Raw genomic sequence first — 52117 nt, forward strand, 5'->3', positions numbered from 1 at the left:
TGCGCTGCATGACTTTCCATCAGCCTAAACAGTGGTCCAACTGGTTGTCATTGGCTGAGTGGTGGTATAATACCACTTATCATACTGCCATCAAGATGTGCCCTTTTGAAGCCTTGTACGGGATCAAGCCACCACGGTTGGCGTTGGGCCCTTACCAACAGACCAACATTGCGGCAGTAGACGAATTGGTACAAGAGAGGCACCATATGGATCAGTTACTTAAAGAACATTTAGCAGAAGCCAGGGCAAGGATGAAGTTCTATGCTGACCAGCACAGGGTTGACAGAGAGTTTCAAGTAGGCGAATGGGTATATTTGAAGCTCCAACGGTATAAGCAGCAATCCATAGCCACACGAGTCAACTCCAAATTATCTGCAAGATACTACGGGCCTTATCAGATTATCAGAAGGATAGGACAGGTAGCTTATGAATTGGAACTTCCCCAAGGGTCTAAGATTCATCCTATTTTCCATGTCTCACTGTTGAAGAGGAAGATAGGCAACAAAAAAGTACCTATTGTGCTAATCCCAGAGATTGATGAATCGGGGCAACAGCGCGGCACACCACTAGCAGTCTTACAAACCCGCATCATTAAGCGAAATAATCAGGCTGTTACTCAATGGTTAGTGCAATGGACGAATGCTGTCAGGGAAGATGCAACTTGGGAAGATGCTGCAACTATCCAGAAGCAATTTCCCTACTTCCAGCCTTGGGGACAAGGTCGATTTGAGGGGGAGGAATGTCATAAGCAGCTAGTGGAAGGAAGCTCCTGGAGAAAGAAGAAGAAGAGGTAATCTTTGTATAATCCACTAAAATTAAACAAAAGAATTTATCCAATTCGTCTATAAACAAAGAAAATCAGCAAGTGAATCACATAAATTCTCAATCAAATAAATATAAGCCAAATAGTTATCAAAACAGGGAACTCTCCTGACAACAGATTATATGCAGGACCAAAACAAAAGATTCAGGAGGAAGCAAGCAGATCGCAAGGAGACTTGAGCATAGAATTCTGGAATCTAACAAAATACTTCTTGAGAGAATTGATACATAATTAAACAGATCCAATATCAATGAAAGATTATCAACACTCCCCTAGAACTTTCTTTCAATAACTGAAATAAATTATAAAATCGATCAACACATCAGGTCACAAAACTATGCTGCAAGAACGGATAGATCTACTGTAAAATTTAAAACAGAAAAACTCGAAATGTATTACTTTTCAAACAGCCAATTTGAAAGGAAAAATTATTACGAATTCGGAACGAAATTCAAAAGAAGACAAGAGAAGGCTGCAATACCTTGAAAGGAAAATTTGAGAACGCTTTACAGAATTGATTAGAAGAGAAATCTGTATTTGATGATCTATCTGCATAAACGAGGGCATATAGCCATTAGACATATGACCGTCTTAATGTGTAAACAACCCTTTTATTGGATTCCAAGTTTTGAAGGTTTGTGACCTAACCCGTAATAATTTTAAAGTTAGGTAACTCAATCGTAATTTTTGCAATCTTAGAAATGTTTTAAAGCTCTCTTTAAAATGATATGTATGCTTATATTAATGCTTGAATTCTTAATTGTTCTCATGCGAGAACCGTAGACGATATTAATGAGAGATTTTGTTTAATATCATTATTAAATAGAGATTTGACGTCATTTCAATTACGCATTTTTTAATAAAATAATATTACACGAAAATTTAAAATTTTTTCTTATTTTTTAATGCATTTTTCCAAAATTCATTTTAAACTACGCATTCTCCAATAATATTGTTACAGTAAACTCAATACTTTTTCTCATTTTTTAACCAAATATTTTCCAAACAATTACTAATCCGAAATACATTTCCCTCGAAGATCTCATTTTAATGGAGCCCAAATATCGACGTTGTATACTGTGGGCATGTTTCGAATAAAAATATAAATTCTTAATAATTTAAAATAAAAATCAAGTATTATACATTTAATATTATTACCCATTTATTATGCAGGTCCATTATTATAATGAATTATTTTACTTGTACACTTTTGGTGTACACATGGGGTTATATTCCCCCTTGTGTAAAGGATATTATGGTCAACTTTAAAATACTCCCTTGTTCTCCCACAATTTTCGTACTCGGTAACAATTTGTTTACCTTTGTTTTTCTTGGGGTAAAATCTTTTTTTTGTTAGCCTATCCATAATTCCTAATAGAAATATATAAACGAAACTTCAATTAGAATTATTCCAGTTAATTCGGAGTAATTATTTTCGATTTTATTCCGAGATAATTGCACTTTAATTTGATTTTATCGAGTAACTTTGTTCAATTTCGTCATTTGGGCTAATGGAAAAATTGATAATGTGGCAATCAATAATGATAGTCATCATTTTTTAACCGAAGTTGTACTTCTTTAACGTCGCAACTAACATACATGTGTGGTGGCCTTCGTATATTGATTACGTTATCAATTTCCTTTATTGGAATTGTAACGAGTTGTCAAAATTGAAATTAAGTCCATGTTTGAAAGTGATTATTTGAAAATATCTTCTCTTCCACACTAATTTTCGATCACGCATTTTTGAAAAAACATGAATTATTCTACTTTACCAAAGAATTTTTGACATTGTCCTTGATAGATATGTAGGTGGAAGGAAATGATAATTGTGTTTAAAACAATATAATGATGAAATGTCATGTGACGTTATGTAAACCTACGGGTTAAGGAGGTGAACAATGTAGCATGATTGAAAAAATATTTTAAAATTTTACTCTTTTTTCTTGGAAGGTAAATTAATTAAGATTAAAACATTTACTAAAGCCACTCATCCAAAAATTTCCTAAAACAATATTCTCTATATGTGTGATAGAGAATGTGGGGTTAACACACAATATTAATTCCCAGTTAAACACAGATTATTTATTGATTTTGTTAATACTCTTGAAAGAAATATTAAGAATACAGGGCAAAGGCAATTTGTCCTTTTCTTTTAATGGTGGAGATCCGAAGTTCACGTGCTCACAGTAAGCAGTGTGCCGTGGAGACTAAGACACCATATTAATTTGTTTTTGTTAATGTTTATGAAAGAAATATTATGGTCGAGCTCCCCAAGTTTTTTAGATAATATAGTTTTGAGTTCTGAACTTTAGAATTTGATATTATAGTTTCTTTAGTCTATTTAAATTTATAAACTATCGATGTGGACGGTAAATTTGTACGTAATTTATGTGACTTAATTTTGGATATTAGGTTATTTTTAACGATTTTCATCTCTTAAGTGACGTGAAGGTTGTTTGTGTTGGGGAATATACCGATTCAAATATGCATATTATATTCATAAAACGTAACTTACACGTTCATGAAATCGAAACAAAGTTTCGACTTACTGAAATATAGTTTGAGTAACTAACCAATGATTATTGAATCTGACTATTCACATTCTTGAATTAAAACATGTTATTCTTCTTATCGAATCTTGCATAAACCATATAAATAAAATTAATCATTTTCTGAAATCAAGTATGAAGAAATGAAATAAAAAATTAGATCCAAGTGATGCGATTGGTCGAGGCGAGTATAACTCTTTCCTTAAGATGAATTTGCTCCGCATCGGTGCTAACGGTTTTTTGACAATCATCTCCCAAGATACAACGATCACGTCAAGCTATAGAAGCACTTCAAATGGCTTCGAGCAACGAATTCGAACGAAATCCCCTTTCTACCATAATAATAATTTTGATGCACAAGATAATCACTTCTATAAAGTGTTTTATGTGACTTAACATGAAATGAATAATATGGAATTATGGAATGAATTGAAATGACAAATACACATCCAAGGGGTCCTATATATAGAAGATGAAGGGTTGTGGGTGAAGGGACACACCCAAATCCAATATTTTTCATGAAAAGTTGCAACACTTCATTTCAAACCTGCATCCTTTCGAAAAGTTGCAACACTTTATTTTTCCAACTTTGGACCGCAATTTCTCATTCATCTGGAATTGATTTCGAGATTCCAAATATACCACAACAATCTACTCGACAAGTAGAATAAGTTGGTCTATTTACTTTTGTAATTTGACCATCGGATCAAGTCCGAACATTTGATCAAAGTTGACATGAAGTCACACCTTTTCATTTTCTCAGTTTCACACTTAACCAATTTTCGGTTAATTTTTGAACCAATCCCAACAATCCCCTCATGAATGGGAATTCGAGTATGCAAATGTAATGCTATGATGTGATGCAAGTAGAGAGAGAGAGAGCGGAAAGCCACTGCATCGAGGATAGTAGCTTCTGGCCTTCAACCTCCCGTAGTGAAATACCATTGGACTTACTCAACTAATTGGTGAACGTGATGTCTTGAACCATTCAGCCTTTAGTGTAATCCAAGAGAATGATACTCACACAGATGTCTTTGCTAAACCGTTCATGGTTCTCATGACTTGGTTCATTTTGGCCATGAACCTATTAAAAGTATTCTGTCATACTCCACTTGATTTAATCAAGATATAGGAATCATTAAAAATTATCTTAACCTCTTGCAACTCTGCAGAAAGCACTTTTATATCATAGGAATGAGTTAGGGAATTATTTTTCTTAGTGCTTCGTGGAATCCTCATAATTTAGTTGTCCCTTTGAACCAAGATCTTGGGATCTCCAATCAACAAGGTAGGGTTACCATTAGAAGAACTCTAACGCAATAGGCTACAATCTTATTCCTTTCAATATGCAGTATACTTAATTTCTCGGTAAATCTCTTAAAGGTACCACGAGTTTACACCATTGAGATCAGCTGTTTAATGGTATTATGTCTATGTCTTATATATCTAGACCTACCATTACATGTGACTTAGTATCTTATCAATTATTGCTAGCAAACGATCGATTTCATTTAATAAATACAAATTGTCACCACCAAGAAATCATTTCATGAAGCTACATGCTTCTTATTAGCTTTATCTAAAACTTTATCAATTTTCAAACAACACTGTTAGAGGATTTCTATCTAATTATTACACTAGTCAACCATGTTTACTAGTGGATTTCAGAGTCATGGGTATTCAATATCATCATTGAAACATTACGTGCATTCAAACTTTATGAATATTTTTCATATATTCCAATTGTTCTTGCATGTCCAAACAATCGCCACAATTGGCTTCTACCCATTTAATCCACTTTTAACTTAGTGTATATCATCCTTATAATTAGTATAAGGGTTTTCTATCTTTTCACATTCATAGATATCTTTCTATGTTTATAAGATAGAAGTAAACATAACTGTTAAACTGAGTTACCCCCACAATTCCTCAATTAGGAATACATATGCAATCTAGAAACGTTGCATCCATAAGTTTTAGACTTTTCATTCAAGTTCATGAGCATTTAGGATAATCCCCCACATCTTTGGTTACAATTGAACTTAGGGTTTAGCAACTCTTTTATAGTTCAATTTATTTATCTTTTAAATAATATCCATATCGAGTGCTTCGTGAAAATCTAAATAGTTTCAAAGTAGTGGTCGTTGACTCACAATTTATTTCAATTAAAGTTGCATATAACGTACTTCGATCCAATAGTTTAATTTGATCATTCAAATTAAATCAAGGTCATCATATAGACTTGCAATGCTTTCAAAACATATACCAACTTATTTGGTTTTATGATTGAAGTCAAATTCAACAATAAAGAGGGCTAAGCATTGCAACTTCTTCAAACATATGCAACTTATCACATTTGTGACATTTCACATGATATTTTCATTTCATGTCATATAATAAGGTACATATTCACCTTATTCACCATATTCAAATTTGAAAGAACGAATCAACCATAGGTTGAAAATTTGTGTTCTCAAAAGGCACAATCCTATAAAAGGACACACCTCTTGAATTAATCTCTATGAAGAGATACACCCATTGAAAAATAATTATATATAAAGTTATTATTTTTCATATGAAAGGACGCACATTTTCATCTAAATTGATCTTAGAATATTTCATAATATTCTACATAATTTTCCACCAATTCCAAGTAATCAAATTAGGACAAATTACATTTTGTCATATTCTTATGCAAATATAATTTTGCACAAATCATCCCATTTAATTTTATTAAAGTCAGAAGTTTAACTAAATCATCGCATTAAAACTTTTCCAGATTTAAAGGAAGTCCAGCACCATTGCCAACTTTAGGCACAGTTTGTGCTCTACAAAGTATTTTCATGTCTTAATATTTTCGCAACAATTTTCATTAGAATAAATCACAATTTGTCATACTTTATGCAAATATAACTGGCATAAAAGTCATCTCACTTAATCCCATAGGATTAAATGAGGTTATCAACATTAATCAAAGTTAGTATAATTTCAACAAGATATGAAAATTTAACCAACTAATTTATCATGTCATTATCATAATCCAATCAAAGAAATCGTCATGAAAGTTCATAAACTTCATCAAATAATTGGCATCCTTGTATGTCCAATGGTTAGGAATAATTTCCTTATTTCCATCAATTCATTATTGGATTCGAGTTGGTTTTAACAATATCCAATTCATCATAAACAAAGTATAGAAATAGCAACATATATTTCAAATATTTATACATTCATTTGTATAAGTTTATTTTATAAAATATTTCATGGAGGAGGTCCACGCATTTCCATATTTTGTTGTCATCTAGTAAACTGCTTTTAGAACCCTCATTCACTTGTTCAAAAATAAACCATCTTTGAAAGAAACGTACTGATTCAGCAGCCATGCATTAACAATTGCAATCCTATATCATATTCTAAATGAATGGATGACATATAATAGTTGGCTACTTTTAATTGAGGCAGTTACAACATGATTAAATTCACAATTGCAAACTGGCTTTACAAATTAGTTTACAAATATTTATTAACAGACACTTGCAAAGAGTCAGTAATTAATTACTAATTAAATTGAAGTAATAGGTTGTATTAGAAGATGGGCTTCAACAAAAGCCAAACTGAGAGTTCAAAGAAAACAACTTATAGTATGAAATGGTGATAAACATTACAATCAGACATTTTTTAATAAAATGATCTTTTCAGAATTCAAAAGACACGTTCACAATAATGAATCCATCGTTTCATGTTTGAAACGTTCACGTTAATAAATATATCTCAAACATATATTCAATCTCATGGAATATTGTACTCCAAAATTGAGCCACGTGAAAATATATAACTTACTGTAAAATTGTATTACATAATATAGAGCTTCAAATTCTAAAAGAATTAGAATATAAAACGCACCAAAAAGTTCATCTTAAGATTGTTGGGGAATACACCGATTTGCATATTATATTCACAAAACGTAACTTACACGTTCATGAAATCGAAACAAGGTTTCGACTTACCGAAATGTAGTTTGAAAAACTAACCAATGATTATTGAATCTGACTATTTCCATTTTTGAATTAAAACATGTTATTCTTCTTATCGAACCTTGCATAAATCATATAAATAAAATTAATCATTTTCTGAAATCAAGTATGAAGAAATGAAATCAGAAATAAGAAAAAATTAGATGCAAGTGATGCGATTGGTCGATGAGAGTATAACTCTTTTCTTAAGATGAATTTGCCTCGCATCGGTGCTAACGGTTTTTCAACAATCATCTCCCAAAATACAACGACCACGTCAAGCCATAGGAGCACTCCAAATGGTTTCGACCAACGAACTCGAACGAAATTCCCTCTCTACCATAACAATGATTTTGATGCAAAAGATAATCACTTCTACAAAGTGTTTTATGTAACTTAACATGAAATGAATAATATGGAATTATAGAATGAATTGGAATGACAAATACACATCCAAGGGGTCCTATGTATAGAAGATGAAGGGTTGTGGGTGAAGGGATACACCCCAAATCCAGCATTTTTCATGGAAAGTTGCAACACTTCATTTCGAAATGTTGCAACACTTCATTTCAAATCTGCATCCTTTCGAAAAGTTGCAACACTTCATTCTTCCAACTTTGGATTGCAATTTCTCATTCATACAGAATTGATTTCGAGATTCCAAATATACTACGACGATCTACTTGACAAGTAGAATAAGTTGGTCTATTTACTTTTGTAATTTGACCATCAGATAAAGTCCGAACATTCGATCGAAATTGACACGAAGTCACACCTTCTCATTTTCCTAGTTTTAAACTAACCAATTTTCAGTTAATTTTTGAACCAATTCCAACAGTTTGCATCTTCGACCTCTGTTTGATTTGGTTAAAAAAAATTGATAACAATTTAATTTACAATTAATCATTAATTGTAATCACGTATTTCATCAATTGCTATTCAAGACTTAAAATCTCACTTTTCAAAGTTGGGGACAATGAAATAAGTTAATCAAAAGGTTAGGGGACTAAATCATAAATTTTTTGACATGAAAGTTGATTTAATGCTACCTGTCTTGTGAACTCACGTGTTTAATACTCTTGATTTGAATTTTAAATGTCATTAATCTTAAAATATTTGTCGCTAGAATGATCGTGAGAATGGCATTGATTTTAATAATCAAAGCATAAATAATTGACCGTAAAAATAACTTTTTATGAGAAATAGACGGCAAATTTATAGTTTAGCAAACACAAAATTTTAGTTGTTTAATGTATTCTCAATGAGAAATAATTGAGAGAGCAGTAGGTAAACTTTTGAATGTCTATTTGGCATTTACTTCCTAAAAGTATCTTCGCACATATTAGTTTACATGTAAAAAAAATACAATCGTCAACAGAGACATGATTGTTCGAAACATTTGAACGGTTGTCACAATTGAACGGTTGTCATTGAAGCAGATCACGTGATCGTCAAACAAATAAATGATCAGTTTCAATTTGGGACTCCAATCACAAGTCTTTCAAGCTATTAGGAATTCGCTCTACTATAGTTTGCAAGCATTTAGCCTTTGTTTGATCTTTGTTTCTTAAATTTTTTTTTTCTAAATTGATTTTTAACTACATATTTCATAGACTCGCAACTTTTGTTAACTCTTTAATAAATCGTTCACCAATTTTTATCAAAATTTACTAAAAAACAATTTTTTATTCCAACCAAATAAGATCTTAGCGTAAGTGCACCAATGTGATGCAATAACAATTCTATTGTTTGGTATGATTTGATAATTTAGACTTGATAGTTGTAATGTATCCATATCAAAATAAGTAAGGGAATTTTCAGAAGTAGCCAAAAACGATGGGTAGATTTTAAATATGGCAACTTCTGCAAATTTTTAAAGGATTGTCATTTGTGGATACAAAATATCATTTATACCATTTTCTTAATTAAAAAAAGCTTCATTTTCTTCCCATCGGCATCACCCACACCCCAATTTGGCGTATTATTCCTACTTCTTCTACATTCCTATCCTTTTGTGGGATTTTCTCTAATCTATTCATCAAAAAGAAGAAAGGGTTTCAACGACATGCATATATTTACATCCTCACTCGAGGCGCATATAATCTTTTCAGTACTATGTATTGAACAATCTATCGTCATTCAATTATGCAATACAAAAGAAAAAGCTTCAAGGACAAGCATCCCCCTACATAATAATAATAATAATATCAAGAGATATGGTCCACGGTGTATATTCCTTATGGCCCCCCGTTAACATCAAATTGGACCTTATCCTACAAGATTGAAAAATAAATAAATTAATTAATTAAATTGAATAGGACAGAGTCCTATAAGATTATGACAATTCCTACTCATATGGCCTCCAATTAGATATGAGCCAATGCTTTTTACAAAGTGCGCACCCACGAAAACACACAGCGCTCTAAATTTCATTACCATGACTAGACATGCTACGTATTCTAGCTTTGTTTGAGCCCTATTTTTTCAAGAATGTATTTTTTCAAAACTCATTTTCAACCACACATTCTTTTACAAAATAAATATACACGTATTTTAAAAAATTTACTTACTTTTTAACCATGCATTTTATCCCAAAAATAGGAATCAAACCGGGGTCTAAAAAGTTGAGGGCCAACATCCCCCCCACCCCCAATCTTGGTTTAGTCATAAATGGGATTAAAATACTACATGATAATATAGTAACTCACTCTAACCATAGCCTCAAGTATTAGCATACAAGTTTTGGAGATTCTCATATCTAACCATGAGGTAACGCAATCAACATTATTTTTCAAGGATATATATTTTTCTCGTGAGGGACGAGTCGAGCTCACATTTGAAGCGAATTAGTTTGTGCTTGTCCCACTTCACACGCGAGTGTGAATTGGCTCGATTTTTAAATTATTTATTTTTGTAGGTACATTGGCTATGTTCGATTATAAAAAAAATTAAGTACAAATTGGAGCAAGCAAACTGTAGATCTACCAAGATTTTGCTTTCTTTAAAAGAAAAAAAAGTTGTTTTTACTTTTAGATATTCATTTAAATTACGATTATACTACATGTACATAATCGTTTATATAATGATTTACATACACGTGATATGATGAGATATAATTGAGCCAGAATTCATTTAACAAAAAAGAAAAAAAATTCTTCACTCTCTTTTTGGCACCTTATCTATATGTAAAAAATTATCTAATTCCATTAAGTACAAGTAATATTATTCTTTAAACTAACTAAATCTTGGAGAAACGTGTTTCCATATCAAGTAAAAAAATTTGCCAACTTTGATTAAATTGTTTGAATTAAGTAATAGTCCAGGTAAAACAAAAATGTTCCACTCCGAAAATTTTTATAGCTTGCATACACGTCTTAGTTGTTTTAAGCCCATATATTATTATATACGTCAATTAAATAGTAATTTTCTAGGAAAATGAGAGGAAAAATTAGTTATATTATCATGTTTGATATAATTGATAGAGAGGATAGACTGACAAAGAGGAAAATAACTTCAAATCATTTTCATTTTGCTATGTGGTTGAATATTATCTTTAATACTCGACAAAGGAAATAACATTTACTTTTTAACCCATTTTCATTCTCTAGTTTTCATTTGAAGTTTTTATGGAACGCTAGAAAAAGTTTCATCATGAAGAGAAAATCACTAACATATTCACATGTTATTGTATGGAGATGGAGGCTAAAGTCACATGGAAATTCATCAAAAGCGTAATCAAAGTTTACCATAAAAAAAGAGTAAGTCCATGCCTCTCATAAAAAGATCGTGTCTTGTGAAATTTGAGCTTTTAGGCTATCCTTTAAAGATCTAATCCATCAAGAATAGTGAGAGGTTGGCCAAGGAAGAGTCGGGAAAAGTACGATTTTACGTTCAAAAATAATCACAAGCATGGATGATTTAAATAACGAAAGAAAAAAATATTAGTTTCATGTTTCTTTGTCAAGTTTTGTGAAAGATCATTCATGCTAATGTTAGGTCAAGAACATGAAATGTTAAGCTCACTTGCATATAATCATATGATTGAGATTTGGACATTTAGGTCCTCATTTCATGATCTCCTTTCACAATCTATTATATGGACGAAAATTTAGCTTCGACTCTCATCCCATTTCATTACGGCTTTCTTTTTCCCATTAGATATATATCAACACCATATACTATCTTCCTCTTATACTCCACATAATTTTGTGACTCGAATTCTTTAATAATTAAATCTACATATCCCCACTAATCAAAAGGAAAATAATTAAAAAACGCCCCCACCCCCTACTCCTCGGGTATGTGGTAAAATGTATAGCATAAATTCAATAGTCTTAGGGGTCTTTTTTGTGGAAATTGTTTTCTTTTTTATCGTTCCATGCCATCCATCCATTTTGTTTCCCTTTCCAAGAAGATAACTTACAAGTACACCTTTTTGTGTGACAAAGTGTTCATTTAGAAGCTCTTCCAATTTTTTTGGTCCATCTTTCAAGAAATTATTGACTATTGGAATTGCAATAATAAATTGCATTATTTTTGTAGTAATATCACCAATAATATTAGACTATTTGTGTTCATAAGCCACTAGTATCCGTGTATAATTCTTGCGTATAGTTAGTATTTTTGTATTTTTGTTACCTTTGCACAAAATACATATTGGGGGAAATTCATGTGACCTTTTTGATGCCCAATTTAGTTAAGGAAACTCAAAAGATGAAGAAGTTCAATTGGATATTGAAAAGAATAAATAATAGAGTTCTGCATCAAGTAAATATCAGATTAAAACTTTCAAATTTAATTAAATTTTCAAAAATTTATGTTTTAGAGCAATTCAACTTCTATAAGAGGTGCATTCAATTGAGACTTGTATAGACTTTTTTAAAGTGTTGACTTTTATAGATTTCATGGAATTATTATTATTATTAATTTTTATTAATGAATTCATGTGAGTCTAGAATAATAGTGTGAAATTCTCATATACGAGGAGGTGATTCCACAATTCCCTTTCACCTCTTTATGTAATAAAAAATATTTTTAAAAGAATAAAAATTTAAGTCAGATTATTAAATAAATAATAATCAAATAATATCATTATAACGTAGCTTTAAAGAGTAAACAACAAATCAATATATTTAAAATTTTATAAATTAATTTTTTACATAAAATCTTGTAATTTTAATTGAATATGTCGTGACTTTTAGAAAGTTTATAAAAATTTCGATTGAATGCACAAATACTTTTAGAGGGTCTGTGAAAATATACATTGAATATCACTAAAGTTTTAAAATTGCAAAAGGTCATTAGACATTCTAATTGTATACACACAGTGATAAAGTTTTCATGGTAAATATAATTTAAGATTTATCAATTACAATGGAAAGTTGAAACTAAACAATTTTACAGAATTTCTAATTTGAAAACTAAATTTCATATTTATTAATTTATTTATATCTTCATTTATTAAAATTTTGTTTTACATGATCTACCTCTATTCCTAAGTTCTTTGAGATGTAATAAATTAACAAAAATAAAAAATATATAAATTATTAACGAGAAGATAATATACTATATTTATTATTAACTTAATATAATTACAACTCCAAAATTGTTAATATAAGAAACTTTAGTTTAATCTCAACTCCCAAAGTTCAAAAGATTAGAGGGGGAAAAATTGATTTAAAAGAGAAATTTTTTTTTTGAAAATAGTAAAAGGGCAATATATTACTCAAAAATTATTCCTCAACAGTAGGATACACGGTTCAATTTGAATGATTTGATAAATCTTCAAACTAAACCACTTAAAGGAAACTTTTTTTTTTCCCCTTCAAATCACTTCACTTTCTAAGCACAAAGCAAACCAAACTACTTTTTTTTTAACAGTTTCCTTTGACTTAAAATCAAGATTTAGCAAATAAAAGAATACATATCGAATAAGTTAAATCATAAATATTAATCTAAAATTTCATTTTAAACCATAAATGATATTACAAATTAAAGTTTTACACTCATTATTACAATGCAACAATACGATAGAAATAGTTTAGTTCTAACCTCTTACTAATAGCGCAATATTTTCAGGTGTAACACATGATTCAATCATTATATAAAGACAAGAATATACCAAATGTATTCATTAGTTATAATCAAATGATATAAAATGATTCATAAAATAAAATGAATAAAAGGATCAAATTCGATAATATTTTTTATAATTTTCTTTGAATCATCAAATGTTTCTACCTCGTCTAAATATTAATGAATAGTTATATGTTCTTTGTTACTGTGCCAGCCAATTCTTAGTGCAAATCACCACATCAACCATACGAGATTTACTAAACTTGCTTATATGACAATAGTATAGATTTACTAAATAATCTACCATACGAGAAAGTTATAAGGTGAATACTTTCAAATTAGCAAATTAAAAAACATAACAAATAAATATGCTATTATAATTGTTGTAAACACAGTTCAACTAAAGATTTAAAAGAGCCAAACAAAAATCAGAGTGAAACAATGAAAATTGAAAAACCAATGCTTTGAAAAATCAAGTCTAGATTTGCTGTTCAATTTTGCCATCCGTTTAATTAATTCTTGACAATTGGCATGTCTTCAATAATTAGTATGTTATATCAGATGTACCCTCATTAACTTCATCACTAATCCAATAAATTGATAATGTTTCAAGAATTAATGAATAGATAGCAAAATTAAACGACAAATCTCGACTCTAAAAAATTAACAAGCACAAATTTTCTCAATCTTTCGTAAATGATGTCACCAAAATCGATTGAAAAAGTAAAACTCCGAAACAGGCCATAGATAATGCACTACTTCTAGAGTCAAAACCTCGAAGGGCATAAAGTACAAAAAATTGACCCCACAAAGTTATTCGAGTACAAAACACACATAAACACACGTCCATCCCAACCTACAAAAATAAATGATTCTGTCTTCCTTCCTTCCACTAGATTTGTATAGACTCACCAAAAGTCTCAAACTCACAGCACTCCATTCAATCCATCTCTCTTGCACTCTAATTTTTCCCCTTTCTCTGACCCTTTTTTCTTTTTGTTTAAATATAGATGATCAAAATTTGAATAGGTATGGTGAGTAATTAAAAAAAAAAAAAAAAATCAATGACCAAAGTGAAACAATGTAATATGCTAGGCGGTTAAGTGTTTCGAACACTTATAATAGTGATATAATTGGCTTTGTTCTGCAATAGGTGTTTTCAAATGAAAATAGTATTAAGCAAACATTATTCGCCTTGATGATTACGAGACTATACATTGCAATAATTCTCCCATTTTCTCTTTCTATAAATAAGAATCGAAAAACCTTGGAATCAAAACAAACAGGACTAGTCCAAATGAAAGAAAAAAGGACAGAAATAATATTTATCTATATAGGGGTTGTTTGAGTCCCATTTTTCTTAAAAAAATGCATTTTCAAATAGTATTATGATGGAGAATGTGTGGTTAAAAAAATAAGAAAAATTTTTGTATTTACTTGTAATATTATTTTATTGAAAAACGTGTTATTAAAATGATGTCAAACATTATTAAAAAATGTATTTTTATGAAAAAAATGGTGCTCAAACAAGGGCATATTTAAATCTTGTCGTTTTAGGTAATTATCCTAAGCTCTTGTTTGAGCCCAATTCTTTGAGAAAAATGAATTATGTAATGGTGATTTTTGGAGATGTGTGGTTTAAAAACAGGAAATTTTTTTTTTTTAGATTTACGTGTAAAATTATTTTATGAAAAATATGAAGTTGAAAATGAGTTTTTTTTTCAAAAAAAAAAAAAAAAAAAAAAAAAAAAAAAATAAAAAAAATAAAACACAAAAGGGTTTTGATAAAAATAGAACTCAAACAAGGGCTAAATCTACTACAATTGCTCTAAAAAAAAATTGACTGTCGACCTCTCAAAAAGCACTACCAATATCATAATTAAACTCACTGAGAAGGATGCGGCTATCCTTGTATCGGGAGATATCATAAGCATCAAGTTGGGAGATAAAATTCTAGTCGATGCTCGTCTTCTTGAGGGCGATCCCTTAAAAGTTGATCAATTTGCTTTAATAGGAGAATCTCTGCCTGTCACTAAGAACCCCTCAGACGAAGTTTTCTCTGGTTCAACTTGTAAACAGGAAGAAATTGAAGCAGTTGTTATAGCTACTGGCGTTCATACTTTTTTCGGTAAGGCTGTCTATCTAGTTAATATCTCCAATCAAATTGGACATTTTCAGAAGGTTTTTACTGCAATCAGTAACTTCTGTATCTGCTCGATTTTTGTCAGGATAATCATCGAGGTCATGGTCATGTACCCAATTCAGCACCGTAAGTACAGGGATAGAATCGACAATTTGCTGGTTATCTTAATTGGAAGAATTCCAATTGCTATGCCAACAGTTCTGTCTGTTACTATGGCTATCGGTTCATACAGGCTCTTTCAGCAAGGTACAATCACAAAGCGAATGACTGCCATAGAGGAAATGGCAGGCATGGATGTTTTTTGCAGTGACAAAACGGGTATGTTGACCTTGAATAAGCTGACAGTCGACAAAAGTCTCATCGAAGTGTTTTTAAAGGGAGTGGATAAAGAGCATGTGATGTTGCTAGCAGCCTGAGCTTAAAGAGTCGAAAATCAAGATGTAATAGATGCTGCCATTGTAGGGATGCTAGTCGACCCAAAAGAAGTATATGATATATTTATTCGATATGATTTTTCTTGGCTTATTTGATTGTCTTTATATGTAATTCATATTAATATTTCAAAAAAAGTTGGTTGTAAGGACAAAAATTTTGTAATTCCTTTATCGCAGGCTAGGGCAGGTATACGGGAGGTTCATTTCTTACCTTTCAACCCGTAGATAAGAGGACTGCATTAACATACATAGATTCTAATGGAAATTGGCATCGTGCTAGCAAAGGCGCCCCCGAGCAGATATTTCTGGTTTTTCATAATCTATAAATATAGCATGAAATGTGTTTTTTGTTTTCATCTTCATTTTTTAGTGAAAAGAAGTCATGAAACTGGTTAGCTAATAGATGTTAACTTCTTCATGAAAAGATCTTAGCATATTGCAATGCCAAGGAAGATGTTAAAAAGAAGGTTCATGCTGTAATCGATAAGTTTGATGAACTCAGACTTCACTCCTTAGCAGTTGCCTCTTAGGTTTGCACATATTATCTTCAATGCATTTCCTTGAGCTAATTCCTTTAGTTGTTTCATTCTACTTTTGTATCTCATTCTTTCTGTAGGAAGTTCCCGAGAAAATTAAAGAGAGTCCAGAGGGCCCATGGCGACTTGTTGGTTCATTACCGTTGTTTGATCCACCAAGGCATGACAGTGCAGAAACAATCAAAAGAGCTTTGAATCTGGGCGTGAACGTGAAGATGATCACTGGTACCAGATCTTATGTTTTATTCCTCTCGACCCCATTCATGTTCAATTGTTATTCTTTCATTTTCTTTTTTAAATTCTTTTTCATCATTGTTTAGGTGATCAACTAGCCCATCGTTGCTTGGCCAAGACAAGGATGAATCTATTGCAGCACTCCCCGTAGATGAGCTGATTGAGAAGGTTGATGGGTTTGTTGGGGGTATTCCCAGGTCAGTTTGGTTTACTATGTTCTCTGCTAGGAGCCTAGGATCGATAGGAGTGAAAATGCGTTCTTATAAAGTTGTGATATCATGCTCTACTTCTCGTGTTATCCAGCCTAATCCCATTTTTGTGTATTTGTAGAGCACAAGTATGAAATAGTAAAAAGGTTACAAGAAATGAAGCACATATGTGGTATGATGGGAGTTGGCGTTAATGATGCTCCAGCTCTCAAGATGGCGGATATAGGGATCATAGTTGCTTATGCGACGGATGCTGCTAGAGGTGCATACGAGATTGTCCTAACTGAACCTGGACTGAGTGTCATTATAAGTGCAGTATTGACTAGCAGGGCTATTTTCTAGAGGATGAAGAATTACACCACAAGTCAGCTTTTCTTTTGTAAATCGAAGTTCAGCCTCTTTATCTCTAAAGTATCTGATTTTTTTTTGTCGTTTGGTTATTTCATTTCCTAGATATATGCTGTTTGGATTACAATTCGTATTGTGGTAGGCATTAAGAACATGTCTATTGCCCTGTTTTAACTACGAAGTTGAACAATTCGTTACTTATCCTTATATCCAGTTTGGATTTATGCTTATTGCTTTGATATGGGAATTTGATTTCGCTCCTTTGATGGTTCTAATCATTGCTATCCTGAATGACGTTAAGCTCAGCTCAATTGATGAACATCACCACTCGTACTTCTTTGTTCTTCTTTTCATTCATTTTTCTCATTTTCTCTCCATTTCCAGACGAGTTGCCTACATAATTCATACATTACATATTCCTCTAGGAACTATAATGACAATCTCAAAGGATCGAGTGAAGCCATCTCCTTTACCCGAAAGTTGGAAGCTCAGAGAGATTTTCACTACTGGAATCGTCTTGGGAGGTTACTTAGCACTAGCAACTGTTTTGTTTTTCTGGGTCATGAAAGACACTAACTTCTTCTTGGTATCAGTAAACTTACACGTCTTGAGTAAATTTCGTGACTTGTTTATTCATTGCTTGATCATTTATTTGGTTCACTGCAGGATCATTTTGGTGTGAGGTCTGTTAGAGATCGTCGTCGGGAAATAATGTCAGCTTTGTACCTACATGTAAGTATCATTAGTCAAGGACTCATATTCGTTACAAGGTCTCGTAGCTTGTCTTTTGTTGAACACCCCGAAATTTTCATACACAATGCTTTTACAATAGCTCAACTGGTAAGGAACTTTTCCTTTTCACTGATCTTACAGAATTGCACACTTCGACTAACTCTGTACTCAAGTGAAGTTACGAATACTAAGCATTTTATTATAGGTTGCCACCCTTATAACCGTTTATGTGAATTGGGATTTTGCAAAGATTAGAGGATGCGGTTGAGGCTGGGCAGGTCTTATCTGGCTTTACAACATCGTAACTTATGTTGACATCCTCAAGTTCTACATTTGTTATGTTTTTGAGCGGAAAGGCTTGTGATAATCTTTTGGAGAATAAAGTACGTCATCTTACATTATTTATTAAATTGTTTAAGCAATTCCATTGCTCGATCCTTACTTTCTTACTCAATTGTTGATGACAAACTGCCTTTACAACAAAGTCTAACTATGGGGGAGAGAGAGGCACAATGGGCTACAGCAAAGAGGACTTTACATGGTCTTCAACCACAAGAAGCGAATAACCTTTTCAATGAGAAGAACGATTATCAGGAGCTCTCAAAGATGCAAAGCAGGCCAAACGACGTGCTAAAGTTGCCAGGTCAGTAATCTACTTATGACTTATCGATTCCATAAAACACTTGTGCCTAAGTCGAAGTAGTTCTCGTGATAGGATTCAATCAGTTGTTCATAATGAGAAAATTATCGAAAACCTCATTTGTGAAGTAGGCTTAGTGAACTGAATACACTGAAGGGGTATGTGAAAATTGTGGTGAAGTTGAAAGGACTAGACATTGACACAATTCAGTAACATTACATGTTTAAATCAAGCTTAAAAGAGAACAAAAAGGCATTTTTGTCTACCAAAGAAGTCCTATGTCCTTACTATATAAAAATGAGAATATGAAGTTACTGTAGAAAGCAACAGTGATTTAATTCATTTTGTCTCATTGGAGCATTTTTTTTTAAAGTGGAGGAGCAAAAACGACGTCGTTTGTCTTTGCTTTATATATATACATATTTTTATTATACAATAAAAGAGGCAATCTAAATTTATTCCAACACTCAACTTTCCATAACTCTCATCGGTTGGAATTATTAAAAAATAAAAATACTAATAATACGATAGGAAATATTTCTAAAATGTAAAAGGTTACAAGTAAAATTTTGAAGAGAAAGGAATTTTAAATTGAAAAAAATATATATATTTATAATGTAAACAACACGCACACAAAAAAATATATATATATTTATAATGTAAACAACACACACACAAAAAAAAAAAAAAATTCTAAAATGTAAAAAGTTACAAGTAAAAATTTGAAGAGAAAGGAATTTTAAATTGCAAAAAAAAAAATAATAATTTGTAGTGTAAAAAACAAAACAAAACATAAATAATATATATAAAATAAAATTAAAAAAAATTTAGAAACCTCCATGCATGGAGACAAATGTCTCCATGCACGCCTTCGTGTACGGAGAATTTTTTTTTTTAATTTTTATACAACATTATAGATAATTTTTTTTTTCAATTTAGAATTCTTTTTAATCTAACCTTAAATCAAAAGGGCAATGAAGGGTTACTGTAAATGCAATAGTAAACAAATCCCATTTTACTGTAGATGCAATGTTCTCACACACAACTATCATTTCTTTCTTCTCTCTCACAGACTTTTTTCTCTTTCCCATTTCTTTTTACTCTGTCCATTTTCACATACAAACTATCGTTCTTCTTTGCACTTCTTCCACACAATTACTTGACTCTTTATTTTCTATTTTTTGTATATACTGCTTAATTTAGCCAGAGGTTTCGTCCCAAACATTTTAATCTTTTGTTTTTATTTTCTTTTGTAGAGGTTTGAAGTTTTCTTCGTCAAGAAAGAGAACGACCGAGATAATGATTAAAAATAAAATTTTGGTAAGTAAATGTTAATTTGCTACTATAAAAAGGTTTTATCCCCTCCTATTCGTCGCCGCAAGCCGTGACCTCCTACAAAGTTATTTTAAAGCCCTTTGTGCAATTGAGTCCATGTTTCCCATTTTGCTCGACAATACATCTTTGTGATTACTAGTTGATTTTGATTAACTTTAGTATTTTATTAGGAATTTTATGTTTCCCCTTATGAATTCTAGCAATTGGGTTTGTTGTGGATGCTTTTTTTCGTATTAGACTCCGATTAAATTGAGTATTTTGTCTTCAATTTTCTCTTTCCTTTTATGTACGATAGCTATTGGGTTTTGCGTGGATACATTTTTCCTATTCATATTTGATTCTGATTAATTACACAATAATTTCTATTTGCATCAAGAATTCTTGCTATTGGATTTTGTGGTGACATTTTTGTGATTAGTAATTGGTTCTCATAATATGATTGATTAGAATGTTTCATCTGCAATTATCTCCCCTTAAGGAATTCTAAAAATTGTTTTTGTATGGATACATCTTTGCTATTTGTAGTAGATTTTGACGAATTGGAATAATTTATCTGCAATTAAAATAAATGAATTGTGCTGTTAACTCCCTGAACTTCACAAAATCATTCAAATCCACAATGTAAAAAATAAAGTTGACCTGTTTGAGAAGTGCTTGTAAACCGTTTAATAAATTATAATAGATAGGAACCAATAATAGATAAGTAGGTAGTATTTGTGGTTCTGTAAAATGTGTGGATATAAATGGTTTGTTATAGCTACGTCAAAACATAAAAGTTTTCAAAATAGCTAGCACTCAAAAGAACATTTTGAGCGAGTACTATAATTAAAATGGTTTTAAAGATGTTATTGATTCCTTTATAATGCACTGGGGCATGGTAGAAGTGTAAGTTTTACTTTGAATTTTTTTCTCTTGCTGCAATTTGTTAATTGTGTCTAGTTGCCAACTTAAAGGACGTGTTTGGCATACACTTAGATTAGAGTTGTAAACAAAAATCAATTCATAATTTAGCGGATCTTGTCACGATCCTCGTATTAGACCAATTACAATGCAGAAAAAATGATTAAATTGTTTGTTTTCCTGTTAAACAAATGTATACTAAATGCCCTCGTTTCATCACTTAATTTATCTCTTGTGTGGATAATGATTTAGATAATAAAATGTCATATGGTTCTTAAATTGATTGGTAGACATGGTTCTTCGATCTATATAAAGGTTTTTGCAAATCAAAGGTTCTTTATTTCTTTAAATAGATATTGAAATGAGGTTATCATGTTACGATAATTTTTTTTTTCAATGTTACTTTACATGACTGATAGGTTTGACCGTATTCATAATGATAGTTTGAGACTCTTTTATTAGAAAGAACTACAATAACCATACTTCTGAAATTCATTTGTTTAAATAATATATCACAATTAAGCTATGTTGTTTTATTTCCTCTTGTTTTCTTTAGTTACCTTTTAAACACTAAATCTAAAAGTCTATATTGTTAGATAATACCACGTGTACATCATTTAAATAGTCTTCAACACACTCCATCATTTAAATAGGTTGAAGGGTCATTACTTGCATGTGAAAAGCGTAAGATTGGATTCTATTATTCTTCTAAGGACAGTGGCACACTTTTTGTCATAAATAAAGCAAGAGATATACCCGTCTACATAATTTAGTTAAACCTTTGATATTTTTACCTATTGTTAAGACATGGCCTATGTTCTAAAGTTCTATTGCTGCACATGATCTTAAAGTGGCACAATCATCTATATCCAGTAGTTAGAAAAGACACATGGACTGAAGAGGAATTATTAGTCCTAGTTTCTTATCATCAATTATATGGGAATAAATGGGTAGAACCGCAAGTTTGCTGTGTATATTTTCTAATAGCTTTGATCGTACTTGATTTTAACATAACATTCTGGATTTTATCATCTTCTTCCAATATGCTGTTTGATGGAAGTTCATCATCATGGTCAAGATTTTTCTAGATTGTAATATATCCTCTTTTTTTGTTGCTCTGTTCTCTTTTGTAGCTTTGATAACCTTGTGCAAATATATGTATGAGAAAAAAAGGTTTGCCCGATTCTCTCTCATATTTACAATCTTACTTATAAGCCACCCCAAACATGCTCTATTTCGGTCTCGAAATCATGATGATGGGAAATCAGTATATATGTTAGTCATATTTTGTGTTTTTATCAAACTTTAGGATCACTTCAATGTATAGAGTAAAGCTAATGATAGAAGGTTCCCTTTTTTAATCTTATCGAAGAATCATTTGGGAGACTTTTGTATCCATGTGAAATTTTGTTATTGTTTTGGTGAACTAGACTATTCCAATTGGAGAATTCGGAAAAGAAAAAATATGGTATTTATCGTGTTAAAGATCTGAAATTACCGCATTAGCGTACTACCATCAATTACATCAATGGCCCAATGGTAGTTCCATAATCATTTCATTTCATCTACTTCTTTGTCATATTTTTTTGCTCCGAGAAATCACTTTCACCAACTATTTTGCACCTAATTCATCTTACATGTTAGCAAAATTCAAAGCATATATTGTGAAGGATGGGAAGGGCTTTGCCACAAGCGTTATTCCAATTACTTTAGATTTGACACATCTTTTACTGAAAATGATCGGTGAGAAGTTTGAGATATATATCTTTTTGATATTTTGAACACAATATAGCAGTGTGACGATATTTTGTTTACATGGTTTGAGGAGTTGCAGTGAATTTCTTTTCTATCTAATAATTCTCTCGATAGACTTAGTGGTGAATTGAATGAACCAAATCCACATATATTAAAATACAACTTAGTTGCATTCCATTTCATAGATGTTATAACGTGTGAGCCGCTAAAGGATTATTTATTTTCTCAATATTTCAACAAAGTAGTTTAGCATTTGTTTTTAGTCACCTTCCCACTTTTCCATAATGTGTCAATCTTTCTACTTCAACATATTTGACCTAATAAAATTTTTTCTTTTAATTGTACAAGGAAGTTCATGGCAATGCTAATGTTCCGGAATCAAATATAATTCAAACATGCAGAAAAGATGATGCTTTAATGCCATCTTTCCATTCTTTAATTCTTTTTTGTGAAACTGTAATTCTTGGAGCTTAACTTGTGTCGAAATTACTTTCATTTGTTTATGCTTTCTTCAGTTGCTAGATGAGAGGGAAAGCATAAATGCACTGCAGTTCCTATAAATATTAGATAGGTAAAGGAAGAAATCTTACCTTTACTTAGAATTTCATTTGTTGTTAAAAATTCAATCTTGAATCTTCATTTTGCCAAGGAGTGGGAGACCTGACAACGATGAAGAGTTTGTAGTGCAGCCATAATGGAAGAGTGATTCGAAATTCATTTGCAAAGTTTTGTTTTCTCAATACAGATGTTTGCAAGTTCTCTTTATATACGGTTGGAACTTTTAGATGAACCTCACATAGATTGTACTGGAACCACTAAATAATCAAGCATTTAGTTGTTTGGTTCATTCACTTTCAGAGAATTGGATTTGTCCATTTGTTAACATTTAATTTGTTTCTTTCTTCAGTGGCATTTGTACAATTCCTAAGAATTGGGAGTTGATGGTTTCTTTTTTTTTTTTTTTTTTGGGTGGATTATGGTACAAAATACAGGAAAATGCTTTATTTTTGGATGTGTTTTTTGCCAACTAGAAAGACGTATCTGGATATGTTTTACATTTTTTGGTGGGTTAGGTAGGTGCTTTACTTATATTTCCTCTCTTAACCTTTGTTCTAATAATTGATTTGACTTAATGCCATTGTTCCAATATTTATTGTATATTCAGGTCCCGATGTATATAAACAACCAAGAGAAGAAGTAGAAATGACAGTGTAAGAATTATCCATTCCATCTCAGCATACTTGCTCGTTGGGGTGTGTGTGTGTGTGTATTTTTTTTTTTTATGTAAATACTGCATTGTATCCTTTTACAACTTATTTGCAATCCATTTTCATTTTTCGATGCATGCTTTATTATTTAATGGATCAAATATTCCTTACTCCTATAAACTTGCAATCTTTATGTATGTCAAATGTTTCTTTTCTCATGTAGTGTCATGTTCTACATACACACTATGTCTTTAATTTTATTTTTTTTTGTGATTTTCTTTGTGTAGCAATATCAGCTTTTGAAATGATCACCTTGTTGGATAGAGTATTAGCGAGGCAATAATATGCTCTCAAGATTTTTGAACAATGCAATAAATCTACAACAACTGTTTATTATTATTATTTTTTTAACATTGATAATTTCTACACTAATTAAATCACAATAAATACAAAATTTGTGCAGTGCACGTGTCAACGATTAGTAATAATAGAAATCGGCTAATGAATTCAACTTATCTTAGACTAGGGTCATGTTCCCTCTACCAACAACTTCAGAAACTCAATATTTAGATGGCTTCTGTATCAATTTATTAAGATTGTTCTTAAACGAAGCCAGTAGCCATGGTCGCTTCATATATGAGGTTTCATAAATTGACAGGGATGAAGAAAATGATTGTGGAACTGGTTTGACTCGAACGTTTTCGAAGCAACATGAGAACTAAATTGTTAAGTACATGTTTTAGTACATAGCACACGTAAGATCAAATAGTATAATAAATAAGATCTTAACTTTCTTCGTTAAAATTAAAAATATTATTAAAAAGTTGCTACACGTACAGAAATGGGTGATAGGGTCAATATAGGGGGACAAGTAATTTGATGTAGTTATTAGTGGGTGATGGGCTTGTCAATAACTCCTTGTACATGGAACTTTATTCATTTGTCAATCATTCATACTAAACATTTCTATGGATATTTTAAGGCTCTTTAGAAGTATGTTTGGAAAGTTTTTATATAATCGTGCAAAATGTCAAATCACTTTTTATCTACAGTCGAAGGAGATGAATGAAGAAAAGAGAAAAGAATTGAGCCATGTTTCATGGAGTTAGAAATTTGATTAAAATTGAAGTCGAAGTTAAAAATTAATTTTCATTGAATCCATTATTTTTCAACTAAATATTCTATCAATATTTATCAAAATTCACTAAAAATTTAATTTTTATCAAAATTAGATAAGGGCTGAATTAACCATACAAATAGCAAAATATTATGAAAGCAGCATTTCGCGACGCTTCTTTGGATGTATTATTTATTTTATTTTATGGGTAAAGATATTAACGATAGATTCTATTTGGTGTGACTTTAAAAGTTGATAAAATTTTAAGTTAAAGTTAACAATTAATTTTAATCACACATATTACGAGATTATATAATTTTTATCAACTTTTCAACCATATATTTTATTAATTTTTATCAAAATTTAAAATCTTATTTTTAGCGGCTAGATCTATCATACGTTCTTATTTACACTTGTAGTGCTACATTTCCACTTCACCTCTTCAATTGCATCCATGGCAATTTCTCTCATCGCCACTTCCAAAACCCACTACCCAAACTCTACAGGTTCTTCTTCCCTTTCACTTTTCCAATTCTGCACTTCAATATCTGCTTTTTATGCCCTAATCCATTTGCAATTTGTATCATTATCTGCAGGTAAAGGATGCAAATATGCCGGCCATTCGGTGGTAAATAAAACCCTTTACATTTTATAATAACAATTTGTTGAATTTTTGGTTGAAGGGGTTTTCTTAAACTATGAGTGTGCAGAAAGCATTGCCAATTCGAATACTAACTGTAGGGAAGAAGAGATCACCGGGGGTTCAACTCATTGTCGATGATTATATAGACAAGCTGAAGTACTATTGCCGCGTAGAAGATGTTCGAGTAAAGTCCAATCCTAAAAATGCTCGGTGGGTTGCGTTCTGAATTTTCGGTATTAATTACGATTAATTACATTTGTTTTTGCATACTATTGGGATGGGTGAATGAATTATAAACCAACAAAACGATCCAGAAAATTCTCAACAAATTAGCAGACTAATTTGCCACTTTGGAACATAAAATCGGCGAAATTCGTAAATAGTAAATGAACAAGCTAGTAATTACATGGCAAAACTAATTATCTACAATTAGAACTAAAATTGTAGAACAAATTACTGGATAACTAACAATTTTGTTTGGGTTGATTGTAAAGAAAGAAAAATAAAAGAGAAAAAAGACAAGAAAGATGTTAATTGTAGGGAAAATATAAAAGCAATACTTGAAACTAAGAATGTGAACATTTGAACCATGCAACTCGACTTGGAGGATGAAACACATTTCAGTCTTAGGAGGGCAGGACACAAGTGACCTACACCTATTCTGTTCACGTATAGTTTTCAGGATCGGGCTATCCTGAAACTAGCCGAAAGACCTTTTGAGCGTTCCAGGTCATGGAAAAATCATCTAAAAGGTGATGCAGGTAATAATAGCCTAGAAATAGTAAGATTAAGGAGCACAGACTTAGTGATCCTTATGAGTATGCCTTGAAGTGATCGCCTATGCTTGACAAAAAACACTGAGCCTCTTGTAAGGTTCACCTTGAGGAATTAGCTTTGTGGCCCTTAAGAAAGGCCTCTCATGAGGTGTGCCTAAGCCTCAATAGCTTTCTAAAAACAATGATGATAAGGGATTGGTTAGCATATTTTATCATTACTTTTGAATTTCATTTAGTTATCCTTGTTAAAAGGACTTTGGTCTATTGTATTTTCGTTCATCAAGATTCATTAATGATAAGTTATGTACTGTACCAGGGATGTTATAGCTCAGATTGAACATGAAGATATGGCTGTGATGGATCTGATTAGATCCAATGAATGGGTATTCCCCAACTTTTCCGGTCTAGATCACCACTGAATTTATGTCCTTCATTAAATTTCTTTTTTAAACAAAAGTCAGAAGACATTGACTTGCTTGATTTGATCGTTCTATGGACTAATTTTACATGATTTGATCAGTTATTTGTAACATTGAGCCTCATAACTGTTACTGGTTTTTGATGGACTTTTTTGGTCATTTTCTTAAAAGAATTTCATCCAATGTTAAATGGTCATCATTTATAACAGGTATTATACGTTTTCTATTACCATTTTGGATTAAGCAATTAGACTCGTATCTGGTTTTAATACTTGATTTACCACTATGAAATTCTAGTTCTTATGGAATGTGTAGCATTTTTCATTTTCATATGTCGTGTTCTTTGTTTCTGATTGTACAAATGCAGGTTGTAATGTTAGATGAGCATGGACTCGATGTGGGATCCGAGCAAATGGCTTCTTTAATTGGGGATGCTAGTAACAAAGTATGAAAGACTTTCTATTTAAAATTCTTTCTGTACTGGATCTACTATATTAGTAGGAGAAACAGAGAACGAACATTTATAAGCACATGCATTGCCTTATTATGATTACCACGTCCATTTTGGATGAGTAAGTATGCACAAGTGATGAAGAGAATTAGCTCTAGCTCTGATGTCATGCCCCTAGACTTTCTGATGGATGACAGGTTTCCCTTTTCAATAGGGAGCTTCAAGCTTACTATTTTGCATAGGTGGGCCTTATGGTCATGGAAGGCAGTTGAGAGAGAGGGCCAATGTATCAATCAAATTGTCATCTTTGGTCTTCAATCATGAAATTGCCTTAGTTGTATTCTGTGAGCAACTTTACAGGTAAGAAATATACCGAATTTGAGATTCATGAATTAAATATGCTTCTGCTTCAAATTATTTTATTTTTATTTTTATTTTTTGTTTTTGCATTGGGATGGGGGAGGATGAGAATTTCTGGAGGAACCTCCTATTCTTGCTGGGAAGTCAGTCCATTCCATGGATTGATCAGGCAAGCAAGCTAAGCGAGTCAGGAAACTGTACAATTTAGATTGAACGAGACATTAAAAATATCGATTTCTTGAACTTCTTTTGTCATTTAAACGGAAAATATTTTCTCAAACAAGTGTGAGAGAAATATATTATAACACCTGAAACCAGCTTTCCTATTCTTTCTTTTCTTAAAACCCATCAGGAAGGAACTTGCACCAACATAATTACGGAGTTAGGCAGGCGCGCTCCTGCTGTTTGCAGTATATATAGACTTTGTTTGAGCCCCATTCTTGAAAAACTCACTTTTTTCCCAACTCATTTTCAACCGCACATTCTCCCAATAAAATAATTTTACATGTAAACTCAAAAACCTTTTTTCGTACTTTTTAACCATATTTTTTCAAAAAAAAAAACACTATTACAAAATCTATTTTTCCAAAAAATGGGGCTGAAACAAACCTTAGAAAGTACTTCTGTTTCTCCTAAAGTTTCAATTGAAGATCTGAGAATAAGCATATACACTGAATTATTGAAAGACACTTTTCTTTTATTGTTTCACAATATGTGGAAAAAGATAGTTGAAGATGACATCATTTTTTTACTTATTAGAGTCCATGGTAGTAAGGTGATTTCAATAATCGAAGATAGTTAAGGCAGTAACCTCTGGATTTATGCAAAAACAATGAATTTTATATTTTTTTAATTCGATCCATCTATCAATATTTTATAAGAATGAGAACAAAAATAAAAAACTTCAGAATGCATTGTATTCATTAGATTGCGAAGGGTCATACTTTGGAGTCTCAGTGTGATCGGAATGGTGTTTGGAGAAGGGAGGGCTAGCCTATAGTGCTCACCCTTGGAATGGGAGTGCAAATATGTCCTGCAATGGAAGTTTGTTTGTAAGCAAACATGCCACACTGATGAAATTGAGCAGTAGACAGTACAGGATTTAAAACATAAGGGACTGATCACAGATGTTTGATTTTCATTTTCTAACAGTTGCTTCTAGAAATTTAAGGAGGGAACTTCTTTATTGTGTTTCGAGGATAACCATAGAAATTCTGATAAGATTTATTATTAATGTTCGAAACTTTCTCCTTCTCAAGGTTACTCCACTTGAATTATGTTAAATAATGAATTGTTTAGGAGTATTTTATAGGGCATGGACGATTCTCAAAGGACAGAAGTACCATCACTAGATACTTTTACAAAAAAAGACAGTCAAGCCATACAGGTATTCTATTTTCTTTGCTACATCTTTGAACATCATTATTTCATTATTCTCGCTGCAAATATCGTGCACGTGGATTTGTTCGGATCTCCTACATATTTATACAAGATGTTATTTCTATGCTGCGTATTAGTAAAGTTGGCATGAATATTATACTACTCCAATAAGAGGTGATCTCCAAGTAGTCTTCCATAGTTTTTGATGAAAGCTTTAGAACTCTTTTGAGTCTGGAATGGTTGGATTGACGAGATCTCTTTAATTTTTTTGTCTTCGGTTTTTCACCTTTTCTTATCAGATCTAAAGAAGTCATTTGCCTACTTAAATGGATCAATGGAAAAGTATAGAGAAAAGAAACAAGAACTACGTTATTTATTTTACAAGAATTCTATGATAGTCTATTGAAGTTATGTGGTAGGGTGCAAGGGAGAAAATGCACTTCCGTTGCATTATGCAATAATGTTGAGGATATCTACTACGGAGTAGTCACCAGCTTCAGATGCAGAGGTAATAGTAGTCTTAATTGCCTATCTTAACGGCTCGTTTGGCTAGGTGGCTAAGGAGTTGCTTTTGAACATGTTTCGATTATTCTCTATTTTCTATTTTGTGCAAATTGTTTCCATCTTTTAAATTGTATTTGGAAGTATTTTGTGTGGCTAGAAAAACTTTGAGGAATTGTTTGTTTTGCCTAAATTGTCTCTATCCTTTCAATTTTACATATTTCGCTTTAGATTAAGCAAATGTTGTGGAAATATTTCATGTAGTCTATTTCATCTGTTAAAATAATGTAAAATGACGAATTCTACTTTCATTTTTTAATAAACAAAATAATAATAATAATAATAATAATAATAATAATAATAATAATAATAATAATAATAATAATCACATTTGCAATTCCAAAATTTTAAAATGTGCAAATTAGACTTATTTAAAACATATTAGTAAAAATAAAAAATTGATCTTTCATCTAACTCCCAACATTGGGCCTCGGTTGTTGTCGCTACCACCACACAATTTGACAAATGTATACATCTTATTGGACTATGAATGACGTCATGAATCATCACTAGAAGTCATAATCCAACAACTATTTTTCAACTTTCAGATGCTTGAAAAGCTCTACAAAAACACTATCGGCATTATTTATTTATTTATTATTTTTGTTTTTAATTTGATAAAATTCGTTTTTTTTAATGTGTTTTAAAATGTTTCAATTGAAACTCGTTTGCGTGAAAAATTTAAGACTGACTGCATATATATATATATATAAATGTTATACATTCATAATTTTATGATTTCCCCAACATTTGCTTGATCTGATGGTGAATTGTGTTAAATTGCACTTATGGTATGGTGGTGGTTATGCCACAAGGAATGAATAAAAATCATAAGACACTATTAATCAAGATTCTGATATTGGTAGAAGTGTCATTATCTTGATGCTGAAACAATGGTGTATTTTCTATCAAGAATTTAATGAAACATGAGAAATCAAATCTTAGCTTATGAAAATGGACAAATTAAAGTACACTGTAGAATTAGCTACAGATGTGAACCCTTCTAATTCAATCTATTCCAAGTTCAATTAGGGGGAAAAAATCTAATCGAGAGAATTGTACGGCACATAATTAGCAAGTTTTTAATTCTTGAACCAAGCCAATATCTTTTGTTAACGATAAAAATTAGATTAACAAATTCTATCACTTAGGATTTCATTTCCAAATTTCACTAGTTTTAATGCTCAAACAGAAGCTAAAAATGAAATGACTATTTGGGATTGAGATATTTGAATTGCATCTTTCACTCTTAAAATTAAGAAATATATATATATATATTTCTCTTCAAGTTTTGGAGTAATGTGTATTTTGGGGGAATGACATATGGCGACTCCCTATTGATTACTTAGTAATAGATTTTGATCCAATTGTATCTCAATAAATAAAAAATGTGTTATATATATATATATATATAGGGATGGCAAATTGGTTCGTTGGCTCGAGTCGCCTATGACTCGGTGAATTGGGTCAAGCCCCATCTCGGGGTGTAGGGCCGAGCCGGCTCGAAAAAAAATTAAAAAAAAATATATAGGGATGGCAAATTGGTTCATTGGCTCGAGTCGCCTATGACTCGGTGAATTGGGTCAAGCCCCATCTCGGGGTGCAGGGCCGAGCCGGCTCGAAAAAAAAATTAAAAAAAAATGTAGAAATTGTCTTTTAAAGGCAGTAGGTAGTTGGCACGCTGCCTTTACACCCATCGGCCTACTGCCTTTCAAAGGTAGCGACAGGTCATGAAAAGAAAAAAATCGAGCCAGCTCAGCTCAGGCGAAAGCTGCGATTGAGCCTCGATTATTTTTTTTGCTTCGAGTAAAAAAAGCCCGACTTAAAAAAACTCGAGCCGAGCCTGAGCCTTGAGTCTTAACTTGCAAGCCGACTCGAAGGGAGTGTTCTATAGGACACTACTAATCAAGATTCTAAAGATATATCAGTTGAAGTGTCGTCTTGGTGCTGGAAAAAAATTTAATGCAACTCGAGATTTCAAATCTTGTAAATTAATGTACGCCATAGAATTAAACTACAGATGTAAACCACTACCCTAGTTAAATGCAAAAATATCCATCCAAGAGAGATTGTACAAAACATAAATTATTAGATACTATACTCAAAACTTTCATTTGTGCATACATAGTTTCAAATCTTTCAGCTCGATTGCAATGGATTAGGTCCATTGACCATTAGTCAACCAAAAAAAATATAAATCAATTTGACTATATTTTGATCAAAATTTCAAGGGGCAAAATTGTAATTTGCATCTTCTCAATAAAATCATTTACAAAAAGGAAAAAGCAAAAAGGAATTTTGACTATTCATCTCCTCCATCAAACCGCCCATGCCCTATGCTATCCCACTCACCTCGATCAAATCAAAACCCACCCATCGCCGTTGCGTACGGCCACCGACATCTGCATCTATAATGAGTGATGATACACGTACAGAAACGGGTTTACCGACCCTGTATCGATCACTCACATACACGGGATGGGTGGGTGTGGGTTTTTTTTTAATACAAATGGGTCCCGTGTGGGACCCATTTTTTGTGACTATCGGTAGGGGTCCTGTCAAACAGAACCCCTATACACCAAACATTAGTGATCTATAATTCTGTTTCATGTAGATTCAATGTATAACAAAATTGAGGTTTGAGAAGAAAAATGTTATATCCGTTACCGTTAAAAGAGCTAATGGATTTTACGAATTTGGAAGTGCAACCATCACAATGCAAATCAGCTTTCAAAATAGCAGTAATATTTATCATTCCCTCCATTGTCTTTCTTCTTGTTATTATCATTTTCGTACTTCTGCTACGCTTAATTGTTTTCTTGTTCTTTTGCGAAACCTACGAACAAAAAGGAATGAAAAATCATCGAAAACCAATGACTCAAAAAATTAAAGGGGAAAATTAAGAACAAGCACCAAGAGAAGCCCGTGATAAATTTGTTGTGTGAGGACCTTCGCATGATGAGTAGTCGTGTATTCGAAAGAGTGGATTTGCCTTCTAGTTTTTTGCTTATTTGTTATAGATTGCAAATGCAAATGTCTGGCTGTGGGCGGTGGTTCTGGGGTAGGGGTTGGGGGATGGTTTGGGGAGGGAGATGAATGGTTAATATCCATTTTTACTCTTTATTATTTTATTGTTTAATTTTTAAAAATTTTTTTATTGAGAAAATATAAAATGACAATTTTGCCACTTAAAATTTGGTTAAATTGTGGTCAAATTGATTTTTTTTGATTGACTAATGGTCAGTAGACAAAATTCGTCCATTTGTCCTTTAGTTGCAATTATTGGACGGCAGGTGCAAAAATGAAATATTTGAATATAGTCTACAACAATTTTAAAGATTTGAAATTCAACTGCAATTCTGCCTTTTGAATTATTGAATCAAGTCAATATCTTCTCTTACCTAGGTTGATTTTTTATTGAACATAGAAAAAAAGGTAGCAAGCAGTGAAGCAATTAGAGCCGGAAAATTATAAAGCTCTAATGAAATTGTACAAGAAGAAAATAAATTGAACACAAGGAGGATGCTAATCTTTGTTATTGAAATAAAATGTTGTAATCCAATAACTCTAAATTGTATTCACTGATGTGAATTCCATACATAGGCTTGTCATCCCAACTCCTTCGCGCGTGTGATTCTCTAATCTACGCTAGAAGTAAGTCAACTAAACAAGTAGCGAATAATATATCTACTTCTAAGAGAATAATCACGAGCCTGAATTGCAATTTGTGGTCGGTCGTAGAGGACTCGAAGAAAGTGCCAAATATGAGAGGCGGGAGCAGGCTCAATCGTTTGTCGTTTCCTTTCCCAAATCATCTATAGTTTTGCTGATTACGATTATTACTTTCCAATCGAATGTTCGCCGACAGGATGGTCTCAGCGAATGATTTTTCACCACTTTATTGCTGGGTTTTCCTTCAGTGTTCATTGAAACCCTGGCATGAAGCAGTCAGGGATCGGGTTTTCAATCATCAGGTAAGTGGATTTTGCTTCAACGTTGTAATGGGAGGTTTTGGGTTTGTCAATTTTTGGGTGTATGAAAATTTCTTATTTTGAGGTGATTGGAGGTCAGATTTTTATCATTTTTGTACAACTTCTCCACTTTTTGTACAACTTCTTTATGTTGTCAGACCAATAACATGTAGGGTATTTAAATTCTATAGAGCGGCAAAATGTAAAAAAAAATGACAATCGTGCAAAGATTTTTAAAAAGTGACATTTTTGAAAATACAAAACAAAAAATTCACATCTGGTGCAATTTCCTCTTAATAAATAAATAAAGAAGTATATTGAATTTTTTTCCTTCTATTTTCTCTCTATTTTGTAATATTTTATAAATTGTAATGAATATTATAGACTATGGTTAAAAAGGCATCATAATTGTTATATCCTCGTAAATTTTATGAAAGCATCACCATGCTTCAGTGGATTCCTACAAAAAATTACCGCATATTCTCTCAAATAAAAAATGAAAGGACATCTATCAAGTTGATGTGGCAAAGAAAAATTAAACAATATATAGAGTTCCATATGGAGTCGAAGTCTTGTTAGATAAGTGTTTTAACTTATTGGCACCTAGATAGTAATTCGTAGACTGTATTGATGAGTATATATATGACTTGATGTCTACGAAATATATACTCAATACCATTCTTCTAAGTCACATGGGCTAATAAAGCTACCAAAAAATATAATAAAAAATCTAAACATGGTATATCTTATCTCTGGCAGAATTCCTACCGTTCACATTGGAAATAATTTTTTTTAATATCGTCTATTTTACTTCTCCACGATTACATTGGAGAGGCTCGAATACACGTGAAGCAAAAATAAAATTCAAATTTTTATAGATATCTCTTCAAAATAATCCAAATTAAATGCAACCTAAAAAATCAAAACAAGAGCACAAATTTGTCTCCTCGAAATAAGAATTTATGAATAGTAAGAAGTAAAATGATGAAATGGTCATATATTTTTTACTAATTCCATGGTTGAATTGAACTAAAAAGATATATTAAAATTTAAGATAAAATTAATAATTAATTATAATCACATATTTAATGGATTTATGTAAGCTAAACATGGCCAAGATTGATGGCAACATGAATTCAGCGAGCACGAAGAGGAAGTTAGACTTGTCTACACCGCCCAATATTTAAACAAATTAATTCTAATAAAGGACAATTTTCGTGTTGAAAATTGTCCCAAGTATTGCTTATCAGGCTTTGGTGACATGTTGGGACTGAAGATGAATGTTGACAAGTCTAGCTTGTATATCACCTTACATTCAAGTGATTTTGTTGGATTGTTTTCGAATGAGTAACTTCAAACTCTAAAAACAAGAAAATTGGGCAGCTTGAAATCTTAATTAGAAAGGAATAGTCAAAGTTTTCGGCTGGACACTTCACAATTAAGATAAACTTATCATTCGCTATACTTTTGGGAAATTTCTAAGAAAGACTTGCTGATTTTTAACAGACTTGTTGATTTGAGATAAAGATAGCCGCATTCTGCTTCCTTCGGAATATGCTATGCTTGTATTCTTGTTGCACACCTTTGTCCCTTAGAACTTCCTTTGGCAGATAGATGCAATATCAGAAAATTTATTTCTATCCTTGCCACGAACGTGAAAAAAATACTAAAAAATAAATTAATGTAGTCGACCTAGCAATCAAATTTCATTTATCTCTATTCATCTATTATTTAGTTCGTCCATCTCTTATTTTCTTCACTGGTTTTTTTTTTTTTGGACATCGGCATTCATCATATCTTGTCTAATTAGTTTTTATTACATCTTTGTACAATATTAAATGCTAATAGCCCATTATATCTATTTTCAGCCTTAATATTTTAAATGTCACTCTTCTTGGATTGATATTTACAACATAGGGATAGGTAAAATATTCTAATGAAAAAATGTCAATTAGTCAAGCCGCCTATTAATAATATTCATTATACTAATCTTTCTAGAATCCATGGACTGGTCAAATAAGAAATTGCTACTAAATTATCATGTCTAAAGTTGATTTAGTCCTTGTGTAATAAAACTTGAAAGGAAAATGCTAAAGGTACATTTTCATTTACATATGGTTGACATTTCCTCCTATGTGATACTATCAAGACCGTGTCATGAAAGATCATTCGACAAATCAAAGGATGTTATGGAGTCGTGTGAAAGAATGTAAATGAAAGTGTAAAGAAAAAAATGTGCCTTAATAGAACGTAAAATGAGCTTTTTATTTAAGCAAAATACGATATTTTGAAAAATCAAATCTTAAACAAATTATTCAGGAAATTGGCCCTCCTCCATTCATTTCTAAGAATATCAAACGTTCGTATTCCTAATTTTTTTATTTCCATGATTGCCCTCATTTTAGATGGTCAAATGACAGCAATGCCCTGTACATAAATACCCCATCCACCCTAATTAGAGGTAGTTTCGTCAATTCCATAATGCGGTGGAATGGCTCAAAAATAGTTCGTCAACCATGTGACAGAAAAGCTAGATAATGTAAGCATTTCTATTCAATTGTGGGCCAACAATCAATCTTTTATGAACCTCTTTCTACGAAGGTTCTTTGTTAGCGTAGGGTAACTTTCATTAGCACTTAGGAATCTATCCAAATTGATGATAAAGATAAATATCACCGTCTCTTGAACTCTTTTTAGCCGATTAAAATTTTAATTTTAATTTAAACTAAAAGTCAACAATTAATTTAAATCACATATTTTAAGGAGTTTATAATTTTTCAACTATACATTTCATTAACTTCTTTCAAAATCTACTAAAGATTTGATTTTAATCTTCACCGGACAGGAGCTTACCATCAAAATAGTCTATTAGCAAACTATAATATACTTAAACGTCAATTAATTAATTAACTAAACTTCAGTTTGCTTCAGTCATTGAAAAAGGCAATATTTATCAATAATATAAGCCAACTGGAACTTAGATCAGCATTAAAAATGAAGACTTACTTTCGAAGTCCCCTCATACCCATCCAGGAACTGAACCTGTTTCTTCCTAAGTTTGCCGCTGAATTATCTTCACATTTCCATTCCATTCATCAGCTGGGAAACAATCACTGGAACACAAGGCTGATTGGTTTCTCTTTTCTTCTGGCTTATCAGCTTCTTTCAATTAAAACTCCAGTGTTAGTTTTGACTTTGAGAGGTAAAAAGCACCATGTCTTTTAGAATAACTAATTATTAATTTTGAATTTTCATACAATTTATTTTTCTTGCATCATCCTTTCCTAATGTTATTATAGAAAGATTTTGATGTGCTTATTGTCATCCTTTCCTAGAGTCAAGATATAAATGCTATAATTTTGTCTTCTTCATTTTTTTATTATTATTTTTTTTGTTACTAAGGTTGAGTTTTATATATTATAGTAGAAAATAAGTTTGCAAAAAAAAAAATGAAAGAAAGAAAGAATTTTCACTTCCATATACTTGTACAAATGTTTCTTTGACTAGGTTTACAACAGATATATGAAAAATTCCTCGAAAGAATTTTAAAAAAAAATCATTAAATATGATTAATTTCACGTAGAAAAGATTTTGATGTGCTTATTGTCATCCTTTCCTAGAGCCAAGATCTAAATGCAATTATTTTATCTTCTTCCTTTTCTGTTCTTTTACTGAGGTTGGGTTTTTATGATTTGCTTTTGGCGTCTTATCTATAGGCAATACCATGGGTGACATGCTAGCAAACGTTTTGGTGAGTGTGACGAGCGATTATTACAACCTTGAGAAAAAAATGCAAAATCTTAAGAGGAAAGTTGAACTACTAAGCTGTCAAGAAGCTGATATGGTTGCAAGGCTAAGAGAGGAAGAACGTCATCCAGGGAAAAGGCGAAAAAGTGTGGTCAAATATTGGTTGAGCGAAGTAGCATCAAAGCAAAAAGAATTCGAAAGCTTGGAAGCACAAGTGAACCAAAGTAGTCGTATTTCGCGAGTGACCTTGGCGAAATGTGCGGATGAAATGATTGAGGAAGTGACAGGACTTCTTGATCAAGGCATATTTTCTGAGGGGGTTGTACTAGATTTTAGTGAGACAATAGAGGAGAAATTTGTAACTGTAGAATGGAGAGGCCAAGCATTTAAAGAAAATTTGGAGAAAGTTAGGATTTCTTTATTGGGGAATGAGGTCTCGAGTATTGGCATCTATGGTATGGGAGGAGTTGGCAAAACAACTCTGGCACAATGTATCTATAATGAGCTCAAGAATGAAAATTCGTTTTGCGGTAATATATTCTGGTTCACCGTCTCGCAAGATTTAAACATTCCTAAGTTGCAGAATGACATTGGAAAGGCCCTGAATCTAGATCTTTCCGGTGAAGATGATGAGCACAAGAGAGCAGCCAAATTAGGTTGGGCATTGGAGAGAAAGAAGAGATTTGTACTCATGTTGGACGATGTCTGGACTCCTTTTTTGTTGCAGAGGATTGGAATTTCTCCCTCTCTACATGGATTTAAGATGATAGTAATTAGTCGATCACTAGAGGTATGTCGCAATATGGAATGCCAAAGGTATCTAAAAGTGGAAGTTTTTTCGAACGAAGAAGCTTGGAAGCTATTTATGAACAAACTTAGTTATGGCAATCGACTTCCACCCAAAGTGGAAGAGATAGCAAGAGAAGTGGTAAAGAAGTGTGCTGGTTTGCCTCTTGCAATTATCACCATGGCTGGAAGCTTGAGAGGAGTGATTGACATTTATGACTGGAAGGATGCCCTGGAAGATTTGAAAGAGTCGTGTGTGGGACGAGATGCCATGGAAGATGAGGTGTTTCCGATACTATTGTGTAGTTTTAATCGATTGAGGGATCCCATATTAAAGCGTTGTTTCTTGTATTGTTCCCTATATCCTGAAGACCAAGGTATTCTAAGACATGAATTGATATCAAATTTCATTTCAGAGGGGCTGATGGAAAAAAGAAGAAGCAGGCAAGCATACTTAGACCAAGGTCACAAAATATTGAATAAACTGGAGAACGTTTGCTTATTGGAAAGATGTGAAACTCTTCATGAATTAGGTGTGAAGATGCATGATCTAATAAGAGACATGGCTTTAAAGATCACAAAAGATGACTACATGGTAAAAGCTGGACTTCAATTAAAGGAAATTCCAGAGGAGCAGGAATGGAAGGAAGATTTGGTTAAGGTTTCCTTAATGTGGAACAGGATAGAAGGAATTTCGAGAGCCACATCACCTAAGTGTCCTAAACTTTCAACCTTGATTTTAAGGTCCAATCCTCTGAAGTTGGTTTCAGATTCATTCTTTTTGCAAATGCGAGGCTTGCACGTTCTCAATTTAAGTCACACCGAGATTGAATACTTGCCCAGTTCCATATCGGACTTGGCAGAACTTAATGCATTATTACTTAGTCGGTGCTATAAACTTATGTTTGTACCACCATTGGGAAACCTCAAGGCACTGCAAGAGCTGGACATCAGTAATACTGTCATTAAGGAAATACCCCAAGGCGTGGAAAGTTTAACCAACCTCAAATGCTTGGACACAATTGGCTCACGTATGGTAAAAATTTCATCAGGGATTTTACAAGGGCTGTCACTTCTTCAGCGTCTCACGCTCCCTCGACTGATGACAATACCAATCGAAGAGGTTGCAGGATTGAAACAACTAGAAGAAATTCAGGGCAAATTTGGCAACGTGCATGATTTCAACATATTTATGAAGTCTCAACCAAGAGATGGGCAGCTCAATATCTATAATATTCAAATAGGTGAGAGTTTTCCTTATCTTTATGGCACAGGGTTAGGAAAAATGATAACTTTTGGAATAGACAGTCTTAAGAAAGGCGAAAGAGGGACAGACGAGATTACACTGCCACGAAATATCGAGAGGGTGCATTTTTACCGGTGTGGTCTCTGTAGTTGCTTATTTGATGATATCCAACAATTAAATAATGCTACAGAATTGAAGCACTGCTATGTTGGAAACGAGGTTGGAATAGAGTTCATTGTGAGATTGTCATTTGAGAAAGAACTGACGGTAGAAGAAGAACAACAGTCTCGCTTGATGCCACTCCATTACCTTGAAAGTTTGTGCCTTGAGAACTTGCCAAATTTTATTGGTCTCATCCGGTGGGAAGTAGCACCAGCTGTTGCACCGCTTCCACATGGCCATTTTTCTCACCTTCGAAGTTTGACGATTAGTTATTGCAGAAAAATCAAGAAGCTTCTCCCTCGGAGTTTGGTACAAAACCTTCATAACCTCGAGGAGCTGAGTGTTAATTCATGTGCAAAAATGGAAGAGATAATAGGTGATGATGAAAGTGATGGAGGCTTCGTTGCAGAAAGTAATACCAACATCACCCTACCAAGGTTAAAGTTTTTACAACTCATCAATCTACTAGAATTAAAAAGCATCTGCAAGGGGACAATAATCTGTAATTCCATTGTGGGAATTCGTATAAAATCTATTACAAAAGTAAGGAAGGTGCCTTTGTTTTTACCGCCTCTTAATGGACAACCATCTCCGCCTCCATCTCTCAAAAACATAAAACTCTGGGAAAAAGATAAAGGATGGTGGGAATCATTAGAGTGGGACCAGCCCAATGCCAACAGTGTCCTTCACCCCTTCCTTGATTATGTATGGAATGCTAGAATGCTACAATCCTGATAATTGATAAAAGTAGATTGAATTTCATGTAATGTGATATATTTCATGCATGTACTGTTATTTCCTTCTACACAGGTTGTAAGCATTATAGAAAGATGCCTCGGGACTAATAGAACATGGATATACAGAATAAAGTAGCAGCAAAGTTTGAGTGTCAAATCCCAAAAAATGTCCAATATTACGCATTTGTTAACGCTAATAAATACAACATTACGAACATTCAATGCTTGCAGGAGAATTACAAACAGTAACACAAAGTTTACAGTATCAAACCAACATTGAAGTTGTACTAGGCAACATAGACTAAGTTCAAATATCCTGCTCGAACTAGCATTAGATTTAAGGCCTGTTTGGGAGGGATTTTTTACCCCAAAAAATTGATTTTTTGACCATTATTTTACTATTTCAGTCGTAATTTTGACTTCTTCTCTCACAGGTGGACCCCACTTTTCTTCTAACGGTCAAAAAATAATTCTCAAAATCCCTTCCAAACGGGCCTTGAGTGTGAGTTAATATATCGTGTCTGGATTGGCACAAGAATGAATAAGAACTGTGCAATAACTGATGTTGTTGTTGAGAAACCATGAATATTGATATGTTTCTTTTTCATAATTCCAGCCTGATAAGAAACCAAATTAAAACAATAAATATTATTACTAAAACTCCAAAGCCCTAAATTAAATATTCTCTCTCTACACACACAGAGGCACTAAGCATCTGTTTGTCGTTTCGTAAGTTACATATAATTTCATTTTCAAAGTCAATTATAATTTTAACCTACATTTCGGAAGACCCATAACTACTTCACATTTATCCACCACTCATTTCCATCACATTATAATTTTTGTAACTTATTATTTTATCAGAATAAACACTAAATAAAATAACTAAAACATGCTTTCAAATCATCTTCCTCCATGGTTATTTATTATTCAATTTTCTTACATCTCATGAACATAAGACGAGATGTAATGAAACAGCCAAAATCAATCACTTGAACAAGAAATGTCAAAACATTCTTTAGCTAATCACCTTGAAGTTCAATAACCTTCACAAGAGAATCGGACTTCAATATTAAATATGCTGAATTTCAATTAAAAGGAAGCGGACAAAGGAAATAGATCATATGTTAAGAAACAATACACATTTGGCCTAATTTTGGTCCTGGACGACAGTACCATTGTAGCAAAATTATTTCTTAAGAACCTTCAGTAATTTATTATCAATGAATTTTTTCTTCAATCCTTCCACATTTGTCTAGCTTTTCCTACCATTCCGTTGTTGTACGTGAATATGAGCGTATTCTTTGGTACCAGCACCGGAATTATCGGCATTTGCCTCAGCAAAAGGATCTATACATTACCTGAAAATTCTAAGAAAGTTAATTGCAAGCAAGATGGAATTTTCTTCTTAAGCTCTTAATAGTCCTAAAGAGAGTCTTTCTTCCGCCTACTCAATATGGAATGTATATACTCTCATTCCATGCTTCAGAGAAAAACTAAAACATGGCAGCATAGACAAAATATTTACAGAAAACAAAAGGAATAAGAGAGCAACTTACCAAAAGCAGGAGTCTAGATGTCAAAAGTAGACCTGAAACTTGGCTGATATAACAAGCGTGTATAGCAAAGTGCGATTTGTTAAGGAAGATTTGATTGCTCAGATCTGGATGAAAGAAATGAAATTACAAATGACAAGAACACAATGAACATATATACTATAGATGCAAAGTTAGATATGAATATTCAGGGGTGGATGAATTCATGAAAGAAATAATGATTCACTAATTATAATATAGTATGCATTTGAGAGGCTGATAATTGAAGATCTTGGGAAAGAAAGAAAACATGAATATGCGGGATGTTAAAATAGACCCAAGACAAAGATCCTTATATACCTAACTTACGATCAAAACTTGTTATAATAGGTGATTCCATTTCATAAACCAAGGAAATCAAAAGCACATCAATCTATAACAATAAATCAAAATAAACAAAAGCTTTGAAAGCTTACAAAGGAATTTACAGACAAGAACATGCCCTTCAATATATAACTAGGTGTTCACGATTATATCAATTAGAAAAAGTGATTGGAGGAGAATTACCTGAACAAAAGATTAGGGTTTGATAAATTCCAACTCGATGAAGAATCTAACCGTTATGTTTGAGTAGAGTGGGAGAGACTTGGACAGGGATCAGTGACTTGAGGGAAAACGACGCTTAGGAAATGTTTGACTGTCAGGATTTTAATGTATGTATTGTGCCATAAACTGGACTAATTTTAGAGCTCGTCTCTATAAATCGAAATTGGAATTCATCCAATGTTTTTTTCCTTTCCATTTACTCGAATTTCTTCTAGAACGACGTTAAATTTTTTGATTTTGAAAAAATTACGTGGCGATTATATAGAGAAGGTACACACAGGGATATTATAATATGGAAAGTAGACAAGAAATGCTAATTTTATTTACGACGTCGTTAAATTGTGATTGTAGTTTTATCGAAAATGTGCGCAAGAAATGTTAATTTTATTTACGACGTTGTTAATTTGTGATTGTAGTTTTATCGAAAATGTGTGGGCACATTTTCGAAGTGTCGGGCCGTGTTGCCGATTACCTCTTGGGAAAATGACGATAAGGTTAAGGCCTAAAACTATTTTCATTAAGACCTGCAATTGCACAAAATCGTGACTTGACCTATTTACCCGAGTCCAATTGTGCTAAAGTTGTGTTTTTAAGGCATGGCACTTTTATTGTTGTAGCCTCACGATTTTCTCTTGTTTGAGGAGCCACCTAAACCATTGGATTGGAATCTGATAAATGGTTGGAAGTCGCCAAGTAAATAGTGTGTGTGTGTGTGTGTGTGTTAATGAAGACATCCACACATTCTTAGTGGCTTTTTATGGTCCATTAAAGAGGGTCGATAGGGATTACGGGTTTCCCAACCATATATATATAATAAAAATCAAGAGTAATACAGGGAATGAGGGGACGTAAATCTGACCTCTGAAAAACAATGCAACAAGTGAATAAAAAAATAGGGCAATAAATAGGAAAGTACTACTTCATTGTACAATGGAATTAATGCAAAAAATGGAACCTAAGATACAAACCTCTAAAGCTATGCAGTCCATGTTTGTCGATCTACACTAGTGTCCTAATCTATCGTGTTAGGTCGGATGGTCCATACTCCTAATAGCACCGATCATCCCAACCTTCTGAAGAAATCGAGTCTGCAACCTAGTTTTCCTCTCTATAGATATGCGAAACCATGTCTCTGTTGAATGAGATGAGGTCTTTGATATGTCGAAGAGTGCTTTGAATCTTCTATGGTCCTCCATCCTTGGTGATACGGTGAATAGTCATGGTCAAATCTGTCTTAACTTAAGTAGCTGATGTCCCAACATCTCTGGCCAACAGAATCCCGTCCAGTATAGCTTTGAGCTCGACTTCCAAAATCAAACATGGGCCATAAGATGCTGAGAATGCCCTGATGTAGTGTCCCGTTTGGTCCCTAATGATGCCCCATTACTCGTAAATCCATCCTTGATGGATCCTTCAGTGTCGATCTCGTAAGATCCCATTGGTGGGGTGCACCAAACAATCATAATAGGTGGTGGTGGAGGAGAAAGAGTCATAGATATACCAAAGAATGATGCAAGTGTTAAGTTCCCTCATCAATGCACAGTTCTAAAAAGTTCTCCCATATGAAGAAAAGAGACCATGCGGTATACCTTCCAAATGATCCGTCTGGCCACCATCAGGATCTTCCTATGTTTCGTATCATTCCTCTCGATTTATAAAAACTAGAATATCAATAGAGGAATGATAGTGCAAATGTGTCCACAGCAAATTTACTGTACATAATATCTTCATCTCTAAAATCTTTGTCTAACCCCTTCTCTTGATCTCATAAGTATGTGAAAAAAGTCCTCAAAGTATTGCCATAGCTGATCAGATATGCTGTTACTAGTGACAATATGACTGATGGTCTCAATCTCAGAACAACACTAACATTGAGAAGCGAACTGACACCCAGTCTCTTCTAAATGACAACACCTATTGGAATGAGATCCTGCTATAATCACGAGCAGAAGAATGAAACACATGTAAGCAAAATGGAGCTCCACATTAATTGATACGAGTCCTGAGATTAGCGAACCAAATTGATTTAGCAAAGATACCATCCGATGTAACCTTCCACATAATACGGTTTGGGACATCTCTACATACCTATCTATCCCCCTATGTGAGGAAGAGCCAGTAATAATCGTCCAAAATCTCATCCAGTGTTATAAAAAATCATGTAACCTTGCAGATGTGTGCTGCCTATATGGGAACATGGATGCCAGTGTAGTATCACCCATCTAGCAATTGTACCAGAAGAACATATGTCCTACATCAAGGTGCCATGCAATGTGTAGCTTAGTGTGTGGCACAACTCTTTTCAACCTTTTCCAGGTAGTAGAGTCCTAGTAGGGAACCGCTGCAAGTGATGAATGAGCCCCCATATAATATTTGCCTAGTAAGAACTGAGTCCAGAGAGAACTATGAGACCGAAACAACTACCAAAGCTTCACAAAGAAATGTCCCCTACATCCTGTAAAATCTCCTAAAGCCTAGTCCGCCCTCATCTATTGGAAGGAAAATCTCCTTCTAACTCCTCCAGTGTAGTTGACGTGGCTGTTCCTTAGAATTTCATAGGAATCGTGCAAAGATGCTCTCCAACTTTTTCGGTATAGCCTTGGGGGGCCGCATAATTTTTAAAAAATAATAATAATAAAAGTGGTAAAGATGATAGTAGTGATTTAAACAAAGTAATTCGGCCTGCAGGTAATAGTAGTTGAGAAGCCCAGCCTAATATTCTGCTCTTGATCTTCATGATGAGGTCATCCTATAAAAAATTTCTCTTGGCCCCCTTAGACAAGGGAATTCTCAAATACATAAACGGGTGCTATTGATGAGTAAACTCAATCAAAAACACAAGTTTCCTGACTTGAATATCTGATGCTCATCTGGGTAGTATAAGATCGCTCTTATCTCGATTTACCAACTGGCCAAAAACCCCCTGTAATGCTCCAAACAATCGAGAACCCTCCTAATAGATTGTTTCTGGCCATTGGCGAATATGATCATGTTATCAGCAGAAGAAATATGAGAGACAAGGATGCTACCTCCATGCCGATATTGCATACTGGGACAGGCTTGAAACTGCTGAGTGACAATGTGAGGGAAATTGTCTGCAACAATAATGAACAAGGAACGTGAGATGGAATTACCCTGTCTGAGCCCACGTGAAGATGGAAAAAAAAACAGGGATGGCCAGATGTTTTAGATGAATGTTGATGGCTAGACACAGATGGTCAATCTGATGTCTTAGGACATTGTGGGCGATCGGAACTTGATGGTACATAGTCACTCTCATATTTTTTTCCGCCATCATCCTCAAACTCGACATTATCTAGCTTAGGATCTGCTTCATCATCAAAAGGTCCAATTTATAGCCAAAATGGCTCCAACAATTCATCATCCATAGGATTTAACGTACAGTGTATCTCAATTTGAAAAAATAAAAATGTATAGTTATTCAACAAATTGTTTAGTTATAGATATCAATACGCCATGTAGATTTCAATAAACAAAACTCAAATTTGATGATTCCAAAATGTGCAAAGTATTTCTCCCTAAGTTGCTTGCGCATTTCCCAGCCTGTCATTCTTGGAATTCTAGAATCATCTATCACACAACCAAATTTCTTTCAAATACTAGAAACTGCTTCAAACGCCCAAATCTGTACAATCATAAATGTAATTTTCAATAACATAATTAAAAAAAATGTAATATATAAAATAGTTTTTAAATATATTACCATGATTGCAAAGAGAAATCCATGCAGAGAACACGGATATCGCTGAGAAGTTGTATAATTCTTCAACATTTCTCCCAAATTAGGTTTAAGCGCCTTAATAGTATACTCATATGACTTTTTCCCCACGAATAATTGTTAAATCTATCGAGATCATCCACCAAAAATAACCACCACGGGTTAATATATGTATGCTCCTCTACTGGCAAAAGTACATACACCAATATAACGAGGAGGCCCAACTCATATTTATCACTCTTATGCTTGCAATGTTTGAAAACATCTAACAATAAACCCCTCTTTATTTTTCCGTTGCTACGCTTGAAATGTTCCTCCACGAGTCTACAATTTTACCCTAACGTCGGATCCTTGTTCTTCAAATCCCCAGCTTTAAGCCCAGTTATCAACGTGAACTCTTGTAATCCAAATTTTGTAAGCTTGTCTCAAATTTTAATCCGTACTTCATTTTCTTTTAAGGTACTTATCAATCTCAGAATTAACCGGTGGACCAATTGTAATGCAAGCTTTATGTCCCTCAAGCTCATCAAATGTCCAAACAGGAGTTTGTGAATAGGTCTTGATACTTATCATCCAAGCTATAGAAAACTTCATCAATCAATTTCATTTCACACCTATTACTTATCATCACATTCATTATGTCTTCCGCATTCATTTTTTCCTAATTAAAATGCAAAATAATAATTGAGTTAGGAATCTTATTTCTCAATGCAATCAATTATCGAACAAACGCTCAGATAAAAATAAATGGATTTTAGAAAGTGGAAGTGAAACATAAACTTAATGTAAATTATGTGATGATAGATACTTTAGCGAAAAAGGCTTTTGGTGCTAAAATAAATGTGGTGAAATAATAGTTGAAAAAATATGAAGAGAAATTAAACATTTGTACATGGTCCCCATTTTTTAACCACATGCATAAGTTGCATCAAAGTGTGTAGAGATTCAAAAAACAAGAAAGGCTGCTTATTTTTCATTAAGCAGATTATAAGTACTAATTTTAGAGAAAAGAAAAAACGTGCCCGCTTGAAATGACAACCTCAGCAACCACAAGTACAAGACAACCATAAGTAACCCAAGCCTCCCTTTTAAGGGTCATAAAATAAGCAAACAATGCAGTAAAAAATGGAGTGATTGCACCGATAGCCTGATTAAAGGACATCAGCAAAAACTTTAAGGAAATATTACCACCCACAACAGACCACAAATTACGATACTGACAGTTGCAATCTGGAAGAACTGGGACAGAGTTTTTTTCCCATCAAAGAAGAACAAATGGAGATTAAATTCGATATTCTTTCAGAATCTAAGGTTGAAGATCCATGTTCTTCACAAGATAATATAATAAAATGAGAAGAAGATGATACTAATAATAAAGAGCAAGAAATTGAGGTAACATTTTCTCAAGAAAATCTTAAAAGCCATTTCTAGTGCAGTCCAAACTAGGAGAATACGATTAGGGATAGTGAGAGAATTTCCAGATGAAGCAAGTCGTACCTTTGATTTGCGTTCGATTCCACCGTTGTCATAGCAAAGAGAGGAATTCCAGTTGAAGAAGATAAAAAAAGAAGGGAAGACGTTAATTTTTGAAACTGGGAGAATAGGGTTTTAATGAAGAAACGGGTGAAATGAGGGAAAATTAGGTGATATTTGAGTTAAAAACTGAATGGCAATTTTGTCTTTTTATCAATTAAAACCTCTTGAATTTCAATTTTTTCATTTTCGATCAGAAGCCATTTGTCAAAAATCATTGTGTTATCTGGCTGTTTGAGCGAATTTTCCCTTTTTTTTTCTTTTTTTTTTTTTTTAAACTTTGCTGTCTATAAGTGTAAAATTCTCTAGGAATTGGAGTAAGAGCATTAGAATTTGGAATGAAAGAACACAAAATCTTGTTTAAAAATTTTAAAAAATATGTGGAAGTATTATTGCAATTTTTCTTTTTTTTTTGTTTTATTTTATTAGAATAGGAGAGTATATTTGTTATTTTATAATTTTTAATTGAGAAATTGTTAAAAAAAATTGATGAAAATGACAATGAAATATGAAAATATGGGTGAAAATGCAAAAAAATTGAAACATAATGACATTTTGCACACTAAGCCCCCATTTGATCCCCATTCTTTGAATATATATATATATATTCTTAAATGATATTTTGACATTATTTCAATTACACATTTTTCAATAAAATAATATTATACATAAATCCAAAATTTTTCCTTATTTTTTTAATAACACATTTTTCAGCAATATGTTATTCAAAAATTCATTCCTATCAAAAGAATGAGACTCAAACAAGGGCTAAAGGCCAAATATAGAGATGTTTTGTACAAATAATCCTAGTTACTAATATAACAACTTTGAGTTGTTGATTGCATGTTGACTTCATGTCAAAGTTTGTGACCTTCCACACAGAAAGGGACTGATGTGATATTGAAGTTGTGAGCTTTCCTAATGATCAAACGTGTGTCATTTGGGGTATGAATGAGTAAGATAGAATGCATATTCTTAATCAAAAGGCTCTATGTTTATCGATTAGTCATCCTTGTATCGCAAAGATGGCCGAGATGCCAACTTAGGTACTAAAGCGAGCCATAACATTGAAAGACAAGGCAGAAGCATATAAGTCCAATCTTAAGCATCTCAAAGGAGTGTTCAAAGTCTTCAAACAAGGTCAAAACTTCGTGAGTCCGCGATGATTAGAAAACCCGAAGTGATCACTCCAAGAGCCACTTATGCTATCTCGTGTGTGTTGGCTATGGATATAGTATTGTTGTAGGATACCATTCACATAAGATATGATATCATGTTGAGCCAAATATAGACCTAGTGTTCCACACACGAAATTATAAATGGTATGATTAGTAATTTATTTATTTTTATAATAAGGTACGGTCTAATTCAATAGGTGACAATTTGATGGTGGATATAGCAGATGAAAATTATGCCAAAAAACGCATACCACGATGAATATGCTAAGCCGGATTCATAAACTATGTAAAAACTTAAGTCTGCTAAAGTCAAAGGATAAAATATCTCGAAAGCATATTTCGATAAGAATTCTTAGAAAAAAAAATACCTTAATACGATCAAGTATCAATTCAAATATTCAATAGTAGTTTTATGTATTTTTTCAGTGTCAAAAACTATCAAACTAAAAAGTCCAACTACTATTAAATTAACAATTTACATAAAACGTGACATATGCTATTCGATTTGACCAAATCAAGAAAGTCTAAATTTCAACAAGTTCTCACTATATGATGCATGCCCACCCCATGCATCATACATGGTAAAGCATGAATATTAAGCAATGGACATCAAATCTTTTTCCCTCAGGTTGAAATCTTGTTTACATGGGACCGATATTTGAAGCTTGCCGGGGTGAGTTTAGACAAAACAGTAAACAAATTGCCATAGAAATAAATTGGGTTAGTTACAATAAATCTATAATGTGAGTATGACCTACTTCACCACTTAATGTCCTATCAATCTCCCAAATCTTTAATGGGATTTCTTGTTATAGAATTTAGTTGCAGAGTATAATATTTATTTATGTAATGAAAAAAACATAACAGAAAATTACAAACAGAACAATAAATCAATTTGAACTGCAGAAGGGAAAAACTAGCAAACTGAGGTTTGTAAAAACATAGTTTTCTTAAAACGGATTCGTCCTCTCACCGAAGGTGCTTGAAGTTTCGTTCGAACGTCTATCTTCTATGATACAATGAAAATCCAATAAAGTCTGAGCACTTCAAATGCTACTCCAACGAACTGAATTATATTATAACACAATCACCAAGGTATTGACAGAAAGTGCAAATATATGCAGACAGACGACTAAAATTTCGCGCAGAGAAGAAGGAAGAAAATTAATGGCCATCTGACAAAGGAAAAAACCAAGCTCTATACATAGGCTTCAAGAGGAGTGATTAATGACACCATATTGAGTGACTTGAAAGGCCAACAACTATGGGTGTTACTACAATTTACATTCCCATCAACAGGTTCAAATAACTTCACCATTACATTTCAATTTCGGGGTTGAATCGTCAATTTGGATGAAAAAAATTAGATAATTTATAGGAAGTAAAATCAAAACACGGACACTCACAAGGGGCCAATTTTGGTCCATTCTGTCTGAAACTTATGTGCACAAGTCGCGCCCATACACAAATTGAAGTTTCGAAGTTCTAATTTGGTTATTGATAAGCACCCCCCCTTCGTACGCATGTTGAGAGAGCATATATGCTATATATAATTACATACTTTCAACTTGTAACCATATATAAAGTCATATTTGCTTTCATCATTTTCCTATATGGGACAAACCTTATTTGTTTTCCCTCCAATACATGTAAACATCTTCTAATGGTCTAGTTTGAACTCAAATTTTTCTTTCACCCAATTGTCATTTTTGACAAATAAATATATCATTCCGATGTTCTCACGGAGAAGAACGTGAATCAACTTTGATCATTCAAAATAAACGAACAGATTTCACTCAAAAATTATGTCAAAATCAGACCGCATATGCCATTTTTCCAATATTTCTCAATGAATTTCATTACTTATTTTGCCTTCTTTGTCAGCTTGTAAGAATTGTAAAAGAGTTCAATGTAGAAAACTTTTCTGAATACAAACAACTGGTGTTGTTACTTGTGGTAGTTGAGATGTGATTCCAAGAAGCGGATCAATATAAGAAAAGGAGATGCATCTTTGTAATCTCTGCAGTGAAGATTAGTATTTTGGTTTGAGATGCAAGTAAAATAGTGGGGATCGAGTGACAAATAAATGAGATGTTTTTGGGCAATGTCGAGAGGGTTTTGATGTAGTGGGATCGTTTTAATAGTTACATGTTATAGCACATGATTTGAATTATTTTCGTAAAAAACTTATCTCAATTAAGTAATGTGACTTTCTCCCGCCAAGTAATGCCAATTTCTCCCTTGATGAAATATTTCTAACGTTCTTGTCAAACTGATCATTGTACTATCAATTGAAATCAAATCAACTCACTCTAATTATTTTATAATATCTTTATATAATTACAAGAATGAATTATTAAGAGTTGGATTCCATTCTAAGAAATCAATCTGTTTAAAATGAGCAGCTATAAGCTCTGTATGTTGATTATTTATTTTATTTATATTCAATTTGAGATTTATCGATGATCACAATTTAAGTTTTTTTTTTTTTGTAAAATCAAAATACGAGTTTCAAGTTTTAACATTTTTCTTATAGTAAGCCTATTGATTCGTACTCCTTTTTAATATAAAGGATTTCTCTATTAAATGAATTGCAAAGTTTGTTAGATTTAAACCTACACTCAAATGAAATAATTTTTTAGACTTTATCGAAATAAACTAATAAATGAATTATTCAGGTTAGATTCGAATTTTCTCCTATTTATGTGTCATAGATTAAAGAGATGTTTCATATATAATTTAGGTGTCACGATACTTAGAAATAGAGAACACATCAATGAAAAATCTATGTTTAGGAGTTTGAGCCGCAAGTCTTATTGCTATTAATTCTGAAAATTTCACCATTCCATACTTCAAATTATATACATCAATTTTGAGGAACACGCTGAGAATTGTTGATGTCAAAAATTGCTAAACACGATCTTGAGCCAACTTTTAAGAAGAAGAGCACATTTTCTTGATAATGGGGGCTACAAGCCATTTTTATTATTATTATTTTTTTTTTTGTGGAAGTGAATGCCCCCCCCCCCGCCCCCCCTCGTTATTATTGTCCCTTGTAGGGGACCATCCTTTTCTATTTATAGAGTGAATTAAGTCTAATTCTCTTAGAATTATATCTTATCAATCCGATAACTCATAATGCCGAGCTTGATTTGTGTGCCACCGATCTCTTATTTGATTGGCTATCAAGGCCAGCTCGGCTCGGCCCTTAATGCCACGAGCTCGGCTCCTGC

At 32.7% G+C, this 52117-nt stretch overlaps 2 protein-coding genes, 1 long non-coding RNA gene and 1 pseudogene across 7 annotated transcripts; 3 read left to right on the top strand and 1 right to left on the bottom strand.

Moving 5' to 3' along the window:
• The first annotated feature begins 15692 nt into the window (after positions 1–15692).
• LOC111398213 lies at positions 15693–23289 on the top strand (annotated as a pseudogene).
• LOC111398641 (putative RNA methyltransferase At5g10620) lies at positions 18358–29777 on the top strand. 5 transcript variants are annotated; one of them, XM_023025635.1, is made up of 12 exons: positions 18358–18482; positions 18585–18742; positions 19996–23300; positions 23722–23940; positions 25474–25560; positions 25651–25682; positions 25765–25907; positions 26790–26856; positions 27260–27337; positions 27558–27703; positions 29016–29090; positions 29383–29777. In XM_023025635.1, the coding sequence occupies exons 5-11, from the start codon at positions 25509–25511 to the stop codon at positions 29053–29055; spliced, it is 558 nt and encodes a 185-aa protein (XP_022881403.1). In that variant the 5' UTR covers positions 18358–18482; positions 18585–18742; positions 19996–23300; positions 23722–23940; positions 25474–25508; the 3' UTR covers positions 29056–29090; positions 29383–29777. The 5 variants fall into 5 exon arrangements, with proteins under 5 accessions (XP_022881403.1, XP_022881405.1, XP_022881404.1 ...); XM_023025637.1 differs by having other exon boundaries at positions 29503–29777; XM_023025636.1 differs by having other exon boundaries at positions 19996–20059; positions 23895–23940.
• Positions 29778–36598: 6821 nt separating this feature from the next.
• LOC111398638 (probable disease resistance protein At1g61300) lies at positions 36599–40658 on the top strand. The gene is made up of 2 exons (XM_023025632.1): positions 36599–36817; positions 37332–40658. The coding sequence occupies exons 1-2, from the start codon at positions 36610–36612 to the stop codon at positions 40289–40291; spliced, it is 3168 nt and encodes a 1055-aa protein (XP_022881400.1). The 5' UTR covers positions 36599–36609; the 3' UTR covers positions 40292–40658.
• Positions 40659–40873: 215 nt separating this feature from the next.
• LOC111398643 lies at positions 40874–47887 on the bottom strand. Its single transcript, XR_002703367.1, has 3 exons — positions 47671–47887; positions 41853–41956; positions 40874–41654 (listed from the first exon to the last, which is right to left on the bottom strand). It is a non-coding gene; the product is annotated as an uncharacterized LOC111398643 (long non-coding RNA).
• Between the last annotated feature and the right edge of the window lie 4230 nt (positions 47888–52117).

This window comes from Olea europaea, chromosome 8, assembly GCF_002742605.1.
Source record: "Olea europaea var. sylvestris chromosome 8, O_europaea_v1, whole genome shotgun sequence".
Lineage (NCBI taxonomy): Eukaryota > Viridiplantae > Streptophyta > Magnoliopsida > Lamiales > Oleaceae > Olea > Olea europaea.

Coding starts and splice junctions, on each gene's coding strand:
- LOC111398641 (XM_023025635.1), top strand. CDS start 25,509: ATGGCAATTTCTCTCATCGCCACTTCCAAAACCCACTACCCAAACTCT. Junction 26,857..27,259: donor TGATTAGATCCAATGAATGG/GTATTCCCCAAC, acceptor GTACAAATGCAG/GTTGTAATGTTAGATGAGCA. Junction 27,338..27,557: donor TTGGGGATGCTAGTAACAAA/GTATGAAAGACT, acceptor CCTTTTCAATAG/GGAGCTTCAAGCTTACTATT.
- LOC111398638 (XM_023025632.1), top strand. CDS start 36,610: ATGAAGACTTACTTTCGAAGTCCCCTCATACCCATCCAGGAACTGAAC. Junction 36,818..37,331: donor GTTAGTTTTGACTTTGAGAG/GTAAAAAGCACC, acceptor TCTTATCTATAG/GCAATACCATGGGTGACATG.